This window comes from Indicator indicator, chromosome 21 (assembly GCF_027791375.1).
Source record: "Indicator indicator isolate 239-I01 chromosome 21, UM_Iind_1.1, whole genome shotgun sequence".
NCBI lineage: Eukaryota > Metazoa > Chordata > Aves > Piciformes > Indicatoridae > Indicator > Indicator indicator.
In genome coordinates, this window is record NC_072030.1 from 12,115,141 (window position 1) to 12,187,007 (window position 71,867).

Genomic DNA, 71,867 nt, shown 5'->3' on the forward strand with positions numbered 1-71,867 from the left:
CCCACTCTGGACAACAAGAGGTTGGAGAATTGTTCCCTCCACCTTGCACATACATTGGTACAAAGCAGGTTTACTGCTGTCCATTGAGAGTCAGGCTATGGTACCCTGTGCCAGGACCAAGTGCTATGGTGTCTGTCTCCAAACATCTCTGTGAACTGCCTCTCTGCTCAGCTCTAAATCATTGCCTACATACATCATTTTACATTAAATATCCATCGTTGTTTACATAAAATATCCATTGAAGCATAACTGTATTGCAGGCTCAGAAGCAGGATACAAGACTGGGATTTAGGACATAAGAGCTCCATGCCTAGCTCTCCTACTGATACTTCGGAACACTTAGGAACATGTAATCCTCACAGAATGTCTCTATTGTGTAAACTTAGAATCATTAACTATGTAAACAATAAGAAATTGCAACGGTGGGCTTGAGGAAAAAGAAGTTAAGAAGAGCAAACCAGTTTAGACTAACTCTGTGGCCAACTTATCTCAGCCATATCAGACAGCCTAGAGAGCATGCACAAAGTTCAGCTAAAGGCCATAGAGAGGAAGAGGTTAGACACCCCAAATGACCACCAGGAGATCCCCACAGTGTGTAACAGGCATGCATTCATTACATATGTAACAAATTCCACGAACTAATATGAATATTGTAATCACTTCTTAGAAAAATGATGATTATGTATGAAATGCAAGCACATATTCTCTGAATTTCACTGGCTTTGGTACACTTTGGTGGAGCGATCCCCTATGCACCCAGATGAAATAAAGAAAGACTTCCTTCCTAACACCTCATTGGTCTTTGAGAGTTTTCTTGCTGCATTTGGTAACACTACTGCCCCGGCAGGAGCAAGCTGTTTCTCTGCTTTATGCCAGTCTCCCTGGAAAGGGTCAGGGGATAGTCTATTCTGTTCTCACACAAACCACTGTGATTTATGGAATAAAAGTAAATGCAAGAGCTAGGCATTAGTGAATGGTGTTCCTTCAGCATCAAAACCACAACACCCACATGTGGTTAACTCCAGGAAACTAAACACTTGTTTAAACACTAAACCAGTGACTGTCTACTCCTCGTCTTCAGACAACACTCACAAGTGTATTAACAGTACCTGGAATCTGAAACACTGAGTCACACCTTCCCACACATCACAGAAGCATTATGGGTTGGTAAAAGTTTTATTTGTTAATTACATGTTTGAGATCCTAGCTTTATTTGAACTAGTTAAATGCTATTTTTAAAAATTAATTTTATGTTGCTTTCCAGACATGATGTGGCTTAATCATAGAACACTAAAACAAAATAGTATCCACTGAAGAAATTTATCAAGAATAACTACTAAAGCAAAGTTCATCGAGGTTATCTGTAGCATGAGCTTGAGCTGTAAACAGACTATGCAATACAAAAGATAGGTGTTAATATAGCAGCAGTTACTGAAAATGTATCAATTTATAGTCCTAGTCTTGCCAAAACCATCAGAGAGCTGAGCAAGATGAGGTGGACTTAATTTTAAGGAAAAGATGTTACGGTTTTTCTGTCGTTAAAAACAAATAATCCATCCCAACCAACTGAACAAAACACCTCAGAAGGAAACAAGCTCTTTTATAGCTTCTATTTCACAATAGCTAAAGTATATTACACTGTGAGATGCTTCCACCCCATCTCCCAAATCTCAAATGCTTTCACTATCAGAACTGATCCTCTGAGATCTGGATCCTTCCCAAGTTCATTTAACCTGTTTAATTTTTAATGGCTGTCACTACTTATTTCACCCAGTCAGTCAACAGCTTCTACAGTTCAAAATGCCAGCCACCTGCTTCCCACTCTGGTGTAACACAGAGCTCAGGATCTACAGAAACTTTTCATCTCCATCATAAAGAACTTGAAGGAGCTGTAAAAGAGATTGATCCCTGACAGCTGCACTAAACTTGAAAGCCCCTTCTTGGCTCTGAAGGAGAATTCTGACCTGAAAAGGGGTCTTGAGTGAGTAGCCTCAAAGGGAATAAAATATTAGCCTGTAAAACCAGCACTCACTAGAAAACTCAGGTGATCTTTTAATGTAGGTACACCTCCTGCCTCAGGCACAGCCAAAATAATTACTTGCCACACAGCATCTCAAGCTCCCAGGTTGATATAACAGGCTCCACTTCCTTTTGTCCTAAGTATCAAAAAAAAAAAAAAAAAAAAATCAATGGCCAGCTCTTCTTCTCTAGTGATCAAGCCCCATAGGACAATGCTATTTATCATCATATCCCATACATATTGCTGCAGCATTAACGTTTTACATTGACTCAGCTCCAGTTGGTCTATCTGTGCTGGTTAATGTCTTCTAATAAATCCTGTGGTGACAGGAAAGAACTGATACCAGCAAGTAACACTTCACTACAAGGCTTATGGATTCTAACCAGAAGTAAAATTTACCCCAAAAGCAGGAGAGGGTGGAGAGAGGGAAATCTTTGTTGATCCACCTGCGGGTATGTCTAGAAACCCTTGGGAAGCAAAGGACAGTACATTCAGAGACATCCCACTTGTGCAGCGAACATTGCTGAACCATTTCCTGTTGCCAAGGTATGTGCTGGCAGAGAGAGGTTACCAGGGCACCACGACCTATTGTCATGTAAATGAGCAGTTATTGAAGGGACTTCCCAGCAACAGCCACATTTTTTCACTAGCGTGATCCCAGCATTGAAAAGGAAACAAAACAACTGCGTGAAGGAGAAGCAGTACTGGCTGAAGCCAGAAAGTGCAGCTCTCCCAGAGCTATGGCACACTCTCAGGGTTCGTGCACCGTAGATCTCATGAACTCTCGTCTTGGGCGCGATGCTGTATCTGCGCAACACTCTGAATTTAACCTCTCTCAGCCAAAGTTAGATTTCTTTGTGGAATACACTGAATTTCACCATTTTCTTGCATCACCCAATAGGTGTGACCAGGACCTTCAGCAGAAACCACCCCTCGGACAGGTTTGGCCTCTCCTGAAGGAGAAAATACCCAAACAGTTTTGCCTAACAGATTCTTTTCTCTGATAACAGGAACTCTATCACCTTCTTCCTTTCGCAACAAATCTGATTGGGCAGGTCCAGCTCGATTCACTGAACCTCTACTATTCACCAACCAGGTTGCTTGTGCTAAGTGTTTCTCCCAGTTTTTCAAAGATCCACCCCCCATGGCTTTGAGAGTGGTTTTCAGCAAACCGTTGTAGCGTTCGATCTTCCCTGCAGCTGGTGCATAGTAGGGAATGTGGAATATCCACTCGATGCCGTGCTCTTTGGCCCAGTTTTTTACAAGATTGTTCTTGAAGTGAGTTCCATTGTCTGACTCAATCCTCTCTGGAGTTCCGTGTCTCCACAGGATTTGTCTCTCCAGGCCAAGAATGGTGTTACGTGCAGTTGCATGAGGAACTGGATAAGTTTCCAGCCATCCAGTGCTTGCCTCTACCATAGTCAGCACATACTGCTTACCAGATGGAGAACGAGGTAGAGTGATGTAGTCAATCTGCCAGGCTTCACCATACTTGTACTTGGACCATCGGTCACCGTACCACAAGGGCTTGATCCGCTTTGCCTGCTTAATAGCAGCACAAATGTCACAGTCATGGATGACTTGTGTGATAGCATCCATGGAAATGTCAATGGATCTGTCACGAGCCCATCGGTAGGTTGCATCTCTACCTTGATGTCCTGATGAGTCATGGGCCCACCGAGCTAAGAACAGCTCACCTCGGTGTTTCCAGTCAAGATCAGGATCAGGATCAGAGTTTGTGTCCACCTGGGAAACTCTTGCAGCTAGATCTGCCTGATGGTTGTGTTGTTGTTCCTCTGTAGCTTTGCTCTTAGGAATGTGAGCATCGATGTGTCTCACTTTCACTGGTATTCTCTCAATGCGAGCAGCAATGTCTTGCCACAGATCTGCAGCCCAAATTGGCTTTCCTTTCCTCTGCCAGCCATTCTTCTTCCAGTCTTTCAGCCAACCCCACAAGGCATTGGCTACCATCCACGAGTCGGTGTAGAGATAAAGCTTTGGCCATCTCTCACGTTCAGCTATGTTAAGAGCTAGCTGGACAGCTTTTACCTCTGCGAATTGACTGGATTCTCCTTCTCCATCTCTCGCTTCTGCAACTCTGCGCGTTGGGCTCCACACTGCAGATTTCCACCTTCGCTTGTTCCCAACAAGACGACAGGAACCGTCTGTGAACAAAGCATATCTCTTTTCATCATCAGACAGATCACTGTAAGGAGGAGCTTCCTCAGCACGAGTTACTCTCTCCTCTGGAGGTTTAGCACAGCTTGTGCCTTCTGGCCAGTTTGTGATCACCTCCACCAAACCAGGCCTTTCGAGATTTCCCATTCGAGCTCTCTGTGTTATCAGAGCCATCCACTTAGACCAGGTAGCATCTGTTGCATGATGTGGTGAAGAACCTTTGCCTTTGAACATCCAACTCAGAACTGGCAATCTAGGAGCTAGAAGAAGTTGTGACTCAGTTCCAATCACTTCAGAAGCAGCTTTCACTCCTTCATAAGCAGCTAAAATCTCTTTCTCTGTTGGAGTGTAGTTTGCCTCTGAGCCTCTGTAGCCACGACCCCAGAAACCAAGAGGACGTCCTCGTGTCTCCCCTGGAGCTCTTTGCCATAAGCACCAGGTTGGACCATTGTCACTCGCGGCCGTGTACAGAATGTTCTTAATGTCTGGACCAGTTCGGACAGGTCCCAGACCCATCGCTTGGACTACCTCTCGCTTGATCTGGTCAAAGGCTGCTTGTTGCTCAGGACCCCATTGGAAACTGTTTCTCTTTCGAGTCACATCATAGAGAGGTTTCACAATCTGACTGTATCCAGGAATGTGCAGTCTCCAAAATCCCACTATGCCTAAGAAACGCAGAGTTTCTTTCTTGTTGATGGGATTTGCCATGGTGGAGACTCTGTTTATCACATCCATTGGGATGTGACGGCGACCATCTTGCCACCGCACTCCCAGAAACTGGATTTCTCTGGCAGGTCCTTTCACCTTGTCTCGCTTGATAGCGAAACCAGCTTGCAAGAGAATGTCAAGGATTTTGTTACCTTTCTCGAAGACTTCTTCAGCAGTCTCACCCCAGACGATGATGTCATCGATGAACTGAATGTGTTCTGGAGCTCCACCTTTCTCCAAAGCATCATGGATCACTGCATGGCAGATGGTTGAACTGTGAATCCACCCCTGGGGCAAACGATTGAATGTGTACTGAATGCCTCTCCAGGTGAAAGCAAACTGAGGCCTGCATTCCTCTGCTATGGGAATAGAGAAGAAAGCATTAGCAATGTCTATGGTAGCATACCATTTGGCCTGCTTGGATTCCAGCTCATATTGGAGTTCCATCATGTCTGGTACAGCTGCACTCATGGGTGGAGTTACTTCATTCAAGGCACGGAAATCAACTGTCAGACGCCACTCTCCATTCTGCTTTCTCACAGGCCAGATTGGACTGTTGAAAGGTGAATGAGTTTTGCTGATGACCTTCTGACTCTCCAACTGACGAATCAAGTTTTGAATGGGCACCAAAGAGTCACGGTTGGTTCTGTATTGTCTGTGATGCACAGTTTGAGAAGCAACCGGCAGCTTTACATCCTCTATCTCATGTTGTCCCACAACTGCAGATTCATCTGAAAGCTCAGGTCTAATGGACAACTTCAATTTTCCTCCATCAGTTTCTACAGTTGCTATTCCAAAAGCCCATTTGTAACCCTTAGGGTCTTTAAAACGCCCTTCTCTCAGAAAGTCAATTCCCAAAATACAAGGTGCATTAGGACCTGTTACAATAGTATGTTTCTTCCACTGCTTCCCAGTTAAACTTATATCAACCTCTATCTTAAACAACTCTTGAGATCCACCAGTGACTCCCTGAATAGTTATAGATTCTCCCCCTTGATAATTTGATGGTATTATGGTGCACTGAGCTCCTGTGTCAACCAAGGCCCTGTACTTCTGAAATTTTGAAGTGCCAGGCCACTGGATGTACACATCCCAATAGATTCTGTTATCTCCATTATCCCTTACCTCCCCCTGGCGGAAGGCAGGGCACCCCTAATGGTGGGGATTACCTCCACATGTACAGCTGGCACAACGTCCAGCACCAGAATTAGGATCACTGTTGGAGCTATCAGAGTTGTTCTGGGAAACTGAGGAAGCGACAGCTACCCTCCTGGTATTGCTACCTCGGGATCTGCCCCTCTGCAGCTCCCGTAACCTCTTGAAAAGATCAGAAGTTGGTTGACCATCCCATCTGTTCATGTTCTCACCAAACTGATCACGTAGAGTTATCCAGATACTGCCACGTGATTGCCTCTGCTGTCTGTTTTGGTTTGACCTGTTCTGGAATGGCCTCCTTGGAGCACGTCTGTTCCTAACAGCTGAAACTTGTATCCATCTGGAGGAAGAGGAATCAGAATCATCCCCCTTCATCAAGTTGGATATGGAGGTTTTAAATTCCTCCTTCAGCTCTTTCATGCAATTCTCAATCTTTCCAGACAAAGTTTCAATGGCTGAAACCAAAGAAGTACGTGCAAGACTATCCTCCAATTGCCTCATTTGGTCAGTGAAATAGCCAACAGTGGGAGGCACTCCACCATAATTTCTTGCCACAATCCTGCTTGCCAGAATAGTAGCATAATTAGGAGGAGCAAGCTTAATGAGCTTTTTGGCAAGGCCTGTTCCAACAGGAATTTCATCAGGATTCAGAGTCTTATGATCTCCGTATATTATTTCTCTCACAGCAAATTCTCTCAGACGCTTGATTCCCTCATCTATTGTGGTCCAGGGCTTAGGGTTCCATGGTAAATCATCTCTGCTGGGGTACCTCAGCGAGACTGCCAGTAGGAGGCGTGCCCACAGAGAAGCTTTACCAATGCACTTGCCTAGGTGCCTGTCTATGCCTGTATCCTTTGAGAGCATCCCCAACTGAGAGGCCGACTTGTCGCCTACCACCAATGCTGGGGCTCCCATATCAAAACACCTGGCTAGCCAAGACAGGACTGGCTCGTTATCTCCTCTGATGTAATCCTTCCTCACATGTCTAATTTCCTGTCTGGGTGCATTAGCTGACTGTATGTCATCCTCATCATCATCATCATCATCATCCTGAGGTCGCTGTCCCCATAATCCTATTTTAATCCTCCGTTGAATTTCCTTGAGTTCAGAGGCACTGCCTGCAGTTGCTAATTCAGCAGGGTCTACATCTCCATCATCCATGTGGGGTCTCAAGAGGTCTGCCAGAGTTTTAAGGCTAACCTTCTCTTCCTCACCAGAAGGATCTTTCTTAACAGAGGGACCCTGAGTAGAAGGACCCTCATCTCCATCTGCACCATTTCCTGCAGCATCTGCATCTCCTCCTGCAGCTCCTTTGCGCTTTCTGCTTACAGTGGCCACCAAATTTACTGGATTGGCTTTCACATTCACAGCAGAGTTGGAGGGAGTAGAGGAATTTTGTGCAGGGTTAGCAGGAGCAGAGGGAGTCTGTGCAGGGTTGGTAGGAGGTGTGCTTTGAGATCCTGCAGCCACTGCTGCGTCCATCTGGGCAGCAGAGGGAGGAGGAGGAGACTGTGCCTCGTTAATGGCGTCTGCCTGCACAGCTATGTCTGTCTGCGCAGCCATTTCTCTCTGTGTAACTATGTCTGCCTGGACAACCATTTCTCTCTGTATAACCATGTCTGTCTGCACAACCATTTCTCTCTGTGTAACCATGTCTGTCTGCACATCCATTTCTCTCTGTGTAACTATGTCTGCCTGGACAACCATTTCTCTCTGTGTAACCATGTCTGTCTGCGCATCCATTTCTCTCTGTGTAACTATGTCTGCCTGCACAACCATTTCTCTCTGTGTAACTATGTCTGTGCACCATTTCTCTGTGTACTATGTCTGCTGCACATCCATTTCTCTCTGTGCAGCTGTGTCTGTTTGTGTACCCCTGTCTGCCTGTGCACCCCTCTCTGCCTGTGTAATCGAGTCTGTCTGTGTCGCCGAGTCTGTCTGTGTAACTATGTCTGCCTGTGTACCCGAGTCTGTTATCTCAGATTCTGGCAAAGGTCCCGCAGCTGCTGCTGCTGGCTCTGAGTCAAAACTATCGGCAGCTTTCTCACAAACCTGAACTGTGATTTCCTGGTCACCGTAATCAGAATCAGAAACCAATTCCGAACCTCTCTGAGCTTTTCTATGTTTCTTCTTACATCTACGCAGGTCGGAAGAGTGAGTAGCCTTACGTCTTTCTTGACACAGTGCTATCAGCAGCCATATGATTATTCCAAGAAACAACAAAATTAAGGCTAGCACAAGATATCTAGGGTACCACTGGTTCCAAAGACCCTCTGTAGTTGTAAGAGGAGTAACAAACTCAAATGTGTCTGCTAGCAGATTCATAGTTGAGTTACCATATCTTCTAAGCCCAATAAGACCACAACAGAATTCAACAGCATTCAGTAACTTGTTCTTAACCCAAAGAAACGACTTATATGCCACATATCTCACAATCTTGTCTATCATGCAAGAAATGGCCCATCTGTAGACAATCACACTGATAATAGATAAAATAGAATGACTCAGAACCCAAAACAGCTTCATTTTGCTTCCTAATCTGAGCAGAAATAAATCACAAGCAATCGAGCCCCACGTTGGGCGCCAAAAATAAAAAGTGTGTCGGTGTGAGCTGAAATTCCCCCCCCCACCGACAATAACCAGGCTAGCTCAGTCTGGAAGCAAATGAAAAGCTGTATTTACAAGCAGATGAAATGCAATGAATATGTACAAATATACAAAATTCACAACATTTACAAATATATACAATCAACAGAAAAACACAACCAATCTCCCTTTGCTTCCCCCCAAGGGGACCCTCCCAAAGGGGGCCTCCCTCTCCCAGGAGCTTCCCCCCCCGACCCCCCTGGACAGAGAAGCAGAGTTTAGTTAGAGCAGAAAGTTGTTAACTTAGCTGCCAAGGTCAGTACGTGTTATCTTCAGCCAGAAGAGAAGAAGAAACAGCAGCCAGACAGCCCAGCAACTGCCCCCACTGCCGAACGCAGAATGTGCAGAATGCCTACTTTGTTTTGGGTAATAGTTCTTAAACATTTCTATCTATCCAATGGAAGTGTTTAGAACAATCGTTATTTTGCTTTCTTACACCCAATAGTGACTTATTTACATTCTTTCACTTTCTCTGTTTTGAACTTTGCAAGGAAAAATTAAAAAGACAGTTTCAAACCACCACACACACCAAACCTGCCTTTGGTGAATTCAGAGCCGACTACTCTTTATTGAAATGGAAGCAGGGAGAGACACCATCCGGAGTCCTGAGAAACACCTGCAGTGCTTTCTCACAACATTGTTTTTCATGATTTGTGACACTGCAAACAGTAGAGAAAAGCGACGCACAAACCTTCACTCTGAAAAAACAGTGCATTCACACTTTGCTGCTCGGGATTAACTTGCATGCAAGGATTTTGAATTGAAAACTGTTTAGAAAGCTCACTGGCAGAAAACGCAAACGGAAAACACCCACTAGAAGCAGTTTTCCAGAAAAAACAGAAAGGCATATAGTTGCAGCTGTACATCTACACATCCAAATAATTTGTCTTTTCTGATGGTTATTACTGTTGCTTGACAGATTCTTTTTTCCCTTTTCAGGTAAATTCACAGATTACAGCAGTGGTAACAACTTAGAACAACTGGTGTTTAAGTTTCCTTTCTTGAAATAAATGACAAGTTTCTTATTCTTCACTGAAGTACTTGCAAACAGCAACTGGCAAATAGAAAATTCAGAGGTAAATAAATGTTTGCCTCCACGAGTGAGCCAGTCACACACCACAAAAACCCTTCAGAATGAAGAGATACCTAGCACTAAGTGTCCTCTAGATATGACTGAATCAAAGCTTTCCCTTAAATCTCTGTCAGGGTCAATCTTTCCTATACTTAAGTCACCTCTTGAAACTGTTTTGTAAAATCAAAGGTACGGACTGCATGTGGCACCAACTACCTATTTCATTTAACCATAGGAACAAAAGGGTCACATTTTTGGACTTACCATTCCAAGACAAATTGCGGAAGTGAAGAAAACAACAAGTGCTCATACATTTGAATTCTGCCCTAGCTGATTCAAATCAGGGTGAACTAAACTCATGTCACCTAAAGTAACAGACGAAAATTGGTCTGAGTGGTTTGCATAAAGATAAAAAAAAAAAAATTGAGAAGTTCCGGTAACAAGAATGCAGCCACAGTCAGGAGTGTTAGAGCAAAGAGAACACAAGAAAGGGGAGGGGAGCAGGGAGGTGCAAGCCAAGGCCACAAAAGAGAGGCCACCTTCATGCTCCTATGACAGAAAAAAACCCAAACAAAACCCAACCAAAATAACAGATTAGAAAGAACTGGGAATCAGTGTGGAAAAAAGAAAAAAATCTATAACCCAAAGAATGGCCTTATTCCATCTCCTTGTGCCATGTCCAATGGAGAAGTTGATACTTCACACCTATAGGAAACTAGCTCTGTCCTTTCCACACTCAGCAGCCTAGCAGCAACTGCAAGGACCACCATCATTCTTCCTAAAGCTCCGTAACAAACCTTCCCAGGGAATGGCAGACAACCATGGCTACCAAGGGCTCTGTAAGAAGCAAAGGCGCCTCAGCAGCCAGCCTTCAAAATCAGTTGGTTTTCAGCCCAAGTGAAGTAGCTTCTGCCATGCACTCCACAACCCTGAAAGTGATGCAGAGCTAGGAAGGACTTAAGTTTAGTGGGAGGCTTTTGTGAACTAAAATGGCCACACAAATGAGCCCATTATGGAGTAGCAAAGCAGCGTGGCCATATGGTTGCTGTGCTTATGGGCCCACATATACCATAGCTGGCTTTGGTGACAGAGGCCCTGTGGCTGCACCTCACTGAAAAATGAATGTTTCAGAGTGCCAGAGGTGCCAAGGGAGCTAGCTGCAAGTCAGGGAGACCACGAGCTCCTTCCTTTAGTGTGACCTGGCACGATGCAGAAAAAAGCTCACACTGAGATACAGAAAAAAAAATCGTTTACATTTGTACCTGCTGGGAGAGGAAAAGGCAACACTAGAAATTCAGAAAAGGCTGCTGGGAAGGAAGCAGAAACAGGAACAGTTTCTGAAGGTTAAGTCAGGACAAAAGAAACCATAGAGACAAAATATTGTGATGTGAGAAAGCAAGAGGGCAGCAGAAACCAAATCTTGCAGAACCCAGACTGCTGAGAAGAGGGAAACCAGAATGGTTTCTGGAGATAACAACCTGGCAGTTTGTGCTGGCTCATAGAAAGAATTTTGGGCAACTATTTACAGATCTGGATTTATTCCAACTAACTTCCCTGAGCTAGAGAGACACACTATAGTACCTTCACCCAGAACAGCAGGAAAGACACCTCCAACTCTTCTGAGCAGTCATGACCTGTACTGTATCTGACAGCTGGATCACTAGTCTCAATCTGCCTAGGGCAGTCCTAGTGCTCAGCTAACACAGGAGATTTAAGGGACCAGCTGAAAGAGTTTCACACTCACCCAGGCAGAGTCCTCTACTACAGCCCCAAATGGTTAACTTACCTGATGCTTCCATTCCTTCTAGTCCCACACTCCTCTCTTCAGACACACAGTGTAGTACCACATCCCCAAACACACTGCTCAGTATCACACTTCATAGGGGTGCACTCCCAGGGATTTACCCCTGCCAGTGCCCTGGCTCCACCATTCCCTCACCTGGACACCTGCTGAGCAGACAAGTTTGTGTACCCTGGAGCAAATGATTCGACTGATGGTACACCTCTTCTGGTAACCAAAGGGATAAGGACTGACATCTTGATCTTTCTGCATGTACATCATATGTCCATGGGCAGTTCTCATTCCTGACAGTATACCACAAGACAATTACTTACACAGTACTCACTCTGTTGCTGTGAGACAGTCCCCTTCCCACTTCTTCTGGCAAAGTCAGCAGCTTTCAGCAGCACTGGACAGGCAATACATCAAGTGTAACACAGCCTGCTTTCAGCCCCTCCAGCAAACCACTGCTGGGAAACACACAGAGCAAAACATGCTCAGGCTGCAACACCCCAGCCACACAAAGTACAAGAGCTGTAAGCTTCAACATACCTGTGCTCAAACCCACTGCATCAGTTGGCTGATCTATTATATATATACAGGAGTACCACAGTTCTAAACACAATCTGCTCACCAGCCTGGACTCAGCCTTGACACTTGGTCGCTAGGCGGCACTATGCGCAATACTGAACTGCTTCAAACTAGTAGCGTTTCGAAGTGCCACCTGCTGGCACTTTCATTATTTACACACAGCTATATCAGAACAATGAGTAGTCGAAGTGCCCATGTGCTTTTCAGTTGCAAGACCTCCAACCCCCCCAGACCCACAGCAACTTTATTTATACTATGAAAGGTATGTATTGCATCTACACCACATAAAACTATCATTAGAGAGGCTGACAAGTCATCACCAGTGCTTTCAGAAACAAAAGCAAGTATTTTGACAACACAGAGGCTGGTAATGTAACTTTCAAGATGGCCCAGACAGGCGCACTTCAGAGTTGAACTGGAACGCAGTGCTTTTCTTTTACAATTCTTAATCACAACTCCATATTTAGCTTTGTAACCAGGGCAGAAGAATCTTTTCTTTCTGCAAAACTAAATCCAGAAGTTACCGGTTTCCGCTGGTGATCATGAAGGAGGCAGCCATTACACTTTGCCAACTTGCCCTAATGTTTTCATAAAAGTGATGTAATGCACCAAGACCTAGAAGCTACAGTCACAACAGCTCAGAGTAACTCAGTTACTTCTGAAAAGGGGAAAAGCTGTCAAGACTGTTCCCACACAGTTCCTCCACAAGAATACGATTTTAAGGTTGAAGTTATTTAGAAGCTGGAGGCACAACCTCAACAATAGTCACTACAGACTACCACCCTTTGGATATAGGGAAAACTATTTCCTCTGAAGAGAGATAAACTGTTGGCTGTCTGCACCCAAGTCTCAAAGACTATTCTTAAAAGGATAGCAACAGTTACTGCCAGGAACTGGCTGATGTCTGCTTAAGCTTTCTGCCCTAGCCAAGAGATCCATAACATCTGCAATGAAATTAATCAACCTCTCCAATTTGTTTCTCTTTTCCCTCCTTGAGCCTAATCCCTCCGCATGTTCTAAATTTTCAATTCTTCCACCTGTCATGGCTTTCTTCTCCAGTTCTTCCTGCAGGACTCGCAGACAAACACCAGTCCCGCAAGAATAAAATACATTTGCTGTGAAGAACTAGTTCAGTTTACTAACTTGAAGCTATCAAATCAGAAAAAAAGTTTAAGCAGATACAAAACCTACAGCTGGCCTAGAATAGCAACAAGCACCACCCAAATCTCACAGTGTAGGACAGCAATATGGAAACCAGGTGCATCTGCTCCATCCTGAAACAAGCAGGAGTTTCTACGATTCCAACCATTTAGACAACAAAAACTTTGTTAATGACAATTTATTCTTTCAGTAAGTAATAGCCAGCTCTTATGCGACCAGGGCAGAAGCTGTTGATGATTCACTAAAGAGAGAGAAGAGAGAGAAAAAGAGAGAAATATTAATTGCAGAGACAGTTTTTCAACCAATTGTTAAAAAGACTTCTTCAATTTAAAGCTCTAACTACCAGATCTGAGCTTATTTACCACTTGTTTTAATTTTTTTATGGCATAAAATTTCACTCTTCCTTGGGAGTAACATAACATTCAAAACACTGGCTAGCTGTACTTGAGTCTTCTCAGAAGCAGCAGCTAACCCTGACATTCATGAGAACACTTCTACATTGGCTAAATTTTCTTAGAGAAAAACTGCAAATTACTTGAGTTTTTGCCACAGCTACTAAGGCATTTCTTAGTAAACTTTTAGAGCAACATGAAATACAAGACAAAGAGTTTCAAGGACAAATACTGCATGTGAAGTGCGACAAAAGTTACCTAGTGGACAGCAACCTTACTGGTTGAGACAATGACTTTTTCTGAGCGTTCTGACACAGACACATTGCACCTGGCAATCAGTTTCATTAATTTATCAGTCAGTATTTATAAAGACACCTATTCTTTGCTACCTGGTTTACCTATATGCCTATATGCCACCCTCTGAGTAAGAGCCCCAGCATACTGTTTACAAAACCTACAGGACTTCAGTGAAACCAATAACCTAAGAGAAGACTTACTACTTCCAGTTAGGTGGCAGCACTCTCTTGGTTTTATAGTAGCGAGCCAGCCGGTGGATTCTGCTTTCAATCAGAATCAGGCGGAACTTGGCATCTTTATCCTTGAAAAGAAAGTCACATTACAACCAAGCACTACTTTGACTTCTCAATAATACACAACTCAGATAAGCTTTAATAAAGTTAAAAAAAAAATAAATCCACAACCACTGCTACAAACTCCACATTCCCATTAACAAAGTCTGAAGAATTGAGTAAAATTAGAAGAGGACCAGAATTACATGGTTTAAGCAATGCTTTCAAGATCCTTTTAGCAGACAAAGACCATTATCCTTACCTAAAAGCCTCTTACTCATAAAGGGACACAGACATGAGGTATACCAAGAGTCTTTGCTTTGTCAAATTGCAAATAAACCACTGTATTATTTAAAAACAATAAAACACAAGAGTTCTCCACTAACACTTACCTTTCTATTTCTCTCAAGATGCTTGCGAACAGCAACAGCTTTCTTGATCAAGTGGTAGAGATCTTCTGGAAGGTCTGGGGCCAGTCCCTTTGATTTAAGGATTCTCAGAATTTTGTTGCCAGTAACAAAGCGAACCTGGGCAACACCATGGGAATCCCTCAAGATCACACCTGAAACAAACATTTATACGTCACACTGAAAGGAACAAACTTAGACAAACAAATCTTGTGAAACCAAGCTTACAGTTACATTAAGTGCTACAATATTATTGGCAAATTTTCCAAGAAACTCACTAAAGCTGAATAGGCAACCACCGTTTCATCTATGGTTAAAAATGATGTCACAGACATCTTAAGAACAAAGTGTACTGTACCATTAGGATCATGAATACTCTCAGGATTGCAATAATAACAAATTGTTTACAGAGCACATAATTACACTGCATAGCTCATGACCATTAGAGTTGTAGCATGCATACATTGAAGCAGAATTCTAGAAGGGTCCAAACTACCAAGAACTTGTCTGCTATGCAGCTGCAGTGCCTGGTTCAGTAAGCCCCTGAACACAGGGCTACAGGTATTTCAGATACATCAAGCTTTTCTCACTTTTCTCCAAGAACCTGGCCAAACTAAACCTTCTTGTAACATCTGTTAGTGACCATTCCTAAGGACAGATTATAAGATTAAACAGATGCTTCCTATTTCCTGCTTGGAAAAAAACCCAACACCTCAAATACACTTCCTGCAAGAATAAGACACATGACATTTTCCGTGGCATCCCCTCAGTGAATATGCAGGTACATCAGAAAACCTGTATTTTCCTAACATGTTATGGAACATAAGTTGAAAGAGCAATTACATTATTAGTATCAGAAAACTGTGTTTTGTTTCTGTTTAGGAGTGATTTGTAAACCTCACCGATTTGAGAAGGAGTCAGGCCTTTTTTAGCCAACTTGTAGATCTGTTCCTTTACATCATCAGAAGTAAGTTTCAGCCACTAAAAAAATCAGTTAGATAAAAAACACAAGTGATGAGTACTGCTTAATACAGAGTAACAGGCTAAATACATGAGTTTTATAAATGGTAGAAAGAAGCTTTGAACTGCTTGAAAAACACAATCAAAACCAAAAATGTCATTTGTAATGATACATATTATGAACCTATAACGCTAGTGAAATGTGATGGGGGAAAACAGAGCCTCCCACCAGCTGCTGTACCATCAGTTTCCTTAACAGCCACACCAAAAGCACAAATACAAATTTACAGAGCAAAAAAAAATCACTGCCACTGGAATAACTGAATCTTTGACAGAAATACAAAACTGAGAGCCTCTCTTAGTAAAGCACCTACAAAAAACAGCGAAAATCAAACTCTGTACACTATTTTGAATGCTTAAGCTAATGGATCCACTCAGACAGGATAGTGCCGTTTCTATTCTGTTACACTATGCTGAAACATTGCTTTAGTGGTTAAGGGGGAAACAGCAACAAGCTAAATAATCCTCGCTCTTTAAACGCACTACGAAAACCCCTTTTTATTTCACAGTCTGAAAAAAAGCAAAGCAAAAACACATTTTGAAGCGCTCGGCAGATTAAAACTCTACAAAGCAGCCGCCCCGGCCCACCGAGGTGTGCACGGGATGAGAATGGCACTTACCGTTGGCACGCTGCGTCTGTAGGGCAAGGCTGACTGGGACAAGCCCTTTCTGTGGGGAAGAAGCAGATCAGACGCTAAGCGGAGCGGGACAAGCTACGCTGCTGCTCTGACACTTCTGTAAGCCGGCCTGCTACAAGCGCTTCCTACAGGGCCATAACCAGTCCGCGTGGTCGAGGCCTGCCCGCCTTCCTCCTCACCTGAAGAGAGGGCTACCACCAGCACACGCCACACCGCACAGCACCGTGAACCGGTGCCCAGGTTACACAAGCATAACCGTGCCCAGGACCAGCCAAAGGAATCGCAAAGCGGCGCCAGCCTCAGCCGTTCCCCACCCTACCGCCATATCTGCAAGGCCTCCATCCTCCCCCCTAACCCCGCACTGCTGCCGCAGCAGCCTTTCTGCTCCCACCCCCGTCCATGGCTCCTTTCCAGCACCTGCAGCTACCCCGAGCCGGCCCCACATCCCAGTACCAAACTCCGCAGCGGGCACTTACCCGGGAGCGTGCATGCGACCCATGATGGCGGCGGCAGAAAAGACCGAGTGCGGCGCAACAGGGCCTTCCTGTCCCGTTTACACAGGAAGGGGCAGGTCCGCACCGGGCCGCCAGCCAATCTGTGTGCGCTGCGCAAAGCGCCACGCCACAGCCTGGCCGGCCCAGCGTTCCCGCCCTTAGCAGGAGGCAAGCGGCAAGCCACAGTGCAGCGTTGTCCCGGCGCGGGAAACACCCCCCCCCCACCTCACCTGCCCCGCCGAGAGTGAAGACCACCACACTTGTTGGGTTTTTTCCCAGAATAGTGTTTAATGTACGCAAAGGACAGTTACGAGTCACATTCCGCCCGCTCAGTACGGGCACGGCCGGGAGCAATATTGTACATCTTTATTAACGAACTCAGTCAATTAAAGTATTTGGTTCTTAGATATATAGACAAAAGGAGGCAAACTCGTTCTCGCTGACTTCATCACTTCCAGCACTATCTCAGTCACAGTGTCCGAGTGAGGTGCACGGGAGGTGGGGGAAGGCCCGGCCCTGCCCAGGCCCTGAGCCCAGGAAAAGGGCCCTTAGTTAAGGCAGGCGACAAGAATTTACTTCTACACAACCCTACTGTAAAAATATAGACAAGAACTTTAGCAAAGATCACAGATGCTTCTTTCAGAGACAGGTAGCTGGAGATTGTAAAAAGGCAGTAATAAAACCATCAGTGCAAAGTTCTAGGTTAACAGAGAAAAGGAAGAGGCTTTAGCGCAAGCTGTACTCCGAAATACCCAGTAAGGTCTCTGCAGACAGTTCTGCTTCTGGCTGCAGGTCATACATTGCATAAAAGATTTTTTTTCATTGAACAAAATACAAAATGCTATTAAAACTGCATGTTTTCAAGCTACTGACCGTACTGGTAAATTCCATCCCATCTGAATATTTTCCTCTTACAGCTAACATTTATACGTAGAGTAGATTGAAGTCTTATTGCAACAATCACCTTTTTCTTAGTTCAGAATAGTGCAAAGAGGTGCAAGCTTGGTGCTGTTCCTCTGTTTGTGAGGAGAGGACAAGGCCAGATCCCCTAGACAAAAATCCATGACCATAAAAAGCTTCAGCCAGTGAATAGCTTGAAAAGGAAGGGAAAGGCACAAAAACGAGTTAAGCTATGAAGAAGATAAAAATCAGAAGTCAGGACATGTGCTAACAATAATACAGTACTATACATATTTTATTTTTTTTTCATAGTCCAGACAACTGTTAAAACTGCAAATCATTTTTTAAATGATTTTAGTTTATTTGTATTTTGTGCTGTAAGACACTGTGCTTTAATAGCCAACTGCAAAAAAGGCAGTACATATTGCTTTCATTTTATTTCACAATGGAACGTTTCACAAAAACAGTAGTCTACTTTCCTGTGTTTAAGTGACTTGTGATTCTAATGATGGAATGAAGTAAGTCTCAAAAGCATCAAGTGAGCAGGAAATATATCTAGTTAGTTATATAGTTCATTATTTACAGGCTATATACTAAATGAAAAATATGGAGAAGATGCCTAATAAAACTGGGATTTGTTAGCGCCCATTAGTATCAACCCAGTTTCTAACATTCAAGATATTCTTAGCTTTTTAATTGCAATTCCTACGAAATTGGACCATGAATATTTTAGGCACCAGGAGATTCAAGTTTACTTCTCTCTTCTGTATTGAAGGGAGATGGGTCAGTAGCCAGGGAAGGAAAATCAGATTATGAAATAGGTTTTTAGTGCTGGGTATATAGAAGGCTTTCTCCATACTGCATCTTTGTTCATAGTTGCATGTTTTACTTAAAATTTCATTCTAGTCATAATCAGTGGTGATGGTTTGTCTTGCTTCAAGATTTAGTACTAAAGTGTGCAGCTTCACATCTTTCTTTAGACAGAACATGATCATCCTAAGCATAGAGTAAGGTAAATAAAAAGGCTATACCTGCAGTGCAGAAACACCCAATGAAGTAACCAGTTAACAGGAGACAGTAAGGGACATTTGTACTCCACTGTCACAATATCGTTCAAATTTCATGTCCCTTGGAGTAAAGTATTTTTAGTGGAATTAATTCTTAGTGAAGTGAAAAACAGTATTGCTATGAACTGTTAAAAACCAAAACGTAACCAAGTTCCTCCCTCGATGCTCTGATAATGCAACTCACTTTTGGCCTCCAATTCATTCAGCAGTTGTGCCTTTACCTGAAGGTAGAGGTACAAATGTCACTTTGGATTTAGTGTTTGAATCTGTTCCACAAGTAATCACTGCAGTATTTAGAAGTTCAGACATTTCACAACACTGAGAAGCTGGGCATATTTCCTACAGCACCACATTCACCCAGTCTTCATTCAGTTTTCAGAGATTATGGGCAGAACATGGGTTAGAACGTATGCAAATTGCACTAGCTATGATGATCAGTAAAAGTGATGTTACTTGTAAATAACGCATCTCAGGAAAAGACTTCCAGTAGAACCTGCAAGGTATCAAATATGAGAACATTTCCCCTTTTTAAGGGGCTGAAAGTTAACACGTGCACATATTTAAACACCAGAAATGAGGTAAAAGAGAAGCACTGAATTATAAGGCACCGTTATTTACAACTTCCATTATTGGCACTCATTCCAATAAGTCTTAGGGAAGCATGAATCTGGGATTAAATGCAACACTAAGGATTTTTTCCAGCCCTTCAGCCTTCATTTCTACAGGTGTATGTGAAGCCACCAAAATTTTATCCACCACTGTTCCTGTGGTGTCTAGCTAGTAGTGGGAATGTAACCCTAAACCAGGTCATTTCTTTGATGTTCTCCAGCATCATGCCATGGTTGACAGACACCACACCGGCAACAAAAATTAAGAGCAAAAATGCACTATATCCACAGGCCTAACAGGTAAGTTATGGTTTAACCAACCAGCATGGTCAAACTGTTCATTTCATTTTCATGGATGGTTTAAAAATTCCTTCCTTTACCACAACTCAACATCTACAGTGATGCCTTGGTAACATCACTTAAACATAAACCAGGTTTTCTAGAAGTCTTCCAAATTAGGCTACATGACTGTTGGTCCAATGTATGTGTTGAAATGCAGGTTCTCTGTTATTTTAAGATGTACAAGTTATCTTCAAGTAGGAAGATGCTCAAAGCATGAGTGAATACAATTTTTCTGGTCTTACTCAGGCGTAGAATAAGTTCACAGATAGGGAACTGCAGTTAGTCGATACCAGTTAACAGTCTCTTTGCTCAAATTGAAGTCCTTTAGTGAGAGTGTAATTCCACCCAAGAAAAAGTTCTCACGTAACGATTCTGCACTGAGCACACTTAGCTGAAGTTCTCTCTGTTTCAGCATCTCCATGCTATATCCACTGTACACAAGCTAGAAGATAAAAGGCGAGTATTTTGTTATCCAAATAAGGTCACAGAGGTTGTCCTTTCTTCTGACTATTAGCCACTGACATATGTCTTAACTGCACACTATGACCATTCATTTTGTCTGAAGTATACTGATTTTATTTTGTGCTCCCAAAGGTTAGTGTTTAGAAGGACCAGCCTTTCTCTCCATCACTCCTCAGAATCAGTGAAATTTCTGCTTACTTGCAATAGTACACTTACCTACTCCTCAGGTGCTTTGAGCTTTGTTTGGGGAGTTTTGTCTGGTTCATTGGTTGCTTTATAGTTTTGTTTTTTAAATAAGGTACAAAGTTTTTCAAACTAAGTTCCTTTTCCATTTATATATCTTTGCAGGCTATTTTTAGGCAATGTTTTGATTACTGCTTAGAGTAACACACAATAGCAAACCCTAGGGAGTTACTGCATGAATTTTTACTTGCCATTTCATTGAAGGTTGGATTTCTTGTCTTGCGGGAGATTTTGGTTTTGCGTTTGGAAGTTTTGTGTGCATCTGGGAGTAAGTATGTTTTCACATAGGGATTTGGATCCGCACCATCCTCTGTAACCTACAATCCAAAACCAAGACAAGTCAGAAAACTTGTTAGTGCATACCTATCTGAATATTTTTTTCAAGGATCTAGACTTTGAAATCAAGCTAACTAGGGGCAGCAGTTGATTCCATTGATAACTGGAAAAACCAGAGGAAGAGAAACAGTTCCACCATTCCTGCACCAATCTACACCAAAGACAAAACGGTAATTGACAAAATAGAAACAGCACTTGGCAGTGAGCTCAGTACCTCTACTTACCAGGTCCTTAATGTGCATCACCATGATAAATAGAGTGCTGTTTCTGTATGATATGGACAGCTTCACTTCTCCTCCCACTTTTCCTGAGGTAGGACTTGATGGATTTGCATCTGAAAAAACACACAATTATTTCCTCTGTAATATTTGTACATTTTCAGCAGTGCTACACTGACTTCTATATGGGAAAAAACCCCAAGCCTTAGAGCAAGTTCAGTTTCTATTTCTAATTCCCTAGTAACAAGGGCAAGGCCAAGGGTTTTAAAGATTTTTGCACTTTATTGTATGCTTGGAGGTTTAAGTAAAAACTTAAATCATTTATTTAAACCATAAGCAAACCCAAGTAATCACATATATTGTTGCAATTTTTGGTAATGTTTTTTTAATTTCCTTTAAACTATGCAGGCATATCTGGAAAGACAGTGAAGCAAAATTTTCAATGAGGGAAAATTACAGTTAATTAAAAAGCATTTAAAAAACTAAACAACCCACATCGTAAAGATGTCACACTACAGTCATCCAATTTATAAACATCCCCCCAAACCGTTACCTACCTGTAGGTCTGGCCATTCCATCTATTCCTTCCACTTTGTCATCACGAAGTAATGGATGGAAAAAAGTATAAACAAGATCACACTAAATTTGGAAGAAAGGTTGCATGTTAGTTTAAGTGTTAACAAGCACCAAAACCTGACGACTTCCACTGGATTTGCTTAAGTTATTTCAACTCACTTCTGCCACCTCTGAAGAACTGTTCATCAGACTCTGTATGTAGCTGTTGAGCTCCACTTTTCTTTTAGCTGCTACATCTTTTATGTGTGTTCTGCCCAGAACCATCTTATTAGGAAAGCTACAAGGGAAGAACAAGGTAGTTTTCAGTTAACTTCTCCACTGTTTACAGTACAGTTAGATTTCCATCCTAAGTGCTGGCATCCAATTTTATATGTCAGCCATGAATGGAAACACAGCATGCTAATAAGTAATGGCATTACAGACAGGCAAGGAAACATTTATAGGTAATTGTTATAAGTGATACGATACATAGACTAGACACTGAGTTGTTCCTCTGGCTCTCCTTAAAACTTTGAGACAACAGCCTTCTCTCTTAATTGCCACTTTTGAGGTCTAGTTTGGCCCTCGGCAGTTTTGTCTCCATTTCAAGCTATTTTTTGCCTCCAGCCAGCTGGTTGTAGCATTGTTGCTTGTTACAATAGTGATGAGCGAGTTAGGAACATACCCTGGTAACTTCCAAAGAGGAAAGAGAATGCCAAGCTTGTTGTGGAGCTCCTGGAACTCATCAAATGTTCGGAAGACGAAAGTTGGTTCAACTTGCCCTTCCCTCAAAACTCTCACTACATAGATCTGCCCAAAATCACAAAGATAAAAGTAGTCAGAGTATTTGAGAATTGGTACAACAATATAATTTTGTCAACAATTAACTCTTCCTACTACAGTAATACTCCTGTAGACATATCCCAGTAACACTATTTGCATTTTATAGTAGAATTATAAATAGCCCTACTGTAATGTAAAGTAGCATCCCACGATCTTCCCGTAATGCAGATCCACCTCTGTCAGGGGACTAACGGTAGTTAAGGCTAAATTGTCCACATTTTCCCTTTTGAGCTTCATTGTAAGTTCAAACTGTACAGCAGGCATACAAAATGTTGCTACATCAGTGCAGGATCACATCAAGACATGTATCTCTGGGGTCAGCACTACCACAAAATTTTTCAAATGGAGGAAACTAATGCCTGATTACTTTTTTCCCAATCTAATTCAAAATTCTAAAGGATTCCACATTTTTAAGTGACTATTTGGTGGGCAGCTGCAAGCATACTGCGTATTATATACAAGGAATTTTTAAAACTACTGGGGCTACATTCCTAGGATGCAGTTATTGATATTAGTATGAAAGGGAAATGTTTATTCAGTGGACTCATTTTATAGGCAGATGAGTTAAATGCCTACTCTAAAAGTAGGTAACTGGGAAGAGGTTTAAAAAAAATCTAGACCTAAGGAGACTACATAATCTTAAGGGTTTTGTTGAAGAGGCTATTTTGGCTTAGATCAGGAGTGTTCAAATACACTTATAATACAGTGATTCATCACAAAGCTCTTTTAGCATTATGCATCTTTGTTCTGAAGCCTTTCCTAGCTGATGCCTTACCAGATTAAGATATTTATAGTAAATAAATTGTAGAAAGAGATGTGCATTTGCATGTTATCAATACAGAACACTTCTTAAATAACTTATATATAACTTGAGTTGACCATTCTAGGCCAACAAATAGCAGTAGAAAAATAAAATAAATGAAACCCCTGAAGATGGTTGCACATCATCATAGAAATAAAAATATTAATGCAAGTCCTGAAATGTGACCCAGGGCTGTCAAAATGCTGAAAGTAAACTGTAGTCTGACTATAAGTGTGGGTGCATTAATACAGTAAATGAGGCTCTTCAAGAGGAGCAAACTGAGCTTTAATGAAGGTCAGAACAAAATCAGAAAGTATTTAATTTAATGACTCCTGTTCAGGAAGAAGCGGTTTTGCAAAAGGCAGCTATGTAAGCATACAAACATGACTCAAATCCCCATTTTTAAAAACCATCTCCTCCAACACAACTTCTGCCTTTTCTGCTTCCTTCTAGATCTTTTCAAAGAAGTGGCTTCATTCTGAAGACTACTATTGGATGCTAAAAATACTAGTCTGTCCTATAGCACTCCTGTGGTTGGTTTCCCTTGGCCAGCAGCTAAGCACCCACACAGCTGCTTGCTCACTCCCACCCCCTCATCAATGGGACAGAGGAGAGAACAAGAGGAAAAGTGAGAAGACACGTGGGTTGAGATAAAGACAGTCCTTGGGAGGGGAGGTGACGCAAAGACAATTACTCTCCACCTCCCACAAGCAGACTCATGGCCAGCTAGTTCACAAGCAGCAGCCACCTTGGAAGACAACATCCACCCCCACTTGCTTTCTCTATCCCGTTTTCATTGCTGAGCATGACACTGTATGCAATGGAGAATCAATTTGACCAGCATGGGTCAGCTGTCCCTGCTCCTTGGCCACCCACAGCCCATTTAGTACAGGGGGTACAGGGACAAAGTAGAAGAAAAAGAGAAAGGCTTGACACTGCACAAGCAGCAGCAGCCAAAGCACCAGCTGCTATGAAGCAAGCTAACTCCAGCGCATCCAGAGCCAATCCACCCTTGTTCTTTCCCAGGAAGTAGGAAAGTAGGCCCAGTCCTACCTATTTTTCAATTATAGGCTTTGTTTTCACTTTCCAGTCATCCAGAGCAGAGCTTAGTTTTGGATGTCAACACTGGTAAATGTTCCTAGGCTCCCATTATAGCCAATGCAGTCAGACTTGAGAAAACTCTACATCTCACCCCAAATCTGAAATTAGTGCCCAACTGAACACGTATCTATAGCTGTATTTACTAAATCCCTGTCTATCCAGGGAACCTAGTTGTCTACCTCAAAGCTAGCTACTTAAGGCTAGAAAAGGGAAGCTTTCCTTGTATTAATTTTGTGTGATTAAGTACTGAACTTATGGCAAGAAGCAGAATGTATCCTCTTGCAACAAAATGCACAGTATGTTCAGTGAATGGAAACAGAGTCCACATACTTACATAATGTTTATCTGGGTTATATCTCTTCTGATATGTAAACACAGACACTTGTTTAATTCGTCCATCCTGTTTAAGAGAGTATGTTTTAGCAGAAAATGAGAGGATGGGTTCATCATTAGAAGGAAGACCTGAGAAACGCAGCTGAGCCAAATTGTGAATGAAGAAATTAAACTTCGTGGCAACACTTCCCAGACTTGATTCAATCAACCTATAAAAGAAAAAACGTCAAATACTAGAGCATGTCATAATGCACAAGAGGCTGATTCATTGGTAGAACTATGGAAGTCTAAGAAAAATAAACCCCAATTTCTTACTGACAAACAAACAGTTTTTAAACTGGAAGTTTAAAAGAAAGTTTGTTCTCCAAGAAGTGAAGTTTTTCCAGAGTTAGTAAAAAAGTTTCCAATTTTAAAAAATACGTACAACAGCACATTTTGTAACACAGAGCAACAGTTACGCTATATACACACCTCCACTTCCTACTGGAGTGTCATCCCCCCTTCGCAATGTGCAAAAGCACTTCTTGGAAGAGAAAACTTCTTTACATGAATTACAAGGTTCCCATCAGATGGAATCATAGAATCTTACACCACTATTAAACAATTTAGGATGCATTCAAAGTGCAAGGGTCAAACAGGCAAACAACGACCTGCTCTCACTATTCCAAACAAAATTTTTGCACAGTTACTCTTAAAGGCAAAGCATTTTAACACAAGCATTAAGCTTATATGAAACCGATCTTATTTATGTAGTTCACTGGTTAACCAATATTTTATGATTCTACAGTGTAACTACTCAACTTATACAGACACATTTGTAAACCTATTTTCTCATAGCAGAAAGCTCTCATGAAGAGGATGATGCTGGCAGGTATTTTAGTTTGCACTTATCCAGTACCTTGTAAAGAAAATTGTAGCTTCTGCATCTGTTGTTTGGGGCTGGAGAGCATCCTGGACGTACTTCAAGTCTTGAACCCCACTTAGTTCTGGTAATCCAGAAGAAAGCATCTGCAAGATTTTACAGATTTCATGCAATAAAACCAATATAATTTTACACTGAAATAATTAAAAAAATCTTAGACCAAATTAATTTGAAGCTGTACTAACTTGCTAAATGCAACAGCAATAGCCAATAATCAGTAATTATTCCCTTCACCATTTCTGCTGAGTTAAAAGCAGCTAAGACATTCTGCAGTACAATCTAGAGTATCTTTTCAGTTTTAAATTCTCAGGAAACAGGTAAATAGTAAAATACAAACACACACACATTTAGAAGAAATCCAAATACAGCGTGCCTAAAAAGTAGTTCTGGGTTTTCAGTGCCTGCATTAAGCATTTTGGTAGCATAAAAAGCACAGCTTTTAATACAATCCAACATGAGAAATCTATCAAGATTTAATTTAATTTAATAAAACGATTACCAATGAAAGTAGGTTAAGGAAGAGGTTTGCGTGTTTTCTTATCAAATTGTAAGCTTGACAACAGAGATCCACAAACAACTGAAAGCGAATCGTGGGCTTTTCACCACCATTAATGACATAAGCCATATCTGATGTTAGCACAAAAGGCGCTCGATCCCTGGACAAAGAACACAGGATTTATAACTTAATTACAAGGTCTATTAATTTGTCTTGTGCTTCCTCCCCCCCTTCTATCCCCACCCATTAATCCATTTTACAATCCATTAATGCCATTTTACTTTTTGGGGTTGGGTTCTTAGTGCTCTCTCAGACTCCCTGCACATTCATCTGGTTCTGGACCTACAGCAGATCTCCTGGAGTAACATTTATAGGACAGGTACCTTACAACACCTCATTTCTGGAATCCGTAACACACCAAAACAAATGTAGTGACTATGCTATCACCCAACTATAGTGTAACTCCTGTGCCCTGGATATAAATTATCTTCCCCTACACAGAGGAGTAGGAAACACAAACTTCTTGTTCACTCTTCTGTAGTGTTGACATTCATTACTGATTTTATGAGCCAGAGCCTGTTCTCCTGTTTCACACTCAGATGATCAAATGATGTAAAGGTTCTGGCACTCCATTTCTCATTTGGTGATAAAGTTTACCTAACAAGCATACAATACTTAATTGCTAAAAAGGTGAAACTTTTTCCATACATTCTGCTATGGAAAGGTATGACAGATTTCTGTTAGATGGAAGACTCCCAAATGTCAATACAAAGTTACATTAATCTTTTCCTGTACCAAAATATTTGTCTTTCATAACTACTGTAAAGAAATTCCCATTGAGGTTTGCCAAGTGTGTAAGGCACAGAGCTCTTCAGGAATGAATGAATGAATGCAGTTTAGAAGCACTGAAGTTAAATGATTATTAGGAGACCTGATTCCTTTTTTCTCCCTACCAGTAGCTAGAACAGCAATTTTATTTGAAAGCTATGCCAATGTGTTTTACTTAAAACAGTTCCAGAGATAACAGAGAAAGAGGAAGCTTAAGCCTTTACAGAATTAACTCCATACAAGTAAATCTGTGCCTTCTGGAAACACTGGTTAAATTGGAAGACACTGATTTCATGAGAACAGCAGATAACAGGAATGTAAAAGTTAGTGCATAGAATTATAATGCTTATAAAAATATCCTAAAAATCACTTTATTCTCTATGTTGCTCAGCTACATAAAATACCTTTTAAAGCTACCAAACATCTGTGCATGACCCAAAAATTTCCCAAAATCAATGTGAAACATGTGCCCTGTGTTTCGGAGCATTATATTATCGTTGTGGCGGTCACAAATTCCCAGCACATAAGTGGCTACACAGCATCCCGCACAAGAGTAAATGAAGTTTTCTGAAGCCTGGAAGGGAGAGAAAAAAAGTGAATTGAGATCAAGTATCAGTGGGAAAATGGCATTTGTGCATTCAACAGCCGATTTTAACAAGGGTAAATTCAAGCCAGATGGGAACTGTCCTAAAATTTGCCTTTTTTTTCCAAAATAATGTTCTTCGAACAGGTAGCTTTACAGATATCTTTAGATATCACAACATCCAGCAAAAATGGTTGTTTTGTTTTATAAATAAACGAAAAAGAGGAACTGAAGACAAATTGCAAAACAAAATAAACATTTTAGCAGAGAAAAGGCTACAAGACTTATTTTCCCTAAGTCCTGGAACAGCTTTGAAGCCAAAGGAAAACATTTTGGTTTTGGAAGCCCATGTACTTGTATGAGAAGAGGCCAGTGCTCCTACAGTGCAATTAAGATCATTCACCATTCCACTCTATCTTAAGTTTGAAGTGCATATTGTCTATATCCAATAAATACTCCTGATGTGAATCCTGAGAATACACCTGGCTCCTTTTTAGTTATATAAGCAATTTTCATTTTTCAACTATAAAAAAAAGATATAAATTTCCTAAAGATACATAACAAATTTCAAAGGAAGATCTGCAATAAGAATTTAATTCTTTCATAAGATATTATTTATTCTCCTTAAAAAAAAAATCTTCAAAAAAGAACACCACCAAAAGAAATTACCTTTTCATATTCCTCCTCTGTAGGATTATACTTTCGCAACCATTCTGCCAGAGGCTTGTCTTTAAAAGAACCTGTCACTCCATATTCCACTTGAATTTTCCTAAGTGTATCTGAAGCAGGAACAAGCTCTACCATGCCTTTGTATAAAATATAATGAAACAAGTTATGCTTACTTTACTACAATTAGTTGTGGTTGCTAAAATGCACATATAAGTTATACTTTGAATAATTACTTTCTAATACCTAAACTAGTCTTGGTATATAAAAAGTAACTACAAAATATTTTGATGCTGACATTTCTCATACCCTGTCACTTGCTTAATCTTGCAACTTCAGCTGCTGCTTAGTGTTGAAACAGACCAGACTGTTACTCCAGAAATAAGGCTGTGGGCTTTACATGTGGCCTTATTTTGGAGATATCATTTGCTGAAAAAGTTTTTATAGCCTAACTGCAAAAGAAAAACATTTATTTGATGGAATTTTATTTCTGTCTTGGCAAGAGCTATTCAAGACATTTGTAATTTTTTTAAATTTTAATACTTCAAATAATTCAGTAATACTAACATCAGCAGCAACGAAAAAAATTAACATGCAATTAAGTCATCGTTCGAAGTAGAAGATAAGCCATCTGTTTCTCTAAAAAGCAAGTCTTACATAAATAGAAGCCTTTTCCTTAATTTTCCCAATCTAAATTTCCAATGTTTATTTAATAGTTTCATCATGCTCTTCTAGCATCTGACTAAAGAAATAACTCAGTCATTGTTCATCCTCTTAAAGATCTTGTAGTTCAGTAGCCAGTAGGCTAGCTCTAGAGAATCAGTAAAAACTAGTAAAAAGCATGTTCAAGGTGAAGGGCAGTATCTACACTCAAGAGTTCTGCGATACAGTTTCCAACCTAAAAGACAACCTCATACTCGCAAGGACTTGTTACCAACGTATGACACTGCTTCTGGGGGATAGTGTGTGGTGTGTCACATTTTTCTTCTTTTTGCACATTTCAGTACCTGAATTATACTCCTTGACTCAAGTGCAGCAGATTCCAAATACCTTAAAAATTTGGTTGTAACTCAAATGTTTTCTTTCACCATAACTAAACATTCAGAATCAGGATTCCAGTGGCACCTTAGCTTTTATCAAGATATCTATTTGTTTGTACCACTGTTGCCTGACAGCAGAACAGTTAGGAATCTCAGTACTCAAGAGAAGAAACACATGTAAATGCAACTCAGCCATCAGAAAATTCAAAGTAATTTAACTTCCCATACTCTTGAGTACTGAAGTTCCTTGTATAGAAGGCTTCTGGCCTTCAACTGTTTCTTGGGCTTGCCTCTGCACAGAAATTTTTCACTATCAGTATGATGAGGAATTGAAGTGGGGAGCAAAGATCATGTGGTCTTGCACCTCGGTCTTTTCCAGTTGAGAGACATTTGAAGATAACCATCCGAAGATCCAGTCCCTCCTGCAGCCAGATCTTATCCATAATCTTGATCATTTGTAAAGCCAGCATGTCTTGTCGTAGATCTTCTCCAACCTTCCAATGCAAAAAAAAAATCAAGTTACAAAGAAAGCCAATATGCTTTCAGCAAAACTAAACTTCAGAGATGGGAACTGCTTTACATTTCTAGGAAGCGATCCATTGTGCTACTTAGTCCTCGGAGCTCCACACGTAAAGGAGAGGCTACACTTAAGCGCTCAAATGCAGTAGATTTAATTTCATGTTTTAAAATCTGTTCAGGTGTTGGTTTCTAGATACAGAGAAGCAAACTCACAAAATAACCATGCTTATTGGTCTAAAGTTAATTGATACTAATGAAATAATGAGTATCAATCAGCGTTTTTTCCTCATAGACACATGTAAGGCCTACCTTAAACATCACGTTAATTTCTTCTCCTAGAGGGTCTGCATTTATCAGTGCAACTTTCAGTGGTACTGCATTGGAGCTGAAGAACGAACATGCCTGCAAGTAGATCTAGTGTTAATACTCAAAAAGGACTATCCCTGCTAAACCAGAAAACAAGACATTCTGACAACAAGCAGGTTTGACACACAATGTGCCTATTCAGACTTCCAACACTGTCATTGTGGCAAATACGAGCTTCCTTTGAATAAAGGGCCCTTTGGCTGTTATTTGCTGAATTCTTGTACAAAAGCCAACAGTGCTGTGCAGTGATGTTTGATACACTTTGAAAAGAAGAGTAATAAAGTAGATAAATATTTTATCAGCAGGTTTTTTTTGAAACTTAGAATATATTATAAAAGACTACTTGAATGTTTCACAGTATTGTTCTCTTTCATCTGCTTTCAAATACATACTCATGACTTAATAGTTAGAGCAGACAAGGAAAGCAAGATGAACCATCTCTCTCCACATGGGATTCTATTCACTATTCACAGATCTTCAGATTTTCAGCCATGCATGATGATATAATCAAGAATATGTTGAGAAGATATTGTCAAATCTTGCAGAGTTCTGGAAAACTAATTTACCTGCTTCTCCTACATTATTACTTGCTGAACCTTCACAATAAAATAAGCTACTGTCTGCCTCTGAATTCAGTGCATCTCTTGGACACAAATAGTAAGAGATATTTCACCTATGTACTCATTGCTTGAGCTTTATAGCTGTGCTCAATCTTCTGATTACTACTACAAACAAAACTTTTTCATGCATGTTCAATAGTCCTCTGCTTTTACTATAACCAAGAATTGTTATCTCAAAATAGGCAGGGTCTGAAGAAATAGGTTATTAGAAATACGTATTTCAATACAAGTAGTTTCATTGGTTTTACACAAACATATGTATAAATTTTATCTTTCTCAGCTAGTTTCACTGCCTTGTTCCATCTGAATTTTTAAGTAAAACCTTCTTCACGCAGCGTAAAGAGCTTTTGAGCATCACAACTGGTTTTTGTTATATTTGTAAGAGCTTTACTTATATATATCTTTACAAAAAAGGTGTGCAGTACCTTAATATTTAGCTCTTTTGCGACAAGACTGGGATTGAGAGGCAAACGGCATTTGTTCTTCAAGAAAAATAACTGCACGCGTTCCATACCGTTTTGCAAAGCAGCCTGCAAGCAAACAAAAACATTTCAGCTGACATTTTCTTATCTGCAGCAACTGCCGAAAACTTCTGGACAAAGTTACCCTGCAGCCAGCGTTTTAACTCCTTGGTGTCAAAGGAATGCTAGAAATTGAAACCGCTGGTTTAGCTACTAAGCTTAGCAGAAAACATTAACATCACACAAGCCTGCTTCTTTTGACTGAACCAGATGACAGCATCCCACTCTATCACACTAAGTTCCTATTATTAGCATATAAAGAGATATCCCATTCTCTTGTATAATGGGATCTTCTTCAGCAGCAATAAGTTTAAATCCATTTCCAGTTTATTGTACACACAAATCTTCCTATTTTCTTACCCTGTCACCTCACACTATCTCACATGTCACATAAAAAAATTGACAAAAACACCAACTTAATTAAGCCATCATCTTGTTAAAGTGCAGAGTAACAGATTCATAGACATTCCTGCATAAACAGGACTAAAAAAGCATTTGAGTGGATTTCTTTCAGGGTACACTCAGCCTAATCTTTCTAAAGAGTATTAATAATTCATACGCACCTGCCGAGCAGATCCACTTGTTTGCTTTACTTTTTCTGCTACCATTCCAAAAAGCTGCACCAGTCTGGTCTGTTTCTCAAGCTCTTCCCTCAGCCTTTTTCCACAGACTGAAAGAAAAGCTCCAAGAATGTGCTCATACCTTACACCAAACTTTGTATCATACAGTGTATCCTTAAGAAGCCTGAAATAGAGGATTCAAGTTAAATTTTCCTAAGGGAAATACGGCAAACAATGCAATGCCAAGACATAAACATATTTTAGTGAATCAGTACTACATGTATGTGAAGGTACTGACTCTTGGGATTGAAAATTAAAGATGTTTGTGCCTCCTAGAGGCACTACCTGCTTTTTCATTAAAAACAGGACTATATTTGGTATATTCTTAATTTGTAACATTTATTGCTATTGATTATGATAAGAAATTTTTCCCAGAAATATTAATCTTAGAGGAAACATTACATGAACAATGGAAAAAAGAACATCTTACCAATATAGGTAGTGTGCTACTCGAATGCTTCCCAGTGCCCGAGCCAAAAGAAATTTGACAAGAGCACTGTCAAGGTAGGTTTCATATTTCAATGCCTAAATACAAGGAAAAAAAAATCATGTCTGGATTTAACTATACACAAAGACAGAGTTTTTATGACTAATGCACAGACAGAATCACCACATATCCACAGAAGAGGCACAGGGTGATTATTTATTCAAATTGTTTTCCATACCATGCATTAAGGTTATTAAGCATGAAGACATGCCATTGCACTTCTGCTAGCAGTTATTGGCAATTCCTTTGGATTTACAAGAGCAAAAAATTTCATTGTAGGCAGAAGTTCTTACCTGTACAAACTGAGGGAGGAAATCTGTTAACTCATCATCACTTAATGTCTCTATCCAGTTCACAGCTGTATGTCGTACTTCCTGATCAGCAAACCTAGAAAGTCACCACAAATCCACATGAAACTCACTCTGTTCATGTGGGGACTATGTTGTTGTTGTAGTTGTTGGGGTTTGTTTAGTTTTGGGGTTTTCATTTGTTTTTGTTTTCTATTGATTTTGTTTGAGATCAGCTAGATACAAAAGAACCAATATGAAATTCTTAATAGCTCAATAAATGACCTACAAATTTGAGGCCCTTCATTACCTAAGGTGCAAATGTGTGTGTGTTTATGACAAGCATACTCATCTCTGCAAATGTCAATGTTGACTGTATAGCTGGCTCTCCTGTCACAGATTAGATGCCAGAATCCTAACCACTCTTGCTATATTTTCTCTACATGACTTGGCTGAGCCAACATGAATAAAGCACCTGTTCAGCTACAAGAAATTCATCAATGTTTTCCTTAAGAATGACATTCAGAATCTTCTACTGAAGAATAGCCATTTAATGCACAACACACAAAAAACTTATTTGCATTGTTTTTCTTACTTTGAATCAAGTAGTTCCAGTGCAGCTAATGGTGATAAAGGAGGCCACTGCTGAAGTAATGAATATATTTCTGGAAGACTTGCCCAGTCCCAGTGAGGAGCACTAACCAATATTTTTGGTAGGCTACTTGTATGGCTATGACAATAATGTCTCTTCTCCCACAAAAATTCTTTATCTTCTTTTGACAGCCTGCAGACAAAAGCAATTCTGTTTATAATGCATATTACACACCATCACCTGATTAACCCCAATATTGCTGGTCATTATATACACACAGATAATCTGACAGACAAAATGGAATTAAACTAAAATGGCTATTTCTGCCACAAAGTCAAAATGAGAAGCAAAATGAAGCCTCCAACATTACGAGAACGGTTGTTCAAAGTTATAATTTGGACAGGACAAAAATAAGTTTTAGTATAATCTGAAATAAACCAAAATATTATTGTTAGTTTGGTGCAGATGAGTGGGAACACCTGACAGAAAAGCTTCTAGGGCATATGAACAGCCACTGTTGAAATTGTTCTTTTTCCCCGCAACTGAAGAAGTGCCAAGCAGGAACAGACAAGACATAGCCATGGAAAGCACACGTAAAGTCATTAAGTCAGGACCATTATTTTGCAAGTTTAATTCAATCTCTTGTTTAGCTCTCCACCAGTCTTCAAAACATACCAGAGCCAAATTCAAGACAATTCAGAATAAATACGTGTTCCGTACCTTAGCCACAAGTTGTCCTGTACAGAGAGACTATGGCTAGAAAAAGGTGAACATACCCAAGAGTGCTGTCCTTTGAGAGAATGGCAAGGAGACGTTCTCTCGCTGTTTTTTCTAATGTTTCTATGGAATGATGCACAGTAGTCTTTGCAGCTTGAGGAATTTTATATTCAATATCAAAAGCATGGGATGGGAAGTCAATCTAAAGAAAAAAGAAAAAAGAGATGATGCAAGTCCTTAAGTTAAGAATAGTCACTGAGCATGCTAAGCCATGCTTAAGAAGCTGCCTTGTCTTCCAAGTGAGATTTGGACACTGCATTTAGAATGAGAGGTGCTTACTTTCTGTAAAGAAACTGGAATTGCTATTGTTTAGGTCTAAACTCCCATCTCAGCATACATTTCTATAGATTGCTTTTCTAAGATGTTCTCTCCCAGTTCTGATAGCCTATACTCAGAGCTGCCAAGGCAGCTCCCCGTTCTTTCCCCAAGATAGTGATTCAACAACTGACATGTACACACTCAGGGCAGCTTGTCGTTCTTTGCACTTAATGCTTGTAATCACTTACACTCTTGCTTTCAAATATGACTTAGCAATATTTACACTCTCCCCAAATCATTAATTCATCTACCTCCACTCATGCAAGAGTTAAAGTTACAATATTCAGACAAAACACAGTCAGATAAAGTCAGAATTACACACAACCTGCAATACTATCCTTTCCATGCTTCCTTTCTTACTGGTCATCCCTGATGCATGATGTGGATGGGACGAGGTCCAGAGGTGCAAAAGTTTTGTCCCACAAGTTAACAACCTGAGGAGAAAAACACATGTACAGATATGAGTGTCACAGTCTCTTTACTTCAACAAGACATCAGTTATGAAAATACTATCTGGAGAAGACCAGAGGTCACTACAAAGAAGCAGTTCCAAAGTATTAGTATGGTATAGGAGAATAATTAAAACTGAGCATGGATTTATTCTGCGGAAATAAGTAAATATCTATGGTAAGTATTTCAACACTGATGTTTAGAGTTACTTCTGTAACAATATAGCTTATGATTCTTATGTTTCCCATGGCTTACTACTATGTTCAGTGGCAGGGAAGCAGTTTCTATAGCTATGGGAGTAGAGTAAGTTCAAACTGACTAAATCACATTAATGATCTTACCCATATTTTGGATACTTACCGCCTGAAGTCAAAAAGAGGTAGGGAAACCTGACCCAAAATTTCTGGGCCCTTTCTCTGCTTATTTGAGTCAGGAGAACTTCCACTACTTTGATTTAGTATTCCAAACAATGTCAGGCCTAAGACAGATTCCAAAGGCAGCTGTGAAATCTGGATGGGGAAGATAATTCTGGAAAATAAAGTATTAAAAAGAAGTCAGTCTGGGGAAGGACAGTTGTTAGTAAGTCACAGGCTTATCCAGACAATCCACTGAAGCCTCTCACTTTCAAAAAGTAACACTGACGAATGAGAGCTGCATTTCCATGCAGTTATATTTCATTCCACTCTATCTCCTGTACCAACTGTTTGCAAAACCTGATAAATTACATTTCTGCACTGCAGCCACATTTGGAACAACCCTTTTATATCTTTGTATATCAAAATCACATTCCTTACACAAAACCACACTGTACCGCGTAGCCAGTCTTCCTATTCTGCTCACTACAAGGACATGGAAAAATCCATGTTAGCTGACCCCCAGTCACTGAGATTTAAAGTCAGCTGACAATAGTTTCCCATCCAAATAAAAGTAAAAAAAAAAAAAGTAGCCAGAATACTCTCTGAAGGCAGGTATTCTAGAACCATAAACTCGGTCTGAAATAATTTGTCACTGAAGACTTTCACGGTATTCTTAAGGGTCTATCTCTGACCTTTAATGAGTCAGGAAAATAGATATAGGGCAACATGGATCTGACCTGATGCTCCAGTTATGATAGGCTACCTGATAACTATTAGGTGGAAAAGAGTAAGCTGTGCATAAATATGAGAAAGTATTTTCCCCTCTTGGTTATCAGATATCACTCACCATCCCCTATTATTTCTTCTCTGTATGCCCTTCCTTCCTTCTTCCTTTCTACCCTCTTCCCCTGCCCCACAAAGAGAATGTCAAGTTTAGTAGCTCAAAACAGACATACTCACAAGGTATAAATAGATACTCAATCACTGATGCATCTGCTGTTTTTATAGAAATAATCCTAAATTAGATGTTTAAATTCAGACACAAAGATGTTAGGATGTAACAATGCTTATAAGCAAGCTTCATTCACCCTTCTTCAAGCAGCACAAGTTGTTCCCTTTACAAGGAATGCTATGGCCTTCCCAACTCCTTACAGTTATATACCACAAACACATGAGCACAGAGCCTTTGTCCAGCACTTCCATTCCTACTTCTAAAACATGTAGTGAAATGCCATTTGGAAAAACATTTCTGATTTTGGTTAGCAAGCCTCACACACTGTTGAGTGTGTGTTGCAAAGACTTGCAACACTTCAAAGGCAATCAGGAACAAGAGCTACTTGAATGACTGTATTCACCAGCTAGCTAAATAGGTACTAGCTAAACCAAAATATTTATGGAATTTTAACATGCTGAAGTCACTTACAGTTCATCCCATTTTATCAAGTAGAAGAAGTTCTTGTATGTGCCAACCTTCTTGGACTGAACAGGTTTAAACAGATCTTTTCCATTATGGGTCAGAGAACAAATCAGGTAGTATTTTTCATAACTGGACAACGAAAAGAAAGTAAATTAAATAAGTAAGAAAATCTGTAAAAGGATGAATGTTATACCTAGTAAGTTACTCACTTTGATACCCAGCCAGGTGAAATTCCATGTGCAGCAAATATTGTGAACTGGAGATGGTCTGTGACAGTCCATGCTTCCTTGGGACTCTTACTGTCTTCTGGAGAAATCGTTGCAGAGCTGCTACATAAATTCATGTGGAGTCGCAGAAGGGCCTCAACTGCTTTTGTTAACTGGTCTATACTCACTTTCAGAGGGCTTTCAGGCTGAAGTGAACCTAAATTATAATTTATCTTTAATGCATACCTTCTTGAAACAGCCACATGAAAGCAGTTTTTAAAACTACAAAACCTTACTCACCAGATGAGCTCTTGCTGGTGTCATCACCAGAATTTAAGGATACCTGCACAGTAAAGTTAGAGCAAATATCAGTACCAAGAAATCCATATTAATTTTCCATTGCTCTGAAGTATCCCATACAAAAATGGTGAAATAGGCCCATACTTGGGTTTATGTAACACATCTTTTTACTCAAAGTTCTTCAGGAGTTAACTGCCTTACAATTTCTGTATCATGCACCAACTATTCACCAAGTTCAACAGATCAGGTTTTGTTAAGTCTCATCTATTCTGACAACCTTTATGAACTCTTAAAAGACACAGTACATTGGAACATTGCTCATGATACTCTAACTTCTCTAAGATAAAACTTAATCAGGGCTGTTATGGATGAAAGCAGAAGCAATGCAACCCAGTAACTTCAGTCTGAACAGTTCTTTTGTTTGTGACATTTGTTAAGGTGTCTATTGTAGACAGAATTACTATAAATTTACTGAATAAAACAATGTTAAACAACTGAGAACTGAACACTAAGTGTCGTCACTTTGTACTAGGTGCTGTGTTTGCTTCCTGGCCTGCTAAAATGAAAGACTAAACATGACAGTATTACAGCAATGTCTAGCCTCAGCAAGGACACTGTTGAAGCCAAAATATGATAAACGAACCATGGGAATTTACTCCCTTCTAGTCATGAAGAATTTCATGCCAAATTCAACTTCTGATAAAATTGAAACTTTTAATGAAAACTAGGTTTGTGATTTAAGAAACACAATCCCGTTAATTCTTAATACTTCAGAGAAAGTCTAAGTAGTTTGCCACAAGTGCTGCAGGAGAACAAAAGCTCTCCTTAAACTTTTTGTGTATTATTACTTCAGCATCTTTATCAACATTAAGTTTTAACTACAAAAAAAAATCTTCACATGCTTATAAAAATAATGCAGAAACATAGGGAGGAGGGAGGCAAAATAAAGGTCACATTTTTTTCCTTTCAGAAAAACTGCTGTATTTTTCCACCATACTTATCAAGTAGTCCAAGTACTTTTGGACAACAGGATGCTAAAGTTGCACTATGCCTGTCATTTTCTCCTTGACAGACTGCTGTGTTCTTTTACTGTTTTGGCCTCAAAACAATTACTTTAGAAAAACTTAAAAAAATAAAAATCAAGCATTATCTTATATAAGGTTTAGACACAAATGGCTCCAGCTTACAGCAATTTCATTTCTGAAAGTGATCCTGTATGTCTTCATACATGTTACTGTTTAAACTGATGTCATCATGAGTTTTCCTGCTAAAGAATTCTACTGGAAAAGCACGAGGTGTTTAAGTTATTTTTACACTGTAATCCATTTCTACAGAATTCTCTTATCAAAAAGCAAACACTGAGGAAACCTCCGATATGCTGTATTTCACTAAGTTTTCTCAATGTGTCTTTTGCACTTCCCCGAAATAATTTTTGTTCTTGTGACAGACACACTGATTTGGTCTGAATTCCATTTGGCAAGACTTCTACTCCGTATTACGAATACATCACTGAACTGATAAAGCCGAAAGTGAATAGAACAGCGCATGAATCACTACCCTAATAAAGCACTAGGACAACAGAAATAGCATTACAACGACTAGTTAGTGTTTTCACTTGCACACTTCTCCATCTGATGGCATTTTTTGACAATGTGACTCGAGACAAATTCCGTTCAAGTCAACTACTCATTTTAAAGCAGTTTTATGATCAAAATCCATGCTGAGAGATTTTCTTTTCATCCATATCCTCAGTGATGCAGAAGGATGAACTATTAAGAGTTTAAAGATGCGACTGCTATTTGCCTAACTCCTGCACAGAAATATGTGATGTGAATACCTCCTTTAAGCATAATTGCACTGATTTTAGAGGGCACAAGCTAGCTGTCAGTTTCTCTCGGTTAGATTTAGTAGCATCTGCTGTGACACAAGGCTGTAGTTACAGAACCAGAAAACAGTATTTTGAAAGTAGGTTTAAAAAGGGTCATTATTTAGAACAGAAAAGGATTCCAAGAGCAAGTGATTAATGCCCTAACAGCAAAAAGACGTTAAAATTGATGGAAAATACTGGGTAAAATAAAACCCCACAGACATAACCCTGACTGAACCGTTGCTGGTATTTGCAGCTACCAAAGGTTATGCAACAGTACTTATCAATGTTCAAAAGCATACCTTTGAATGCAATTTAAATGTGAAAGTTTACCTCAGCATTTTTAGTCCTTGGAAGATTAACAGCCCTCCTGAGCTTCTTAACTGATTCTGTTATAGCAGGAGTCTCTACACAATCCAATGTAGAACAGATTTTTCTGACAGTCTTAATTATGTGATCTACTGCTTTATGCTGGTTCTAATAAGGAATGTAAGAGAGAACAGATTGATCACAATTGTGAAACCCAGTATTCCTTCAATTTTTATTGTGTCTTTTAGACTTAATTGCCATAAAAATTTCATTATGAGATGAATATCTCAGTTACATTAAACAGCACTGTAACAACTTCATTAAACAAAAACCCCAGTATTGAGAAGTTCCTTATAGCTCAATTCCCAGTGTCAAAATGTAACAACACAGATTCTAAAATGAGATCCCAGGAAACATTAGAAGGTTTCCAACCATTTTTCTATTAAACTGTTGGCAGACAAGTATTTTCTTATGGGATATTAAGCTCAAATTCCCTAATGGCTTAAAAAAAAAAAAAAGTAGTTTAAAAAAGGATATTCGGTTAGCATGAGAAAGGACTGCTAAAAGTAGTGTTTGAATTTCGGCCCTCTTAAAACAAACATAGGTTCAAATTACCATTAGAGTACACTATAGTTTACATATGGAACTTTATCTTCACTTCAATATATTTTTGTTTGTTGCAACTTTTGCCTGACATAGTCTTTAATTTAAATGGTTCTTCCAGATGAAGCAATTGCAAACTGTCATCTACCTACTTTACAGGAATCTTTTTTTTTTTTTTAAAGGATTAGATCAGCTTCTTATCAGGGAATGAAAATGCTAGTAGGCTGCTTAAGACAAAGTCAAGATCTTCCTAGTATTCCCTTCCTTCTTCACTTCTAAAGGAAGGAAAGCCACTTAAATCTAAACTATCACAGTGTTCTTGGGCTTTGTTTTTAATGTAAATTAAGTTGCAATCCAATTTTAAAGACTACATGTACAAAATTAAAATATTAACTTCAAAATAACTCTTTACTTTTTAAAAGGTTTAATGTATAGGTTTCTTTCACAATCACTTATGAGCAGTTACAACTAAATAAAAGGGATTACTGTAACATCTTCTTGGTAAGATGTGCACTGATTCCCAACCCACACCCTCCTCATCCCACCTGACATTCTCATGACCTTCCTACAAACAGACAGCAAAGAAGTCATCTAAATAAATTAAAAAAAAAAATATTTTTGAGTTGGGAGTTACCTGGCAACAATTAACTTTGTCCTGGTAAGAAAACAACCAGAAGCCAGAAGACATTGTAAATATTTAAGCCACACTTTCAAAGCTAATGCTTTGAAGATAAGAGCTGTTTTGACATATGAAAAGCAAAATTTCCGCTGCTGTTTTCCTCAAAGGCTCACAATCTTAATGAAAAGACAATAGATAACTTTTGAAGTGGACAACAACATGAAATCGAAGGCTATGAAGCCTGTTTCAATTTGATTAGCAAGCTTAAGTTACTGTACATGCACAAGGAATTCACTTCAGGAATAAAAAATTTCAAATGCAACAAATGCTAATAGTTGGACCTAATCAATGTCAACTACAAGCTACATCTCCCATCCTTAATAAGGCTGTGAAAAAAAATAGAATGTAAGTCTAAATTGAGATGTTTTGTATTCCTCACCTCAGCCTGTGAAATCAGTTAAACAAGCAAGCTGAAGCAGCTGCAAGAGTAAAGCAACAACCACCAACACATCAAGAAGCAGTAAGATCTCACTCTTCTACAAAAAGACGTGTTAAAACCCCTTGAATACAAGGTGAATCATCACCAAGGGAATTAAATAACATTAAAGGAATATGTAAATAGTGGACATCAGCTTGTTCAGGCCTGCATTTCCAGAGAGGCAAACAAAGTAGAAAAGTATTGTCATTAAGTCAATTTCAAGACTGTTCTTTAGAAACTGTTTAAGAAATACAGTTATCTGTTTAAGAGTTTAGGTCTCGAAGTTACATTCCTGTCTAAGCTTCTCCTTCTGCAAATCAGTAAAGCAAGTTATCTTCAGCTAGGTTTTGCATTTAGGAAGTCACTCTAAACTACTCCACATGCAAGTGGTTTTTAGCTACCTAACATACACTGAAACAGACAATTATTTTGACAGTATATTTAAAATTAATCCAATAGTGCAGAATAAGACATTATTATACTTTGGTACATACAAGTAGGTTTTACACAAACACACTTCAGTTATAGCTCCCATTGTGCACAATTACTGCTCACTTTTGGCTAGATTCGCATCTGTTAACAATGCATCATTCATGGCTGACAATAACTGACATAGTCAGGATTCAGACCTTTTCCCTATTCCCTTAAATTAATCTCTTTGAGCATTTTTGAGGAAAAGGTTATCTTGCACCCCAGGACTTAGATGTATTTCTAATTGTGATGATTAGGTAATAATCAGTTCACAAGAAAAACAAGGAAGAAAAAGAGGAAGAGCAATCTAAAAATTCCACATTTGGCAGCTTGTTCCAATCTCAGTTTCCCCAGGAATACCTGCAAGTCTCTTCCCCAACTGTCTCATCGGTAAATTTTCTCATGCTACTTTTGATTCAGCAATTACTTATGAACTTACCTCATTTTTAAGTGCTATGTTAACTTGCTTGTGATACACATCAAGAAGCTCTTCAATAGAAGATCTACAAGAAATGGTAGTTATTGGAGACAAGTGCAAAACCATAACAGTCTCAGTCAGAAATCTAGCTGTAGCTTAATTACGAAAATAACAAAACATTACCTTATAATCGGTTCTCTGCACGGCTTTTCTACTTTGTAAAGGTGTTTGGTTAGATGTATGGGTGTTCTGTCATCATCTTCCTGCAACAAAATGTTAGATATTAAGTCCAGGTCTCACCTTTCTATAATCTGTAATACTGTTTTAGAAGTTTCTTCAATATCTATGGAGTAGAAAGGCAAAAACATAAGGTGATCTTCTCAAAGGGAAAGAGAAATAAAATAACTAATAGCCTACAAAATGTCTACACACCAGGACAGGGAGATGAGGGAAGAAACAGCGATCAAGTGCCTAACTATGCAGATAACAAATATTGCAGTCTTCCACTTAGTCTGATACAGATCTAATTAAACCTCAAAACTGTTTTCAACTTTTATTTAATTCTGAAGTTTTGTTCCCTCTCCTTCAGGCCTCAAGTTTAGTCCAAATGCTTGCATACCTTTTCCAGCTACAGTACTTGGGCTAATAGGAGAGATTACTGATGTTTCTAAATAATTTGCCTTGTGAAAATTCAGTATGCATTTTCCTTCCTCTTAGTTTAAGAGGATATAATTCCCAACATCAAGCAGATGTAGGAATTTGTTAACAACAAAAAGGTTACACCTCAGATCCATTAACTCTCAGACTCTCAATCTCTCAAAGACTTGCACTGCTGCTGCAGTTCAGGAGGTACTTACTGTTCGGGCCAGATCTCTGCATATTACACTATGGGTCAGGAGCTGCAGTTTGATTTCTGTATCCCACTTCCGACAGTTCTGAATGTATTCATGACTTCCTACACAGTGCTTACTGTTAAACAGAAGAGAGCTGTAGTTACACCAAACACACACAGCTTTTCAGAAAACTCACACGGAATACTGAAGGTAACCTGTTGGCTCCAAATAAGGAAGTGGTGAATCAGCCTTCACATCATACTTCTAGATTTAATTTTTACTTCTGCAGAAATGTCAGCATACTATGACAGACACCTATACTTTTGCTAAAGCTCTGAACTACTCTGAACTACTGAACTTGAAACCGAGTATTCTAACCCAGAAAACTAATGGGTATTTATAAACCATTAGGTTGAAAAACAAATGAAAACACAAACAAAAAGGAAACAAAAAACCCCTCCCATTAACAAAGCCTATATGTTATTTCAGATTCTTAGAAATTATCATTAGGGTTTTTTTTCCTGGTTGCTGGGATTTGAAGAGCAGCTGAAAACTAGAACATCCATCTACAGAAATGCTCTAGAAATATGCATCTAAAAAAACCTGTTTGTGTCCAACACAACAGATGACAGATTTGAACAGGTTCTAAGGAAGGTGTTGAGAACCTACTCTGCTGTATCCTAGAGCAACTCTAAAGACTTCTGATCTTGTGCAAAGCATGACTCTCACATTTTTACGACTTCTGCTTTAACACATTAAATTGTTAAAGATATACTCTCCAGTAACTGCACCATGAAAAAGCTTGAAGTTAAATATTAATGAAAAAGAGTTTGCTTACTTCTGTAAAACTTCTTCTTGGCCACAGACTTTCAGGATATAGCTGCCAATGTCCACTTCATTCAAGTCATCATGCACCCAGCAAAGTGCCTGCATTATTATAAGCTCAACAGGGGAACTCACTGTTTAAAGAAATTGCATCTAAAAGTTAAATATATATCTATAGCAAATGATAGTAACCATTGTTCACTCACAAAATGGAGTTAAATTTATTTTTATGCTTGTAGGGAAAGCTCTTCTATAATTTCCTAAGCGTCATTGTTTGAGTTTTTCACTTTTTTCCTCACAAAGGCAGGCATCTTCTAAAACCTTCCTGTAGTTTAACAAATTACTAAATCCTTTTTAAAATAGAGTACAGTGTGGTCACTTGATCAAAAGTACAAAAACAGTCTGCAGTCTGTTTTACAGGAGTTGTTATATGATAGCTCTTTTTTTTTAATTATAAATTTGCCTTACTTAGCCAGGACTTCAAATAAGTACATGATCCCAGAGGTACTTGCAATCTAAAAAATCATTATCTGAAGAGCTGGAAATGGAACTTCTTTATTTGCTCTCATTGAGGAAGTTAGTATCAGCTGTAGTAGAAGCAAATCCTTCTGAAAGTCCTTTTTTCTTTTTCCTTTCCATTTGCCTAGGGTAGTTTCCACATTGTGTAGATCACATCTCAACAAGCACAACCAAGCCTTTGGCAACAAGGGACTCCTAACTGCCCATACTTTCACATCAGGGTCCAAATGCTTTTTTGTGAAAAGAGTTTCTCTTCTATCCAGCAACTACTGAGCAAAAGAAATAATCCCAGTCAAACCCCAAATCCATTCGCTCACAGCCACATAGATATGCTTTAATACCACAAACTGTTTGAGTACAAAATGCTGTCTACTCTTTTCTGCCTAGCTTCTCATCTTCTCCTTTAAATCATCTGCAAACAATGTCACCAAGTACCTCAAAAGTCAGTGGCGGGGGGAAGGGGACACACCGCTGTATAAAACCACTTCAATTTTTTCACCAGGATGTCTAGAATTTTTATTTTCCCCTTCAGAGATCTGCCTAATTTTTCTGAATCACCTTTTTATTAGAAAAAAATGCTACTGCTGTGCCGGATACAGAGAGGTAATGCCACAACAATATCTTCCACAACACAAGTTCATCTCATTAACACATGACTAATTTTTACAAGCACAGAGGTATTCGATAGCATATGAAGAACGAGTATGTGGAATTCAAGAGCAAGGAATGCTAGGAAGTATGAATTCAGAAACACTAACTAATTATTAAGACTATTTAACTTGTTTTAATCCAGAGTGAATCTGCTGTACTACCTTCAGCAGACAATATGGTGGTTGATGGGGAAAAGAGATGCAGTAACAGTTTATGGACAACAGTCTCAGACCAGTGGAGTAATGCAAAGATAACGTTACCACCTTCTCACCCTTGGTCTTAATCAAAGACATTCAATTCCTTGCTGCTACACAATGATTGCTCAGGTAGGCTTGTACTTCCATGTGAAGACTAATAAATTAATGGAAAAAATGAATAAGTATACTAAAGAAATATATATAACTATATATAAGGTCTAAAATTAACCTTTTTTCCTTCTGGGTCCTTTCTACATACTGAATTGTCAGAACACTGACAGGCTGCAGTTCCTTCTGAGCAGGACAGAAAGCCATACTAAAATAATTCTAGTATGAGGATGCTAAGATACGCAATTAAATGACCAAGACCCAAAGAAATTAAACAAAGAATTTAAAATAATTAAAGAGAGTAACTTTCAATACACTTATTACTAGTCACATATGAGCTACAGACACCGATCTTTCACTAGCTACAGAAGATAAGTAGTTTAACTGTGATTAGTTCTGGTATCAGAGAAGGAAGATAGCAGAAAGTGCAAAGCACAAGATATGTAAGGCTAGAATGCGAAACATTTCAAGGTGTTCACTAAAATTATAGAAGGGCTGAAGATGTAATACTTTAGTTACCCTACCAAAGCCTTTTGTAGGAAAGGATTAAGCCTGTAATATTAGGAAACTGTAATCTGAGGGATGCAGAGCAGAAAAACCCTTCCTAGGCTATGCTTACAGTCCACCTCATTTCTTAACAGAAGAGTATTAAAACACAGGACAGTAACTGTAAGGCCCAGCAAATGAATACAGAATGAAGCCACCAAGAGCTAGGTTAAGGGAGTAAAAGAGTAACTCTGAACCTTTTAAGAAGAAACAACTCTAAAGCGTTACAGATAGAGACCCAAATGATAAAAACCCCAGCATGGCACAGGTGACACAGTATTAGCAAGTGACACCGTTTGGGAATGGGAACAGACACTAGAGGAGCACAGAGACTAAGCAGTACATTGTTCCAGGGGGATTTTATTATCAGAAGCAGTATTTTATTATTTTATTATCACAATTATCAGTTATTTTACCACCAAGAACTGTCAAATGTTGACAGCACCCAGACTTATAGCCTCTAATACAAACATACTGTGCAGTCTTAACCGCAGAGAGGAAAGTGAATTTATGCACAAGAATAAGGCAAGCCTAAAAGTTCCACCCCAAACTAATACTCTTAGATACTCACGAAACTGGGGCAGCTATCTGAGGCACATTGCAACTGTATTATTTGAGTGATTTCAGTATATGATTATGAAAAGAAACGAGTAATACATAATTTCAGTGTCCATTCTTATTTCCCAACAGCAATTTGTCTGAATTTTCAGTTAGCTTGCAAGAGTTTATTTAAATGTACATTACAGAGTTGACATTAAAAGTTAATCATCTCAGTTCTGGTGTTCTCATCCCCTCAATTACAATAAAGTAGGTCAAACTCTTGAAAGACTGATTTAACCTTCCCAGCTGTGGTTTGTCTGGCTTTTCTTTTTTAAAAAAGTTTAACTTTGACAGCTTCTAAACATTTCCGAATGAAGGCACTTACCCAGAATTAGGTTCTTTCTTCATTTACCTTCTCCACATTCACTACAAGCAATCCATATACCTGAGACCCAGAGACTACAAAAACTAAAAGCCAATGCCCTAGACTGAGTGTACAATCTTAATCCACCATTCTGCATCTTACAAGCAAAGTCCAATTTAAAAAGCAGAAACATACCATCACATGTGAAAGTTACTGGTTGCTGGAATTCTTCAATTTCTATAGAAACCTTGATACTGGCACTCTCCCCACTTATATTTCTTTGCAGCATGATTGGACTCAGCACAAAGCCTGGATTTGTTTGCTGATTAGTGTAAGGAAACTTGGTCCTCAATCTGAAAGCAGAGAAGGTTTAAGAAACATCGCAATGGATAAGTCTAAGGCTGAAGCAAAATAACACGGTAATAATCACAAGCCAGAACAGCAAAGACTACCTTTTACTCTTCACCTAAATTGTATGTACCAAACACCATTTAATTTTTCTACTCTCAACAGAACACTGCCCACAATAATTATACAAGTAGTAGTTAGACAGGGAAAAAACCCTACCTTATAATTAGGCAAGTTTTCCATACATATTAAAATATTTAAGGTCAACACTTATAGGACATACCCAGCTTCTGTAGAAATTAAGCTCTACAACAGGTTTTTAAAAGCTAATCTATAGCATTTGCTTAAAATGAGGGTTTTTTTTTTAAAGACTACTTTCTTTTATGTACAAAAGACCACAAAATTGTTCACAATTCCATTTTTGGAAGTATAACCTGAACTTCAGACAGTATGCAGAAGGTAGTTATTCCAAGTTGTGGAAGTTGAGAAAGAGGCTTAAATTAAGGGAAAAGCTTTTAGGACATGAACAGTATAATTCACGTAGTAATAATAACTAGACACTACTTCGATAGCTGCTTTTTGTTTTCTGCTATTTAACACATAAAATAATTCAACCTTCTGCCATCATCAAACTAGTATTACAGATTCTGAACCAAACTCGTCTGTAATGGTCATCTGCTTCATTAGCTACATTCCTGACAATGGCATGAAAAGAAGGGGTGGAGATAAGGGAGAGGCAACATTTTAAGCACTGGATCTTGAAAGAAAGGGCAACAATTAGATTTAACTACACGCAACAAGCCTATTATGACAGCTTGGTTTTAAAATTGTTCATCAGTATGTTTCACAGGTGTACATGACTTCTCATGGGGTTTATGGAGTTTGTTTGTTTTCATAAAAAGCAGCTGTTATGCTTCAGATTCAAAGATTTCTGCTTCCCATGTTATTTACTGGATTTTGATCTTGAGAGGGAAAAAAGACAAGACTCCTAGTTTGCCTTCTCTAGGAATAAGCGAAAAAGACAAAACAAATCTTTTATTAAATTGTGTCAGTAAGCAAAAACATAGAAGGAGCATTTGGGGTTATCAGGTGTCATCATCTTTGTTATGACCTTTAAGAAACTCACCACCTGATCAAAGCAAGAACATGTTTCAAGGTTTTATTTGTTATGGAATTTCAGCTGCAGAAGTAGTAAGAGAATTTAAGGGCTAGAAAAGCATTAAGTGACAGGATTTAGTGAGGTGCACCAACTAAAAAAAAAAGAAGCCTTCAAATTCTTTCAAAAAGAAATTGTACTAAAAAAATTGATAGAAAGAGATACAGGCATACTGAAAAAACAGTTTTGACAATCAAGAAATATTAGAAAAATCAAGGAAAAAAGTGAAAGTCACAGGACCAAAAGAATAAAGAGGAGATATGATAATCTAAAAACCTTAGTATGGAACACCTTAACAATTCTGCTGCATTCTTGATAAAACAGGAAAAACTGGGATAATAAAAGGGAAAAGGACACATGCTGGTACCTGTCAAATGAAGCAAAAAAAATCTAGGATTGGCTCTGTCAACCTAACTGGAAATTAGTTACTTTGTTTTTTCCTTCTGAAAACTAATATGTGTTCAATAATTTCTTACTTTGTAACTGCTTGAGAAAAAGCTGACAGTTCTTGATTCTGCCCTTCAATTTCTTGGAGAAGCACGTTTTCTGTCAGCATGCCAGTGGTCCCATTGTCTTTCTGCAACTCAAAGATAATACAGGATTTAAATAGCTGCAAGCATATTCCTACAGCGAGCAAAGATACGTGCAGAGGATAGATTTTCAGAAGTCTGAGGTTTACTATTAGTTTTATCTAATCTACTTGTATGAGAAAAATGTCTATTACCAAGATGAAAAGTAAAGATTCACTGGAACAGTGACTCCTTTACAGAAAGTAATTTATTTGACAGCATCATTATCAGTCAACTTGCTATTGCAAGCATAAGTTCCTGATTTCTCAGCAGTAACCTACTACATTAGAATTTGGCTAGATTTTGCTGAATTATAGGAGAAAGAGAAATAAATGTTTTTTCCTCTATTTCTGCAATTCAGCCTTCAGCACAGTCCCAGAACGAACCATTACACATCAGCACTGCTTGTGATTACCTCTTCCTACGAAGCAGGAAAAGATAAACAGTACACTGGAAGGAAGCAGCCTTTTGAACACTAAACTCAGAACTAATCTCATGGTATCAAATTACTGCTGGTTTAATCCCTTGTGCCATTGGCACTCACCAGCTCCCAAAAATGTAAACCACAATCTCTCAAGTTCTCCAACCTAAAAGACAATTGCTAAGAGAGCAACAATATCTAATAAACTTTCAAAAACTTCCCACAAAACTGAAGCAGTTTTTAATCTAGATCTGTTTCAGATCCAAATGCTAAGTGTAAGTAAAGAGCAGAGAGCAGCCAGAACTACCAGTGATGTTGAGGTGGAACTCAATCATCTGTAGTCTAATAGCCACCATCAACCTGAAGCACTCAGGAAACTCCAGCCAGATACTCCCTGGAATAAACTGATCTTTAAGAGTTTGTACATGCCCAACCCAGGGTCATTGCACACAGAAGATAAAGCCTTCTGGCCAGTTACATTTTACAACCAGGGCTTTTACAATGCTCACAGAAACCTTTAATCCACCCAGGAGTCCACACAAAAGCACAGTACACTGTATTTTTTCTGAAAATCATCACAATTTATTCACATTTCTCAACTGCTTAACTAGTATGTGGGTTATTTATTACTAGCTGACAAAATTAGCTGCACATTTAGTATCATTAAAGCATATCAGACAAGATAGCAAATTAGACCATCTCGGAAAAGGAGTCGAATCCGTAACACACAGAGCCAGAACCTGTCAGGTCTTTGTCTTTTAGTACTTCTTGCTTGAATTAAGTTGTTTAAGCAGTACAGCATAAACTTAGAAGAGATAATATATGCAGCCCATAATAGCCACTTGAATTGCATTTCAACCTAGTTATTTCAGCTAAAATACTGGTTTCATGAACACTGATGAGTTCAAAAGAATAAAATCCATGTAATTGGGGATTAGCCATACCATGGGAAGCAATTAGAGCAGCAATCTGTAAAGCCACAAAAACTGGAATGAAATTCGAGAGCACAACTAACACCTTAAACTTAAAAGGATTCTTCTATTCTCAGACAAGTTCTATCACAAAAATACTGGGCAACTGCTCAAGTCCTGCTGACAGACCTGCACTAGATACAATTGCACATGTGTTCTTTAAGCAATTACACAATAACAAAAAAATCATGCAAGGAAACAGGAAGTCAACAGACCAAGTGAAAGGTAAACACCCTTGATAAACATTCAACTAACTAACTGCTGGTCAGCACTCAACACAAAACTCAATCATTTCAAACTAAAAAGTTGACTACACGATTGTTAGTTTTCTCTATTTTGGAGCTCTTTTTTAAGAGTTTAAGTAAGACTACAAATAAGCACTCAAAGCACTTTGCAACTCTAACCACAGTATAAAAGCAGTGCACAAGGGGATTACTTCGTTACACCAAGGATGCCACGCTGCCACTTTATGCCACTGTGTGACCCTTCTGAACTAAATACAGCAGATTTTGCAGGTTATTCTGCTGTTAAATTCAAATCAATTTAGGAAAGTGCAAGGCTTCTGTATGCACACAAGCTTGGGCAGGGTAGGCAATAAATTCTGATGCAATGAGCAAAGAGGAAAAAAAAAATATTGTTTGGTTACCCATACCTGACCTGAGGGTCACCACTGACTAAAGCAGAGAAACCCAGTGCATTACTGGAAATTACCTCCTGGTGGACAAACAAGAACATTAAATACCTCCTTGCTCCTCTTTAGTTTTTAGTTTTAGTTTCAATACTAACTTGATTGCTTTGGGGAAGATAATTTCAGGGGGACAAATTTTGATATACTAGAAATATGGACTCAGATGATTAGGGTTGGGAGCAATAAAGAGGATTTGAATTGCTTTAACTTCCAGATGAGTCGATCTAAGAGATGCAAAAGCTATCAGTCAAACAGGAAATTACTTGAAAGAAAGGCCTACAGACCAAGCTAGATAAGTAGTTCATTATCAACATAGACTGCAAAAATAGAAGTTGTCTGCATATACAATCACTCTTAACAATAAAAAAATAAATCCCATGAGTACATAAAGTCTCATGACTCCTCAGCTCTGTGCAGAGGAAAAGTAGAAAAGACAATACTAAAGAGGACAAAATTATGATTTTCCCTCTGCTTTCAGAAAGGAAAGTGACAAACACTGTAGTATTTAAAGGAGAATATTGAATATATATAATCATTAATATAGACATAGTCATGAAATAAAACTCAAAGAAATCTATTTATTTAATGGGTTAAACAGAATCTAAATTCATGACTAGAAAGTTTCGCAAATAATTTTGTTTAAAGGGGCAGTGAGATGATGAGCAATTTGTGGGGGGGGAAGGGGAATCTAGGCCAGTTAGGATGCAAGACCTCAGAATATACTTTGAATATACCTTGAGGTAAATGGGATGGAGAGTGCATGAGAACTGCCAAAAAAATGGTAAAATAACTCAGCTTGCTGTATCAGATGGAAAATTATTTAAACTAGCACAGGATGGGCAAAAGCTTAAGCAAAAGACACAGGTTATGTTGAAAGGATATTAATGTGAGAGATCTGTCTGTAAGTCTATTTATTATCATCTTCAGTAACTCAGCACAATCGGCAGAAACAACTCCTGTGATAATTTACTTTTGTATCATCAGCTACCTTTCTAATACAGACTAGCAGTAGGGTACTATGCTAAAACTAGTTAGCCACAGACTGGAGGAACACAAGCAGAAAGTAAATCTAAAGTTTTGACTAGGTAGTTACTGCAAGAGTCTGTTACAAACTAAGAACTTGTTTGAGAAAGATAGTGGCTAAGATCAGATATATAACCAGACTATGTCTGAATTATTTACAGTAACAGGATCAATACATGCTGTTGTGATGCCACCAATAAAGTGAACACAATAGAAGTGCCCCTGTCTGTAATGAGAGTTTATTCATGCCACCGTAGAAGGAATTGGTATGCTGTGCTATCACCATTCTCATAACCATGTTCAAAAAAAACAGTTATAGAAAAGAGAAGCTATCCCATAGAGCTTGCCATTAAAGCTGACAGGAACTCACTGTCTTTTGTAACATGTAAAGATCAAAACAGGCCCCTCTTTTAAATAAATGCTGTTCCATCCTGTTAAGAACATTTACTAAGAGCCAGTTCTGAATTTTTCTGCTGCAGATGAGATGACTGATGAGAATGGTGAGGGTCTGGAAAAGCCCCTCAGTAGCAGAAGGAAAAGACCATGTGTAAAAGCAGACCTTGAGCATTCTACGAATCAGCTAACACATGACCTACAAATAGCATGGGATTGGACCTGAAGAACAGGAAAGACCCTTTTAAACCCTACATTCTTGAAAAACCTCTGGAATTCATAAACACAGGTTTCACTCAGCAATAGTCAAATACTACTTTTCACAGGCAACAGCTCAGAAGCATGGATCCAGCATAATCTAGTTCCAGGCAACAGTTACGTTACAACCAACTATCATTGGAAAACTGACAAGCACATTAGGGTAGCACAACAAATTGAAGATGCAAAGTGCCGTAGAGCCCAAATTTACATGTCTTTTCTCATACTAGGAAATAATTGAGCTCATACATCACACAGCTCAAGAGTGGAAAAAAAATAAAATTAAGTTAGACCCAAGATCTTCACACACGTGGTCCCTCGAAAACAGAGGTAAAGAATTTTTCTGTGTTTAGGGTTTGGGGTTTTTCTTCTTTTTCTCCATTGGCCTTCTATTAAACTTTTGCCAGAATACTGACAACTAGCCCAGAAAAAACAGGAAATCCTTCAAATGAGGTGCCAAAAATTTCACTTCAATGGAAATTCAGACAGCCTGCTATGCCAAAGTCTAGTAAATATTCATTTTTCTGAGAAAAATCTCCCCCAGTTTGGGAAGGAGGAAGAGAAGAACTAATGAACAACTTGGAAAATATCCTTGACAGGTAACAGTTGTTTTTTATGGCATGTCCCTAGCCTACTAAAAGCACCTAGAAAGACAATACATAAGATTTAAAACAGCTGCAATCCAAAGTCTACAAGAGAGAGAAATATTTTGCTCCTCCCCCCCAACCAGTTTCTCTATGATTTTTCCAGCCATTATTACCCTTGCCAGGGTGTTGACTTTCCCACTGAAGACATCTCCTTCAGTCATTGTACTCTCTCTATCAAAAAATATAAATATACAAATATGCAAACTGACTTTATAGCAAGGCAACAATTTAAAATATAATATCTTGGTTTATGATGCAATTATCACAGAATTTTAAAAGCTGGAGAAGTTAAATAATCTGAAGTAATTTACTGGACTTGGAAAAAGGTAGAATGCACTTTTGGGAACATAATTAACTGATGAGACTGCTATTGTATTGACCGGCTGCTGTACAGTTCAGTTTTGATACAAACTGAATGTGCTGAATGTCCAAAAAGATGACTTTCATAACCAAGCCTCTGTTGACATTTTTCTCTTAAATTTCTGATGAAAGTGATCCTGATCCTAGAGCAAAAATCATCCTTTATTCAGCCTGTGGAAAGTAATATCACACAAATATCGTTTGCTTTCTTCCAGAACAGAAGTACAGCATTTCTGTCCCAGCAGGTATCTCACCTGGATTCCAGGACAGTCTAACCAAAAGATTTGGTTGCAATCTCTCTAGCATTCCTGCACAGAAGGAAAGCTTTCTATCTATATAAAAAAAATATAGTAGGCCTACAAAAGACTGCAAGTGATACTGGGAGAGCAGAAAAAGAGTTTTGACTATGCCATCTTTCTAGTCTACCTTTCTTTAAAAAAAAAAAAAAAAAGCTGACAAGAGCAAATACAAGGCAAAAGAATGTTTTTTGTTTTCAAAATCAGAGATAAAAGCTGCTCAGGATAAAGCTTTCAGTGTCTAACTTTCCATGTTTTTATTTTGTAGTATCACATGAATCATGTTTATCAATATGACTTAAATACTTCATGTTCTAAAGATTACAACCATTTCTTCTTCTAGTTTATTGAAAACCAAGCAATCGCCTTATTAAACATGGAAAGATTGCAAAAGGCCAGAGTTATTTTGGGATCTTGTTCGATAGCAACATTGAGTTTTTTGAAATTCACTAATGCATACACCAGTAAATTCCACCATTGGGACACTGCTCAAGCCAAGTGAGGTTTAATAAACAAACCCAGACCTTAGAGTGTCTTTAAACATTGGGATTAATCTTTACTATTATACTGCAATTTAAACATACTGATTTACATACCTGTGATGTTTGGCCCTGCAACTTTGCGAATTGGGTTGTTCTCATGTTTAAGGACTGGCTCCTCGTAACCGTTGCTCCAGAAGATTTCCCATTAACTTTTCTTTCCAGGTGACAAGTTACTAACAGCTTTTCTTCCAGCAGCACTGCGTCCCATGGATCTTCTGCAGTCATGCTTGAAGCCCTCCCTCCATCATTCTCTGCCTTATTTAAAGTCTCTGTACTATCAACTTTTGGTTTACTTAGGGGATCTAAATCTAACCAATCAAATTTACTAACATCCCTGCAGCTCCCCGAGGCTGGGAGGTTAGCAACTGCAGACTTTATAGAAGTCATCTCTAGGTCCGTGCCTGACTTGCCATTTTTCAGAAACTCTGAGGTGCTTGCAATTTTGTCAAATACTTTTGCCATTTCTGGTGTAAGTACTGGAGGATATATAGGTAGGCTTCCTTGTGGATGGAAAGGTGTAGTAGCTGCCAATGGGTATGAAATGTATTGCGACTGTCTTGGAAGCCCAAGATAAATAGGTTCTCTAGAGGGATAGGAGGACATACTTGGGTGGAATCCATTCTGAAATACACCAATCTGTTTTGTGAAAGAAGCTGAGGGGTAAATAGGAGGTAAAGTGCATGACACAGGTGCTGGTATCCCAGGCATCCACTGTCTCCTCTGACCTGTAGGCCCAAGGTAAAATTGCGAAGACAATGATGGGCTCAAAATAGGGCTTGCTGGCAGCGTAGGTACTTTATTAGATTCAAAATTGTCATCCAGCAGCAGTTTCTCTAGTTCAGCATGAGTAAGCTTCTCTATGTCAATGCTACTTAGCTTATCTTCCACACTCTTGGCATCAGACTCTGGAAACACCATGAGATCATGGTCCTGTTTGCTATGAATCTGTGCTTTTTGTCTGGTGCTGCTTAAAGAATGAGAAGTTTGTTTGTTACCAGCTACACCTCTTTCTTTCTGCATCTTAGCTAATGCCTCAGCTTCCATCTGCAACGCCTCCTCTTTGTCCACATCTTTTGACCTTGTGGCTGCCAAAGAAGGTGATGAGCGCTGTTTAAATCCATTGCTGCTGGATATCTGGGCCATACCGCACGAGCAGATGTCCATCTAACGAAGCAATACTTCCCTCAGACTGGTTGTCTGCCCTTGGCTTCAGAATCGATTTAGCAGGTCTGAAAAGGAAATTAAACATTAGATATGCACGAAAGACATGCATGAGAACTGCCCTATGTCACCAACTGACAAGGTTGCACATATCCTTCAGAAACCAAGGACACAGAAGATACAGAAAGGCTATGTTCCTGTACCTGTTCTCAGATTTGTGCAACTCTGCGCACTCAGCCAGCTTCAGCCTTTGAAGCAGAAATAGTTCTAAAGACTAGCATTGATAAAGTGCCTTTTATCAGGAGGACTTCCAGTTTCCCTTCAGTGTATTACAGAAGTGACAGGCCTACCAAACTGCTGCAACCTGATTGTGATGGTCATAATGATGCTGAAGGACTTCCCTTCCTTGGAAAAATACCATTGTACTTTACCCTCTTAACAAGATAAATAACGCTTATGAGATGCTATTTATTGGACAAGCAAAGTAAGCAATTTAAGTTCAGCTGCTCATTAAGTAATCCCTTGAACAGCCCCTGGAAGGAAGTGTCATTCCCCACTACATAAGGGAAGAAACTCTGAAAGGTCAGTTTTCCTTAAGGCCACCACCAAGAAAACCACTTGTATTTCTCCAATTACAATCAGTACTATTATATAACTATAACTGCCTGTACTCACATCTATGACTCTTCATTGAAATAACTTTACAAGGGATTACCACAAGAACTATGTTATTTTTCAATATCATTTCTACTTTATTCCACAGCTTTTACAACCAGCCACATTTGAAATGAGTACAGAGGATAAGATGTTTCCAAGCAAAAGCTAGCATGCATATGAAGTAGCAAGATAAAAATCATGAATAATGAGTTTCTGCTAGAAGGATTACATAAACCCAAATCCTCATTAACATACAGTTTCACTGAACTAGATGAACCCTTCAGATGTACACCATCATGCTTAAATCATGCCACCATCTACAAATTAAGAGTTCTCTGCAGTAAACAACATAGATAACTCAAAATCTGTGTTTATGTTCCCTGGCTATTCACACCCATTAGAAGAGGGTTTCTTCCCCTCTTGAATCAGACCAGAGATGTGCTTTCAAACTGGCTGTACTTCTGTAGACTCACCATACAGACAGCAAGATTCCTAGCAGATTCTTTAAATTCTTTTAAGACTCCAGCCAAGTTTGGTTTTGGTTTTTTTTTAAATCCACTTTATTTCAATGGCTTACAAGATGTCTCTCCTTCACAGTATAAGTGGTTCTATATGTTTCAGCTAAGTCTGAAAACATGAATTCAGGTGAAACCCTTCACAAAGCAAGATTAAACCGGAACTGTTGTTACAGGTACCAAGACTTAAAGAGGGTGTATTCAGAAAGCCTGAAACAGTGAAGGACTATTTAGGTTACAAACTCCTGAAAAACGTAACTAAAGTCCTGGGGAATAGTCTCAAGGAGGAGCTTTGGAGGTTACTGTTATGTATCCATTCCACATGATAATTATATTCAACACAGGTGAAGTCTATAGTAAAAAAGCAGACACCAGACCCTTTTCCACATAATACATTAAGCTGCAGAGTTTGACATTCATTAGAGCCACAACTGTTGCCATTAAGAAGAAGCCCTAATGTCTACTACCTATCTGCACAGCTGAGTTGTAAACCAGATCAGGGAACTGATTAAAAAAAAAAAAACAAAACCACAACACAAACCCAAACCCCAAACTTTTTTCTCAGGTCCTTTATAGACAGTGCAGGTCCCTGGGCCCATTCACAGCACAGCTGTGGCCTTCAGTGCCATTTGGTTATTTAGTCCCCTGTTAGCAAGACTTCCAAACCTTCTTCTAAAGATGCACTGCTTATTTTGTAGATTGTCTAAGCCTATTAGCCACAAATAACATCCCAATGAGGAATCTAATATCCTTTACACCAACTGCTCAGACTGCCTAGATATCCAAGCAGGCTTTAATCTCTTTATTAACTTACAGCTTGTTAAAAATGCTATGTCAGATTTTCAGATGTAAGAAAACCCTGACTTATGAAGTTCTCTCAGTAATTCCTACTTGGCTTTTCCAAGAATCAGCAGCATGGGGTAACTGCAGTTTTCACAATCTTGCTGCTGTCCAAGAATTCTACATAGCAGCAGGATTTTTTGTCTGAATTTTATGTTTTTAAAAAAAAAAAAAAAGTACAACAGGATCATACTATCCGTGACTATTCAGAACCATTTGGGCTACAGCTTTGAAGAGGATTATCAATGCGTTCTGGTTCTGCTTGATAACTACAGTACAAAGTTACTTTTCTTGGGAAAAAATACCAAGATTATATATAGTTACTTTGAAGACCATGTACCAACTCTGGCTCCTGAAAACGGAGGGAGCCTTATCTTCCTGCTGAAATGGACAGCTTTGATCTCCACACTCACCAAGCAGTCTCCTACTCACAAGAAGTCACTGTCCCACAGTCAGGACTGCAGATAATCATACATTCCTTAGCATTCAGAAATAGGGTTCACAGTTACTGCAGCACATTCATTCAGAGCATCTTGAGAATCTCAATCACTTGATAACTGCTTATTATAGCATTTCACATTACAGTGCTGCATTTTTGTCAGGCTATGACTGCAGGCTTGCATTGACAAATCCAGTGCCTTCTAGTATTCAAGACAGCAGAGTATTTAATTATTAGAGGTTATCTGAAGAGTTCAATTTTATTTTTATTTGCGCAAGACAATCTCATCGGCACACACACACTTAATTTGATTGCTGTATTTAAGCCCTGCCTTTAGGAAACTTCTAAGATTGTAATCAGAACATAAAATTTCTGTCATTTTATAAGCAGACTGGAGTGTTGGAACAGTCTGAAGTTAAAACCTAATTTAAGCAATCTGGTTAAACTGCAACAGTTTTAGCAAAACTTTATCCTGCATGTCTGTTCTAAGTGGTGATTTGACATGATAAAACATCAGAAAAGCTCCCTAGGCACAAAACCTTCTTTTAAATGCTAACTACAGGCCACTAGTTAGCATCTTCACAGAAGTTTAGCCTCACTTTGAACTTGTGACTTTTTAGCCATCTAAGTTCAAAGGCAGAGAGAGCAGAATTTAAACTTTTCCAATATTCACAAAGATGAGGGCAAATTTCATTTGCAACATGTATCAGCAAGGAACTTCCCTCAAACGCTCATAAGTAGATTATTTCAATTCAAATCCCAGAAACAGGAAAATCAGATACCTGAAACACTACCATAGGAATTAGAAGAAGTCTGCAACAACTGGAAATCACTGGAAGACCTAGAAGTAATCCTTAAAGTCAGGATTGTTCTCATCCCCAAGTGCTCCACACTATTTTAAGTAACAGCAATCTTTTTCCTCTTACAAAGGAAAAGTAGAAGCAACTGAAGGTATTATAACAGAAATTCTGAAGTGATAAAACAGATTTCCTACCCCACTTAGTACTCCCTTAAACCTGAAATCAAATGGACACATTCATACTTTGTATACAAAGTCACCACACCCACACTGCTTTGGCAGGAACTCCCCAACACTGCCGTGATTCCTTCAAAAGCAGCACTAAATCTCAATCACCTCATTTATCTACAATCTTGATGAAAGGCAATTTGTCTCTTGCAGTGAGACTTAGTTAACTGTAAGCAATATTTTCTTTAATTATTCAACCAAACGCAATCAGACAACTCTGCAGATCCTTCTCTGACTCCCGTTTAACAGAGCTCTTTCCTTGGAGACAATTTTGGATATATGTGTTTAGATACTGAAGTTTATTTGCTCACTCAAGTACCTGTGTATTGCTATGTAATTTTGTTGAGTATTGCTCATTATTTCAAAGGAGCAAAATGCTTTTCAGAAAAGGAAAATGCAGCAACAAAACTTAGTAATAGAAAACCCAAGAACAACAAGCTGTCTGACCATCTCCTTCAGATCAAAGCAGCTGCATGGAATGGAAATTCATGTCAAACCAGATTTTCACTTAGAGGCTTATATAATTAATAAATAAAACCAAAGAAATGTACATATGTACAAATCTAGCAAATACATAAAACTGAACCACAAACAATTTTTTTCAAATAAGGATTTTATAGGTTCTGGGTAAGAAATTTCAAAAGAATCAATACAGGATATTACATCTCTAACAGGGCAAAGACTCTAAAAATCTACATTAGTTTCCTATCTTAATAAGCATGGGATGACTTCATTGGAAATAAATCCTATTACCTTAAGAAGAGGTAATCTCTCCATCTGCTCATGTACATGTTAAAATTCTTCTCTACTTGAGTTGCACAACAACTTTCTTTTCAAAAAAATCAAGGCTTTTAACAGTCTATTTATAATTTTTCTAGTGCTGAACAAGAACAGAACATACTATTTGGTAATTCATTTTTAAGCAATACTTTTTATTTATCACAAATTAGCACACATAAATCTCCGAGAGTCCAAGCACTAAATACAGAAGCGATGATAACAAGCCAGATCATTTCCTGCATTCCTTATAAAGTAATGCCCAGAGCTTCCTCAAAACAAGTGTAATTTTCACAATAACTCTATGGTTATTTTGCCATTAATTAAAAAAATTGGTTTATGTACTTGTCTAACACTGAATGATAGCTTAAGAAATAAAAATCTTGCCTACATACCAGAGATGGTTGCAGGTTTATGGGAAAACTTAGCAAAATAAAGCAGCAGTAATATACTATGGAAAATACCAATCATCTGGAAAGGAATTCATAGCAAGACATTTGCCATTGCAGGAAAACTGCTTAGTAAGAAAAAAAAAAAACACAAAAAGTTTGATGTGCAAAAGCCCTCTCTGCCAGATGTATTCAGATAGCTGTGAACGCAGAAACAACTGAACAGGTACTTCAAGAAGTCATGAGTAAATTCCTTATTTTTTTAAAATACTGCTAGGTCTAAACTGGAAGTTTTTCAGCAACATGTACATAGTCCTGAAAGGTTGGTGTTTCAGATATATAATTCTACCATGCTATCTTCCCACTAGAAACTTAGTAACTTCTTTATTCCAGTCATTTTAGCAAAATTAGAAAGTGTCCCTTTACAGACTGAAATAACAGTGCTAACCAGAAGATTGAATCCATTATTATTTTGGTTGTATTCACAAAATCTTCAAAGATAATCTCAGTAGCTTAAATGCAGGTGCGATTTTTAACTTGACACAAACTCTGAACAAGCACCTGTTTCTGTTTTGCTTAAATCATTCAGCTCATAAATACCTAAGCAGCTGTACCAAGACCAGTAACTAAATCTCTTTAACTCTGAATTTAAAATTTCATTTACATTTTAAAAGTACAATCTTATTACAAAACCTCTGATGTTGAAAGCTAACTTCCTGGTCTTCCAATATTGGCAATAAATCTCTTAAACTTGCAGCCTTGGCTGTTTCAGTGCTTATAAAGACACTTACCAACTCTTCTACTTAAATCAATTTTCATTCAGGACACTATGCAGATACAGCTTACTTTGTAACTGTAGAATCTTGATTTCTTTTTCCCCATTTTTTTAAAATGTGTTCCAAGATAGACAAAGTACTCTTCCTGTCCTTGAACCAGTGGTTTGCACATTAGTCACTGCAAGCCACTCCACCAGTGTATGTGGATATGTACAGATTTGGTACAGCGTGTTTGCAAGCTTCTTCAGCATATCTTTGTTGTAATACTCCTCCCCTCAAATTTTGAGTTCAATCATCCTTTCATTTAAGCCTGAGACAGGGGTCTTTGTTAAATTCCCTACAAGTTTCATAAAAAAAGCCAGCACCACCAAGACCTCCAAGTGTCACATACAGAAGAAAACAGTAGCGTGAGTATTATTGGACACTGTGGATTTTATTACCAGGATAATCTTTACAAATGCTGGAATCACAGCAAGTCCTTAAAGCACAGTCAGCTGAAAACACAAATCAACAACAAACTTGACACTGATCTCACCAGTTGGAGAACTACTCACCAACTTTTGCATCTCTTTTCCTCCCTATATTGTTCTCTAACAGCACACCTGTAACTCTATTCCTGCCCTGTGTTTTCTGAATGCAGATACCAGAAAAAAAAAAAAAGCAAACACCAAACAATAACGAAACTGATGGCATCCCAGGCTGTTTCATTCTGATGCACTTGGCCAAGATTTTTATTTTCCATGCCTTACAGCCAAGCCTATTACTAGCATTGTTTGACAAAGGCTAAGAATTTTAGTTCTGTTGCAATGTTTCTCCTTGCAGAATAGTGTTTTCATATCCACCCCTTTGGTTTCAGAAGTTTGCTTTTGAAAACTTTTAACTGGTTCTCTTGCTTTCCAGCCACCTCTAAAGTTGTGCTTTTCTCCATGTCACCTTATGATTCACACTCTTTTCCACCGACCCTTTTCTTCAAAAGCAACTTGAAAACAACTCATGCAAACCAAAATATTCCACCCAGAATCAACATCAGCTCCTGTTCTAAGGTTTGAGGGTTTGAAGTAATGTCATTGTGCCCATCTGAATAATCTGCACAGTAATCCATGATCTGCAAAATAATTTAGTTCTGGAAGGGGCTTCAGGAGGTATCTGGTTCCTTTCTCTACTCAAAGCACCTGTGAAAAAGTGACGAGGGTGCTCAGTGCTTCACCCAGGCAGCAGTATCTCAAAGGTTTAGTTAATCATACAGTGCAGGCCTGACCACAGTCACAAATTACCTGGCTAGTACTAGTACTTCCATTAACTCAAATACTATTATTAAGCAGAAGATAGACATTTTCAACTGCATATCCAATCTGATCAAAAATATAGAAAGTGGATAAATTGTGGGAAGGACAGAGAAAAAACTTCTGTGCTGTCTTAGATGCCTGAGATGCCTGAATACTTCCCATTTAGTTTTATATCATTCAGAGGACAATAGTAAACCCCCAAATTTGCATATATACCTGAAGTAACCCCTGCAAATACCCTCCTAACGTTACAGAGCATTCGAAACATAGCAAAATACAGGAATTTCATGATGCAACAGACAGTGGCTATTAACACAGGGAAATGAAAACAAGTCTTCCCCACAGAGTTGCTATTCCATGCCCTGTGCAGCAGTGCTAGTATATACCTTCAACAAAACATAATCAAAACCCTTAGTAGCACAGGGAGAAACAGGCACGTCACCCCAGCTCTGTCAGAGGTTTAACTCTGTATCACTGTATCAGTATCAACCTACCAGTCTAACCAAATGCAATTCTGCTGCAGTAGCCAAATTATTTCTACCATTTGCTTCAGCAGATAAGTTTCCCCTCAGGCAGGAAACTTGCACAGTTTCAGTTATAACCAGCAGATGCTTCTCAGTCACAAACCCAGTACTTAGGAACTATTAAGCAGCACTGTTGATTACTAATTGAAAGAACAAATGCACTGCTCACATACCTTTTTGCTTTATACATTAGACAATACTAAATGCTGATTAGATGTATCAATGATTCAATGATTACATTTATGCATTAGACAATATTAAATGCTGGTTAGATGTATCAATGGTTCAATGATTACTCACTTTGAACACAGCACTGGTAGATAACCGAGCAGCATGGCTCTATTGAGTCAGATCAAATGTTCATCTCATTCTTAACTTGTCTCTAAGGGTGGCTTCAGAAATGCAAATGGAACAAAACTAAACCAAGGAGAGCTCATAATGACACTTCCTCAAAATACTCTTCTGGTCTCCACTAATTTGTCACTCAAGTACTTCCACAATCCTGAGGTAACTTCTCTAATGTTAAGACCCCAATGGATTTGGTCCCCCAAGGAAATTTAGGAACTCACTTCAGCACTCACCCTCTAACTCAACATTGTCACCACTCTGCTCTTCTGCTGTGACTACAATCCAAGTAAAAGATTGTACCAGTTATCAATGACATACTCTCCATGTATCTCCTGTAGTAACTAACCTCAACTACAATACTGAAACTCACAAGCTACAAACGCAGGCCAAATGAACTATATTATTAATTACTATTAAATGGACCTAATTATTTCACCTAGGTCATCATGCAGCAACCAACCACTAGATCTGAACTAGTGACATACTCTTAACACAAAACCATGAGGTCCTCACACACTACACACTGCAAGTTTCCAGTTATGGTTGGCTTTAAGTGATGTTTTGCATATAGCTTTAATGCCACACACCGGAAAATTACAAGTTACGTGAAATACGCAGACATAGCTTCTTCAATGAAAGCACTCTGAAGTAATCCCACTTGGAACAAACTAAACATACTCTAGGTAAATAATTTCAGGCTGTATTTCTACTACAGTATAGATCAAAGTAATATTTCTCATATAATTTTTAATATGAGCTTTGAGGAAAATATTTTATTCTAAATCTTTTAAAGATTAAGTGATGTTTAGCATTACTAACATGCTCTGAAACATTTCCTCCTTCACTTGTCCAGTCTGGAAACAACTTCTGCATTCTTCTGCAACAACTGACGTCGCAGCAACCTTTACAAGCACAAAGGGGCTGGATGAATGCTGTATTAGGTGACTGATATTAGTGGCCACTATGATAAAAACTGAACTCTAAATCTGGTAAATAATGACACATTCACATCTTCTACTTAGACTAGAGATAGCAGATTTACTAGCAGCACTGGGTAAGAAGTATTGGCAGTTTCAAGTTAACTTAGTTTAACAAGTAAGAAACTGATGAATACAAATTCAGAAAAGATTTTTTTCACTTGACATTTTGAAATGCAACATTTTCCATTTAAGGCATTCATCTTTCTTTGTTGCTGCACAGAGAACTACTAAAAATATATTAATATTCAATTTACATACACTGACTATCTGTACTGAGGAACCATTATGTGAGTTCTTAATGACAGTAATACCTCAAAAGAAAAGAGGCACATCAAGTGTTTAAACCAGCATTACTATTACATTGGACTAAATAAGATAATTATATTTTGTTAAGTCAATCAAAACTCTCAATCTCTGAGAATTCCTATGTATTTTTCATAAACAAGCATCTTTATGTAAAAGACTATTCAAATGAAGCACAACATTTAGGAAGACAAGATGCTAAATAATTTATTGCTTGTTTGGTTTGTGGGTTGTCTTTTTTCTCAGCAAAAAGCCATTTAACTTCAACTATTCGCTACTTCTCCCTGTGCTTTCTGTCACTGCTTTTATCTTTTACGCAAATTTCTTTCACTGGCCATTTGTACTTACTAGTTTTGCTTCATCTTGCTTTTGGTTTAAAAAACTACCACCAACAACAAAAACAGGTGGGCATTACAGTTCCTTTCTTCCCCTCCCACAAATGCAGTAAACAAGCCCAACTTAAGCAACTTCTCTTCCTCCCAGATGCATAAAGAAGTTTTTTCCAGGCCCAGTGTCAGGGTTGGGGGAATGAAGGACACAACTGCCTGCAAAGCTGACAAAACCAACTAACAAAATGCTTTTGCCTGTCAGATTTTATTCCCCTTGCCCCATTTCTGCTTCCCTTGTGGATTCTTCATAAATCATCTTTCACTATTATTCTTGAAAATTGTTGTATTCTAACATATTGCACAACATCTTTCACAAACTTACACGTTTTGTCTTTTCAGTTTCCTTCAGAAAGAGATTTGAATTGAACATGCAAGGTTGTTATTTAAAAACTCTGCACCTTTCCCCTTCCCCAAATCAACTTCATTACACTACACTCTAGGACCACTTTTGTAATATGATGAGGAGAAAAAACTTCAGATACTTCTTTTCTTCCAAGTTCTTTCTTGGACTGCAGTTCACTACCACAGTCCCTTTCTCCAACAACAGCAGACCTGTTAGTGGGAGATGAACTTGTGCTAGGCAAAGATGCATGTTCACATTTTTATTGTTCTGATGCTGAATAATAAACTCGATCAAGTTGTGAACTGCAAGACAGTTCCACACTTGCATGTATCACTGCTAATATCTGAAGAGATCCCCGAGGAAACAGCAGAGCCGTTTATGGATCAGTCTGCCAACAGTCGGCTCCTTCGGAACCCCAGGAAGGCACAACCCCAGGCCGGCTAACCCCCTAAAAACCGTAAGGACCTGAGTAAAAAGGAAACGTAAGCCCTGCAGCGACAGCCAAGACCCCCCTGCACAGGACGAGTTCTCGGTCACCCAGACACTTCTCAGGCGCTTGCTGCTCAGCTCCAGGTGACAGGTCCCTACCACCCCGGGTACAACAAGCCCCTCCGAAGCCCAGAACGCCGTGACACCCAGGCGGCTCCTGAGGACGCCTCGGCGTTATCGCTCCGTGTCCGAAGCGGCACCGCTCCAGCGCTTCACACGGAGCAGCTGGCCGATGGAGGACTTTCAGCAAACAGCGCCTTCGCCGCCGCTCCTTGCTTGCAGGAGCCCAAACAGGCACGAAGCGGCGGGGACGAGCCGTGCGGGCAGCACTGGCCCCGACCCCGCTGCTCACCCGCCACCGCGGCCCGAGCGCCGGGGCCCCACCACTCGCAGGTGTCACCCCGGCAGCCTTGGCAACATCGGCCGTCCCCGAGGCGGGAGCCGCGCCAAGGCAGAGGCGGCAGAGGGGAGAGCCCGGAAGCCCAGGGTCGCATGGCAGCGACCCTCGAGGAAGGAAAAGGCGAAGCGGGACAAGGGAGGCTGGGAGCAAGCTGACACCGACGGCAAGGAATGGGACCGGAACAGGGAACAGAGCCTCAGCCTCATCCCGACATCCAGCGGCGAGGGTCCCCAGGGCTCCCCGCGCCTACCTCGGAGCGCCGCCACTCCGCGGCAACGGCCATTTCCCTTCACGTCCCTCCAACCGCCGCGAGCGCGCCAGGCTGTAGGCTGCCCCGCACCGCCCAGCCACCGCCCAGCCGCCGCCGTGCGCTCACTTCCGGCCCCGGCCCGCAGAGGTCCGCGGGGTAGGGGGCGGGGCGCGGCGCGGCGCGGCCCTCGGTAAGGAGGCGGGCCAGGGCACGGCGGCTGCGCTGCTCTGGAACCCTGTCACTGGTGCCTGCCTGGCCGCCACATCACCTGTTTCCCGCGTCGCCTGCCCGGTGCCGACCGCACGCTGCGGAGCCCGGCCGGCGGCGGGGAAATGGGCCGATAACGGCCGCGCGGCCGGTGGGGCCCGACTGTAACTGCAGCAGTGGTGGGTGCTGGAGGAGCCCCTTCTGCCAGGCCAGCGGGGGCTGGGTGGCTCTGAGGTGACTCTCCGTCATTTCCTGCCCTTATCGCCCGATCTGCCGAGGAATGCTCGGCGCGGCTGCGGGCTCGCACGACGCACCAGCAGTGTCTGTCCGGAAGGCCGCGGCTGAGCTCGGACACCACAAACGTCCTCCGTCGCGTTGCGGGGGGTCGGGCACTTCTCGTGCCCGACGGGGACAGAGACACCAGGGAGACGAGGCCGAGAAGTGACCCTTGTGGAACGAGGTTGCTCCGTGGCACTTGGGGTTTAGTTGTAGAAAGAAATACGTCACTTGGCAGCTGGTGATTCCAGGACTTTGGAACAACACGTTCCACTGAGCAGAACTTTGCTCAATTTAACTTCAGAAATGGCTTGGCTGGCCCCGGCTGTTGTCAGCTCCCACCTTCCTGACATACCAACACATTTCAAAACGACAATATTTTGGTTTGACCTTCACAATGGCTTCAAAGGAATATAATGCCTTGAGTGTACTCAAAACTATTGCATATGGGGCTTTATACAAAGTTTAGACAATGGGCCTTTCATAAGATCAAATTAAAAGTTGTAATGGCTATTTAAAAGTAACAATACCAGTTTTAACACTGACACAAAAGAATTCCAGAGAGAATATATTCTGTCCATTCAAAGGCTACTACTTCAAATAATGAAACAATTCAGTTTAATACCTATTGGTGTTTTGTTCAGCACTTTTAGCACACCCCAGTTTAAAAAAATACAAAACAATAAGTAGACACATGAAAAATTGACAGTTTAGAAGTTGCAGTATAAATGAATTAATAAAAACGTCATAAATGCATTGCTGGCAGTGACGTTTTCTGTGTGGTTCTATGTAACCCCCCACCATTTTAGCTTCTAAGCATATTCAATTGGATAAATCTTGGCTTAGCACCATTAAGGTCAATGAAAGCCCTTGTAGATGACTGCAACAAGAGTAAAATGGAGACCTGGAAGGCTGAAACAAACTGTATTCCTGTAAGAAGGAGCATGGGATGTAGAACGTAGGCATGACTCTTAATTACACAAGTTAAAACAATTACCCAAGTCCTTACTACCCTGGTGATCTAAGCAATCAAGAATTCCTCAAGCTGTCAGTTATTATGAAATCAACCCTTTCTAACGCCATTCCAGTACTGACAATCAAGAAGCCAATTCTGCTCTAGTTTCAACACAGAATGGAGCATCAGTAGAAGACATCTCCTTTGCTCTCAAGGCCCAGGTTTCTCTCCATACTGCCTGTCCAAACACACATTGTCATTGTATTTTTCTTCTTTCCTCACAGCCACTTCATCTGTTGGGCTCCTGTAGTGACTCTGGCCAGAGGCCCCCTTATACATGGAGGAGTTAGTGACAGCATAACAGTTACAGGGAGGTGTGTGCTGTGCTGCCTGCGCAGCCTGCGCTTCAGACTTGCGTTGTCCTGTGCATATTCCTTGGCTGCAAGACAAGCTTTGCGGCTCCTTGTACCGGGAGCCTTCAGGCAGCTCCCACTCGGTACCAGTGATTACACCACCTGCGTGGCCTTGCATTTATCTACAAGTGCAGCAATATGTTCCCATGTGAACGCTTTCTATTTGGCAGCAGAAATCACAGACAGAATTGTTCCCTTTTAAGAAAACCCTGTAATGACTGACATGGGAAACCCTTTTCTACGGATGGGATTTGCAGAGCGTGCTGTTCTGGTTTGATGCTGCACAGCTGAGGGTTCCCAGCATCCATAGCGGTGCAGGATTATCTGTGCTATGCTCTCTTGCTTATAGTGCTGGATCTAATGAACACCAGTTTTCCATTGTTCACAGTAATAAGACAAGGAACAATAGGTTCAAACTTGAATGTAGAAGATTTCACCCCAACATGAGGAGAACCTTCTTTACCGTGAGGGTGATGGAGCACTGGAACAGGCTGCCCAGGGAGGTTGTGGAGTCCCCTTCTCTGGAGACTTTCAAAACCCACCTGGATGCATTCCTGTGCCGTCTACCCTAAGTGATCCTGCTTTGGCAGGGGGTTGGACCTGATGATCTCTTGAAGTCTCTTCCAGCCTCTCATATACTGTGATACAAAACTTCACAGAAGCTGAGTGCCTTTGAGGGATCGTAATGGATATCCTGGTGTAAAACAGTTCCCATGGTGTTTGTGCTGCTTTCCCTCTCACACATGGGTCACATTAAACTACTCTGGATTACATCTCCATCTCACTGGCCACAGGGTTTAGTCCTGGGACAACCATTTGCCTGTGTTTCAACCATCATAAATTAAAGGAGCATTAATTTTTTAGCCTAAATAAAAGGCAGCTATCACATCCAGTAATTTCAACAAGCTCATGACTGTTTATGACTGACCAACCTTCATCACATTATGACAACATCATCAGGTCAAATATGAGTCATAAGATAGGAAAGGAATCTACAGATGAGTGCAGAATTTTAAACTATTATCAAGCCTGTGTACCAGTACCACAGTAACTGTAAGAACCTTCTGTGCCTTTCCTCAGAAATTATTTCCTCCTTCTTAGAAAATCTTCCTGCTATTCTGCAATTATTTTAATAATTTAAGCCCATCTTTTTTAGCACTATCTTATTTTTGCGAAATACTCTAAAGGTACACATTAAGTAGGTACTGATTTCCTTTCATCACACTGAATAGGCTGTTCCTTCCTTTGCTTTCAATTCTTACACTGAAGAGCGGCTTCAACACCAGTACTTTTGCCTCTGCTTTCATTTTTTTTCTCAGCTACATTCACATAATGTATATATGAATTATCAGGTGCACTCTAGAAGCAGTACCAGCCAGTTTTAGGAACAGCATTTGTATAGCAGATGCCATGTAGCATTTTCCGTAGCTGGGAAGCCCAAACAGTTCTGCTTCAAGAGAAACTGCTTGGCATTGGAAGCCCAGCTTGTAGGCAAAATAATACTGTCCCCTAGACAGTTGAGTCAGTGAAGGGAACAATGACATAGCCTGCAGACGTGCTTATGAATAGATAATTACAAGTTACACATTCCTGCATGAAAACATGACGTCAGCTTTATAGCATTTCTTATACAGGAAGTTATTCATATGGCCACGAGAACACAACGGAGAAGGTGTGTGTCTCAGCAGTCTCACTACCCTGCTACTATGTATGTTGTCTTGTGATGCACCCTGAGAGTTTTCAGGAGACACCTGGGAAAGCTGTGTCTTGCAGGGAAAACCCAGCAAGTGTGTTGCAGGTAGACAAGCAGTATAAACACATACAATTTTATTAAATAAGATGTTTATGAAAATTGGCATTGCATACTACAGGCAGAATAAACATGAGGAAAATTTGGTCAAATATTTGGAGAAAGTGCATGCTGTGCTCACTACTCCAACATTCAAACTTCACAAAAGAATTCCAACACACCATACGCAAAAATCTAATCAGCTTGTGTAACTAATTGTACTGATGCTGGTATTAACTGGCAATATGACAAACTGCAGCTGGCAGATGCCTTTTAAAATAATACTCGGGGTACAAGGAAGCCTGATTTATACCCACATCAAAAGGACAGCTACATCTAACAAAGCGTAACAAAGGTGTTTTGGTGAAGATAAGACATGGGAAGTAAAAAAAAAAAACAAAACAAACCACCAAAAAACCCCAACAAAAATAACTTTAAAAATAAAATTGCCTTGATTTTCTTCTCAGCCTGAAATACGTTTATGTAAGACCTCCAAATTTAACACATGAATGCCTTAATTCGACTACTGGAATTGTTATTTGCCTTTAACTGTTTCGAAGGAATAAAAGACGTCTGTAATTGCTACAACATCCTTTTTGTGAGTAAGAAATTGCTAGTAAAAGAGAAAATTGTGCATCTACATTTACTGCTTCAGTATTAGATGCTCTTCAAGATAGTTACAAGATTCAGTGAGGTCTGAATTAAAGGCTAAATGGTTTAAATTTATCTTAGGCTATATTTTCTTAAAAATGTACATATAAAGAAATCATGCCAAATATACTGAGAAACTATTATCTTAAACAGAATAAATAGTGCAAAAATCTACCAGTCCTCAGGTAATCAAGACAGGCAGTTCTGGTGTCCTCAGAGTGACTCCTATGTATTTAAAGGCAACATGTTTTAAGTCCTGTTTCTTAAATATCTAGTCATATGCATCAACATTTCAGCTATGATTTTTTTCAGTCTCTGTAAACTTTTTTTTCTCTGAAAACCAGCAGAGGGAGACAGGTTCTCTTTTTGCTCCTAAAGAAAGCAAAGGAGTGTATCACTTCCTCAAAAATATACCGTTAGAAAATTCAGTATAATTTCCTAGGTTGGTCTCATAATGCATTTTCTTGGTAATTTTTAACTTTATTACTCATTTTTCTAGTTCTGTTTATTCAAGCTTAATTGGCTATTGCAACATCTGCAGATGTTTATTCAACAGTTTGTTGCTATTAATATTTCATTATGGGTTTCAGGGAAAAAGGGAATGTGTTAGTAATGAATGAAGGAGAAAAATAGAGCACAGTTATGCTTTTGTTTCACTGTTACACAGCAGCTTGCACGTTTTTGGCATGTGTAAGGTCTGCATAGGGCTCTCAAAATCTATACATTAGTTTCAACTGACTATGTATGTGAATACTTATTTAAGGCTCAAACATAAGAAAAATATTGTCCTCTGCAATAAAAAAAAACATTGCTGATAGTTCCAAGTGCAAGTGAAATTTTCTTTTGGGTTAATTCTTAGGCCCCAGGTCCTGTTTCAGTTAAAGGGAATTTAGGCACTAGAAGCCAAAATACTCTTACAGATCTTGGCACCAAACTTAGATATGTCTCATACGATTTAGACAACATTCTCTACAAAATGTCATGACAGGGCATACATTTAAATTAATTGAAGATTCTTCATATTTAGTCCTATTTTTTTCCCAAATAAATTATGTCCAGCAAAGCAATTAGAACAGGGAACTGAGAACTCTGTGATAACTGTTAATTTACTTTTTCATGTAACTTCCTTTTACAGATGTTTTATATAATCAGAGAAAAAAATGTAAGAAATCTTTTTTTGATAGTATGTTTTCTCTGTGATTTGCATGATTTCTATCATTTGAAGGCTTTAAATGAAGCTTCTGAACATTCCTAAAATGGAATGGAAATCAGAGAGTTAGAAAATGCACATAGAAATTCTTGTCAGTGCTGCAGCATACTCAGGAAGTACTGTGGGATAGTTGATAGATTATAGTATGCTTTGGTAAGGGCTATTAATGTCAGAATGATGCCAGAAAAACCTGAGGGAGAAATTGCGGGCAACAGGATGTGTACCTGGAAATAGCAATCATTCCTTGGCTAAAGGTAATTGAGATAATTGGGAAGACTTCTGGTATTTAAAATCCCAATCACAGTGAGTCACACTTAATCAGACATCCAAAGGGAGAGGATGACAAAACGTCATATTGACTATTCACTTGAATTATCCTGTATCAAAGAATTAAAATAAAACAAACAAGCAAAATAAAACCAGGACTTCCAGTACAGATCC

General features: G+C 39.5%; 2 protein-coding genes across 5 annotated transcripts; both read right to left on the reverse strand.

Moving 5' to 3' along the window:
- Positions 1 to 13,479: 13,479 nt before the first annotated feature.
- On the reverse strand, positions 13,480 to 16,878 carry RPS13 (ribosomal protein S13). The gene is made up of 6 exons (XM_054390364.1): positions 16,814 to 16,878; positions 16,320 to 16,368; positions 15,582 to 15,660; positions 14,665 to 14,834; positions 14,201 to 14,301; positions 13,480 to 13,552 (listed from the first exon to the last, which is right to left on the reverse strand). The coding sequence occupies exons 1-6, from the start codon at positions 16,834 to 16,836 to the stop codon at positions 13,519 to 13,521; spliced, it is 456 nt and encodes a 151-aa protein (XP_054246339.1). The 5' UTR covers positions 16,837 to 16,878; the 3' UTR covers positions 13,480 to 13,518.
- Positions 16,879 to 17,112: 234 nt separating this feature from the next.
- On the reverse strand, positions 17,113 to 55,196 carry PIK3C2A (phosphatidylinositol-4-phosphate 3-kinase catalytic subunit type 2 alpha). 4 transcript variants are annotated; one of them, XM_054390615.1, is made up of 33 exons: positions 54,326 to 55,179; positions 54,087 to 54,244; positions 48,341 to 48,441; positions 46,556 to 46,713; positions 43,449 to 43,569; positions 42,635 to 42,746; positions 41,961 to 42,040; positions 41,799 to 41,862; positions 39,213 to 39,356; positions 37,013 to 37,055; positions 36,716 to 36,929; positions 36,513 to 36,635; positions 35,094 to 35,261; positions 34,609 to 34,717; positions 33,965 to 34,107; positions 33,192 to 33,380; positions 32,603 to 32,696; positions 32,253 to 32,347; positions 31,766 to 31,946; positions 31,107 to 31,211; positions 30,005 to 30,097; positions 29,541 to 29,670; positions 28,140 to 28,276; positions 27,292 to 27,461; positions 26,063 to 26,219; positions 25,540 to 25,649; positions 24,643 to 24,850; positions 22,248 to 22,372; positions 21,743 to 21,860; positions 21,565 to 21,646; positions 21,014 to 21,123; positions 20,645 to 20,770; positions 17,113 to 20,190 (listed from the first exon to the last, which is right to left on the reverse strand). In XM_054390615.1, exons 1-33 carry the CDS (start codon positions 55,173 to 55,175, stop codon positions 20,008 to 20,010), a joined length of 5,001 nt encoding a protein of 1,666 aa, XP_054246590.1. In that variant the 5' UTR covers positions 55,176 to 55,179; the 3' UTR covers positions 17,113 to 20,007. The 4 variants fall into 4 exon arrangements, with proteins under 4 accessions (XP_054246590.1, XP_054246587.1, XP_054246589.1 ...); XM_054390612.1 differs by having other exon boundaries at positions 48,341 to 48,447; positions 54,087 to 55,196; XM_054390614.1 differs by having other exon boundaries at positions 54,087 to 55,179.
- Positions 55,197 to 71,867: the final 16,671 nt, after the last annotated feature.

Excerpts from the sequence above, each read along its gene's own strand:
- RPS13 (XM_054390364.1), bottom strand. The coding sequence starts at position 16,836 with ATGGGTCGCATGCACGCTCCCGG. Across the intron at positions 14,302-14,664 it reads ATCTTGAGAGAAATAGAAAG|GATAAAGATGCCAAGTTCCG; the intron begins GTAAGTGTTAGT and ends TTTCTTTTCAAG. Across the intron at positions 13,553-14,200 it reads CTGCCACCTAACTGGAAGTA|TGAATCATCAACAGCTTCTG; the intron begins GTAAGTCTTCTC and ends CTCTCTCTTTAG.
- PIK3C2A (XM_054390612.1), bottom strand. The coding sequence starts at position 55,196 with ATGGACATCTGCTCGTGCGGTATGGCCCAGATATCCAGCAGCAATGGA. Across the intron at positions 37,056-39,212 it reads CAAGGACTAAAAATGCTGAG|GTATCCTTAAATTCTGGTGA; the intron begins GTAAACTTTCAC and ends TTTACTGTGCAG. Across the intron at positions 28,277-29,540 it reads CTCAACTGGAAAAGACCGAG|GCATGGTAGAGCTTGTTCCT; the intron begins GTGCAAGACCAC and ends TTTTATACAAAG.